At 40.6% G+C, this 68,574-nt stretch overlaps 3 protein-coding genes across 9 annotated transcripts; 1 reads left to right on the top strand and 2 right to left on the bottom strand.

Annotated features, from left to right (window-relative positions):
• Positions 1–20,125: 20,125 nt before the first annotated feature.
• On the top strand, positions 20,126–24,177 carry ankrd53 (ankyrin repeat domain 53; the record flags this gene model as incomplete). 2 transcript variants are annotated; one of them, XM_080896686.1, is made up of 6 exons in its annotated part: positions 20,126–20,187; positions 20,444–20,552; positions 22,000–22,199; positions 22,403–22,567; positions 22,666–22,786; positions 23,044–24,177. In XM_080896686.1, 6 exons carry the CDS (start codon positions 20,126–20,128, stop codon positions 23,599–23,601), a joined length of 1,215 nt encoding a protein of 404 aa, XP_080752812.1. In that variant the 3' UTR covers positions 23,602–24,177. The 2 variants fall into 2 exon arrangements, with proteins under 2 accessions (XP_080752812.1, XP_080752813.1); XM_080896687.1 differs by lacking the exon at positions 20,126–20,187 and having other exon boundaries at positions 21,925–22,199.
• Positions 24,178–25,161: 984 nt separating this feature from the next.
• Positions 25,162–31,338, bottom strand: tex261 (testis expressed 261). Its single transcript, XM_080875729.1, has 6 exons — positions 31,150–31,338; positions 28,323–28,402; positions 28,057–28,210; positions 26,931–26,998; positions 26,721–26,823; positions 25,162–26,453 (listed from the first exon to the last, which is right to left on the bottom strand). The coding sequence occupies exons 1-6, from the start codon at positions 31,217–31,219 to the stop codon at positions 26,338–26,340; spliced, it is 591 nt and encodes a 196-aa protein (XP_080731855.1). The 5' UTR covers positions 31,220–31,338; the 3' UTR covers positions 25,162–26,337.
• A 5,237-nt stretch (positions 31,339–36,575) lies between these two features.
• Positions 36,576–63,789, bottom strand: shtn2 (shootin 2). Of its 6 annotated transcripts, none has more exons than XM_080894350.1 (18): positions 63,641–63,789; positions 51,839–56,349; positions 50,967–51,016; positions 50,551–50,611; positions 50,261–50,355; positions 49,968–50,166; positions 49,751–49,848; positions 48,581–48,662; positions 48,080–48,174; positions 42,450–42,584; positions 42,204–42,357; positions 41,784–41,922; positions 41,511–41,572; positions 39,977–40,074; positions 39,830–39,850; positions 39,677–39,730; positions 39,385–39,535; positions 36,576–37,075 (listed from the first exon to the last, which is right to left on the bottom strand). In XM_080894350.1, exons 2-18 carry the CDS (start codon positions 51,876–51,878, stop codon positions 36,918–36,920), a joined length of 1,692 nt encoding a protein of 563 aa, XP_080750476.1. In that variant the 5' UTR covers positions 51,879–56,349; positions 63,641–63,789; the 3' UTR covers positions 36,576–36,917. The 6 variants fall into 6 exon arrangements, with proteins under 6 accessions (XP_080750476.1, XP_080750477.1, XP_080750472.1 ...); XM_080894351.1 differs by lacking the exon at positions 63,641–63,789 and having other exon boundaries at positions 51,839–55,937; positions 56,181–57,018; XM_080894346.1 differs by lacking the exon at positions 51,839–56,349.
• Between the last annotated feature and the right edge of the window lie 4,785 nt (positions 63,790–68,574).

Below are 68,574 nucleotides of genomic sequence, written 5' to 3'. Positions count from 1 at the left end.
ATCACACAGGAAACACCCCTCTATGTCTGCTTCTGTTGCCATGGTAACTGCCTGCGGCTGCCACCGCCATCTGACGGACAGATAAAAACGAGAACGAGAGAGCAGGGGGTGCTTTCATTGCTGCAGGTGCATTTTGATGCAGTCTGACGCAAACTAGACGCCTTTCTACTGCTCTGCAGGTCTCGGTCCCCCAATCCTCTCACACACCTGGACTATTACAAGTGTTTTTCCAACACATCACAACGCATCTTATTCACACGCTCCTGAAGGGAACATGTGCAGCAGCACCGTACATCAGAGAACTACAACGATACGTGTGGGGTTTGATATATTAACCCGGTTCTGCTGAAGAACACTCTGTGGAAAGTGTTCTTAATAGAGGTGAACTCAGGTGCTCCATTCTAAAATGTTCTGAAACAATATAACAGAATGAATATGATAATATTAATAAATGAGCAAATATTAACACAACATAAATGTTTTAGTACATAGTGATTACTGAGAGTATATGGGCCATAGGCAGGTCATTTGATAGTGAGATGAATATTGCTATGATTGATTAGGCAGGAAGGAAGGGGATCATTTAAGTTTGTAGATCATTATACTCCTTCTAATAAGTAAAAATATGGGTTACTTATATACTATTGATTAATATAATGGGTGTTTTGTTTAGTTAAAAGTCAATATATGTCAGTTGTACTATCTATCTATCTATCTATCTATCTATCTATCTATCTATCTATCTATCTATCTATCTATCTATCTATCTATCTATCTATCTCTGTCATGGTCTCTTGGTATCTGACTTGTGATTCTTTGGGGGTTTGGGGGCTAGAGAATTCAAGTTCAATATTATTTGCTCCTTCTAATTTTGTAGTCATTCCTAGTTCTTTTTATTCTTGTTAAATTTTTATACCTTTGTTAGATGGTGGTTTAGATTAGGTTGGTGATATCCCATTTGTTTCTATTCCGTCCCAGTCTTGTTTCTGTGTTTTGTACTTTAATATCTTCTCTAAGAAGTCAGTCTTGTCTCCATGTTTGTTTACCTTTTGTTTTTGTGTTAAGTTCGGATGTTTGATGTTCGATGTTGACTGTCGGTGTCTTGCTGTTGGTTAGTTCCTGTTTTATTTTGGTAGTCTGTTGTTTCGCGCAATTTGTTTTGAGTTTTACCTCTGCTGCCTTGTTATTTCCTTATTTGTTGCTGCTGTGTTTCCCACCTGTTTACTCTTCTTTCATTACTTGGTGTATTTATTGTCTGCCTCTTCCCTCATCCTTTGTGATGTCCTCCCTCAGTGCTGAGTCTGCCTGGATTCCAGCTTAATTTTGAATTCCTGCCCGCTGCTCTTCATTTTCAACACAGTTCCAGCAAAAAAGCTGAGTTTAAGTTCAGCGTCTTCAAAACCCTGCATTTGGTCCCTATTCTGCCTGTGACGCAGCATTTCATGGCAATCTTATATATTGTGAAACTAACCTCCGAAAGGTTTTGAAATCATTTTTATTTATTTGAAATCTTTTGAAAGTCTCAAAAAAAACCACCGTAGTAGCTGTAAAAGTGGTCAAGTTGTGAATTTGGATTTACGTGATACGCTGAAAAAGGTAAACTATCATTTATTCAACTATCTTATGAAATATAAAAGTTCAAATTAATAAGAAATACAACAGGGTCGCGACATATGAAACGTTTCATGCAGCTAGCATCCATATCCGTGCACGCAGAAAGGAAGTAGCAGTAAACCAGCTGGGCCTTTAGCATCGAGCAGTAAGTGTAGTTGTTCCATCAATTTTAAATGTAACCTGAAGTGTCTTTTTTATGTCAGTGCGAACCTCTCCTTCCCCCCCAAAAAACAATAAAAGTGTGTGAAAGAAGGGAGAAAAGTACATTCAGGAAATATATTTACTCCGTCATGAACTTAACGTGCCCTAATTATGTTTGGATTAAGACTCAACACGTGTTAACCTCCGTTTAATCGCATCACTGTAAGGCGTACACTCAGCTGTCGGGTGTTTTAAAGGAGAACACACACACTCACATAATACACACTAATGCGACTCTGTGTTTGTGAGTGCTCCACTGGAATGCTAATTTGACATTAAAGAATTACCAAGGGACATAAAGTGAAGGAAGCGGGCTAAAGTAGCAGCTCTAATATGGGCCTTAAGTGACTATTGAAGAAAAACAACTTCTGGCATTTTTTTTTCTTCCTACACATAAAATGCTGATCAGAATTTGTTTTCAATATTTAGCTCCACGCTGACTTTATTTAATCCTCTGAGGCTCCTCCCCAACACACTGGCTCGAAAAGAAATATTAGCATATATCCACTGGCAAAAATAAGCAGAGCTATTACACAAATTAATACTTAAATTAGCTGTTTGGAGTTTGTCGTCTTCCCCTCGCAAACTGTGCTCAAATTTGAAATTAATTTCCCAGAATGTGTTTTCAAATTAACAAGAGGGTTAATGCAGGGCTATTAGAAAAATATTTTTCTCACCATCACATTAATTTAATTTCGTGTTTAATTGCACCGCAGCAGAGATGGGAATAATAACAATAATAGTGATTGTGATATATTTGAAAAAAAAAAAGGCAACCAATTATCATTTGTGATTCTGACTGTGTGATGAATTATTCATGAAATCAGAGTTAACGAGACGCAGAATGAAGGGATCAGCTTGCCCACTGAGGAGAGATTGGTATAAAGACAGGAGACTGCCTTTTCTGAGAGGACACACATTCAGGCTGCTGATGCTGCTGCTGCTGCTGCTTGGAGACAGAAATCAGGTAATTATTTTTTTTTCTCAAACAAATATAATAATTTATAATTTAGTGGCAATTTACAGCCTGACTTGTTGTTATCTATTTTTAACCAATACTTTTTAAATAATAAGACAGCTTATTTACCTTAAAGAGCTTGCAGTGCTTAATGATGTTTAGAATTATTTTAGAAATATTGCGTGGAAATATATCTGCTTTTAAATAACAATTTGTATTTTTTTTAAATTTACAAAACAGTCACCTTCATATTTTATTGCATTCTTCTTGCTGTTAATATTTTATTAACTGTTATTAAAAGTATATATATATATATATATATATATATATATATTTTTTTTTTAAGGCTCTATAATCTAATGAGAATGCAAACATATATGTTAAAATTTCTACTCTACTTTTTTTTTAATGACACAGGGATTAATTGCACTCCTCATTCAGCAAACTCAGGCATGATTATAAAAACACTCCCTCAGCACAGTAACCTTCCCCTGAATTCGGCGGACGTCAGGACCCGGGAGCCTCAGCGTGGCCGAGTCCCTCCGTGCGGTTCTTTCACAGTTCACAGGCATCTCGACCTAAATGCAATGTGACGGGAGAACCTTTACAGAAACAAACGGGAATATAGTATCAGGGAAGGCTGACCGAGCTGTGAACCAGGGCCCTAACACAGAGCAAATTAACATCAGCAAAAATAGCTCCACGTTTTCAGATCGCTTATGTTCCGGGCAGCGAAATGCATCAAGTCCTGTCAGGTCATTTAGGCCAATGTGAGAGGGCTCCTTTAACCAGGCATCATCTTCAAACTTTGACCATTGAGCTAGACCAGTACTGAGGTGCTGCTGTTTGTGTCCTGCGGGCAAAAGTCCCCCTTGGTATAAGCTTTCAGTTCCACTATAATCCATCATGAGATCTCTTTTCTGATGCCTTTGGCTGAGCTGACTTGTCTAATGATGCCATCTTTGCCACTCTGCCCATCCAGCCGGAAGAAAGACTGAAGAGGCTGTCCTGCTATTAATACAGTTAGTTTGTAGGGCCACTTAAAGGCTTTTCCCTGTACTGTGATTGTGCAAGGTCAGCATTTAAAGAGCGCGACAAACAGCTGTCAAACCAAACCCTCTTTCCAGCGGACAGAAAGCTAATCATAGAGCCCAGACTGGACTGGTCTGGTGATATTAACATAGGACAGCTTCATAAGATGGATTTCAAGGTCAGTCTGGTTCAATAGATGGACCAGCAAAGGGTTTCAGACCAGTGCAAATCAGGTCTTGAAAGATCTAGTAGGCATACAGGTTTTGGTTGCTCCTTTTAATTGCATTTGACTACATGAGCTGATTATACCGACACAAACACCTAAAGTAACAAATTCCATTTCTTTTAGACTGATATGATCCTGGATCAAATCACTTCTTGCATTTCCAGCGTGATCGGTTTGTGCTGTTTCAGTCATGCAGTGAATTAATTGATCTCCCTCATTAAAGCTGCTAATGAGGAGAAAAAGCTACAAAGGGGTAACATCTACACAAAAGGGGGGCAAATAGTAAATGAACTCTCTCCCCAACCATGATCCCAAGGCTGAACCCAGTCTGACTGTGATCTCTTCAAACATGTGAAATGTTCGATTTCTAAGCATCAAACGCGTAGCTTCACCCCAGCGCATGCCTGTGGGCGAATTCTTCTTCTGATTAATTGTAGACCAGCAAATTCACAGGAAAAATACAGCCAGGATCAAATACTGAACCGAAAATATGAAAAGATGGAACATGCACAGGAGAAAACAGACAGGCAGAGGTGTGAGATAGCCAGCCCCCTACCCCTCCTCCCCGCCCTCAATGCTTTACAGCCCATTAGGTCAGAGCAGAGCAGGGAGCACAGCTCTTAGGCTGGCGGTGTAATATTGGAGAGGACACAGCTGAGGAAAGGACCGGGGAGGTTTTTAAAAGCCCGTGTTGTTGGCTGTGTAGGTGAGGTGAGATGTCATTTCCTCTCACTGCCTGAGAGCAAAATCGCAGTGATATAAAAGCGTGCGGTTCCTCTGCAGCTGCTGAAGGGTGAAGGGACCTGGCGGGGAGCAGATGATGTGGAGGGTAAAGGATATTCTGACATTTGCACGGGCGAACAGAATGTGATGGAGCTGCTGCTGCATAGGAGCAGCAACACCAAAGGAATTGTTGGTAGGACATTACAGTAGAGCCCACTTGGGAATAGTGGGGTAATATTTTCATAATAGTGCTGTAATAAAGGGTAAATATTGTGTAATTACAAAGTCATAACATAATAAAGCTGGTGCTATTAGAATGACGTTTAGATAACAGGCAAAAGGGGCATTTAGCAGCCTATAATACATATAATATATAGTTTATCCTAATGGGGATGTCTGGGATTATAATATGAGGTGGAGTGAGTAAGACGTCATCAACATAAAAACAGACCATCATGTAAAAAAGAATGTTTTCACAGTATTCGACAATGTCCTTTAACCTCCTAAGACCCGAACTCTTCCACAGCCATTTTTAATTTCTCTTTGATATTCGGGCATATTGGGGCCTGATGAATGTAAAAACAACGAATTACCAGATTTTTTTTTTACCTTATTTTTGTTTTGAAGAAAAATAAGAGCCACATATGAGGATATTCGTTTAAAATTTTGATAGAACAGTAGCAGTATAACGTCCTAGTAAGTGGATATCAGGCCCTTGTAGAGCAAAATTTAGTATTTTGGTCTAAATAACCCAAAATGTGATGTCCATATATGTGGACGCCAGGTCCTTGGAGGTTAAAGTTTGACAATGATGCACTGTGCCACATTAGGAAAAAAAACTAACACAGCATATCAACACAAACAACTATCAGCAATTGTCAAGCACGGTGGTGGAGGGGTGATGATTCTGGCTTTTATTTGCAGCCAAAGCACCTTGCAGTCATTGACTCGAACCATGGACTACTCTGTATACCAAAGTATTCTAGATTCAAATGTGAGGTCATGTAAAAGCAAAATGATCCCAAACACAGGCAACGGTCCAGTCAAAGTCCAGACTTGAGCCTGATTTAAATGCTGTGGTGGGACCTTAAGACAGCTGTGCATAAATGAGTGTCACTAGACATCAGTGAACTGAAGTAATGCTGTAAAGAAGAGTGGGACAGAACTGCTCTACAAAGATGTGAGAGACTCAGAGACATACAAGAAACAATTACTTCAGGTTACGTCAAGTAGTTGCTAAATGTGATTATACAAGCTCCTGAATTATGGTGTGCAGTTAATTTTTCTCAGAATTGGTCTCCTTTGAAAATTTTGTTTTTTTATATAGCTGTAACTAGTTCCTGACACAGTGAACACAGCGGTTGGAGGTCTCTGTGTAACTGATTGTCACATTAACCAAAAGATTAATGGATTGAGTAAACCCAGGAAAGTTCTGTGCCAAATAATGAGGTGTTTTCTAAACCTCTTCACCATCAACTGGTTAGTTTAGTTTAGCATGAAGGGTGACAACTTTTGAGAACAAATCTAAGTCAACAGTAGATTAATCTGAAAAACAGACAAATGGCAGGTGTCCTTTTGCACGAGGTCCTTTTGTGCATAACCTTTGAACACCACGAGCACTAAGATGACTCTTTATCTCTCAACAAGCACTTAAAAGATTACACCAAAACAGCTCTGTAGTAATATATATGTAGAGTTTAGTGTCTCGTCTTTTTAGCCGTCATATTTGCAACTATTAATTTCAACTAAACTTTCGTGGGCAACATAACAGGAGCAGCAAATGTCGTTTTTGCTGGCCTCTAGTGGATTAACCGGCTATCCAGCAGCGGTGACGTAGCGGTGCACCCCAGGTTATGTCGGGACATCTGATTAACTGTGAGAGCACAGTAGAAGACAGCAGAAACACGAGCTGCTCTATCGGTTTTTCTTTCCTTTTTACCATCTATATGGTGCACATGCTGTACCTCTGAGTCATTTTTATAAAGTTAAATATGTGTGGGGACAAACCAAATATTAAAGCTGCTTTCTCTACAATAAACTTTTCCCCCCTCCCTCAAAAGAAACCCTGCAGTGCTCATCACCCTCCCCCATGATCCGCTCTGTATCTTCACCCTGCACGTTTCTGTCTTGTCATGTGCCGCGCTTCATTTTCGGTGCATATATTCATATTCATATCCGCAACTCTGGAGTTGTTACACACAAATGTTGGATAATATGTAACTCTGCTTGTCTCCGGGGAAACTTTTACTTTGCTTTCAAATCTGTGACTCGCCGGTGTTTGAGATGAGAGAAACGTGAGAGAACAATAGCCCTCTAACAGTGTCTCTTTGTCCACCACTTTTATGAAAACACCCTCTCAACACTCCTCTCTTCTCTGCACATTAGAATTATCTGAGGTGAGAAAACACCTGAGAACAGAGGAGCTAGACTCCAGGTCCAGGGTGCGATTCAACCCTGATTTCTCATGCCCAGACTTCTTTTCACACTTTGATCACAATTGCTAAGTCGACCTTGGGTCAAGTATCTGGAGAAACCCTCACCTGACTTGCCTGAATTTATGGGTCATAACCCATCAGCGCAAGCTGGAAACAGACAGAAGTGACCGTGTGAAGCCGCACACGCATAGCATCCACACGTTTTACTGATATACAGATCATGTGACAGTGTAAACGAGCACCACATGTTGCAACTATACGCACAAGAGGAACGAGACGTGCACCAAGCTGTAGGTGTCTTCACGCGGACTGACTGAAAGTGCAGGAAAACCCAGACATGCCAGACGGCATCAAAATCTATTGCCCTGTGCCCCGCCGACATCGAGACCCCCGGTAAGAGGAGCCGGAGAGGAAGGGTGGCAGACCTCAGCGTTGGCACTGCAGGGAATGCCAGGGGAGGTGAGGATCACACACTTGCTGAAGAAAAAACATCTTAGCCCGGCTCCTCTTACTGTATCTGAGAAAGCAGCGTATCACATTTTCACATTTGAGTCAGTACTGTTAGTTAAAGCTGCTCTGATCACTATACTGAACTTTATGGGTCTTTATCAGTTATAAAATAATGACTTTTCAATATAATAATACAAACTGAAGGGGAAATCTAGCTTTAAACATTGAAACAATAATATTATTGGGAGAATCTTTTACATATTTGTGGAAATAATACGCACCGTGACCTCAAACTAATAAGCAGCTGCAGCACAAATTGAGTAAAAAAAAACATTTTGAATAATCTATCAAATGTTTTCAGCATTTTTAATCACCAGGAGTGCTCAGACTGAACACTGACGACCTTCCATTCATGCCCAGCAGAGGAATGCTGGCTTGATCATTTTCATTTCTGCTTTTATTTTTGTTTCTTTCACAGTAAAGAAGGAAGACCTTTGTTTGAACTTTGTATCCTCGTGCTCTGCAGCCTGAAACTGCAGTCCCTTTACTGATGATTTTTACATCTGCCCAAAGGGGAATCCCTTCCCAACCTCTTGAACTTTTGAACCCCTTTCATAATCAACCTGATAATGCCAAAAAAGGTTTGCTGTCAAACTAAAAACCAAAGTTCTGTTTTTTTCATCTCCCCCCCAAAAAAGCCAGCGTTTATGCCCTTTTTTGCGCTGATTCTAAAGCTGTTTTATCTCTCTGCAAACAATATTGACCGAACCAGCAGCAAAAGAAGATCCAAACTACGCCTCACATAAACATCGTCATTAATTCCCTCTGACTTTTGCTGTTTTGCTTCCACCACAATAAAATCACACTTCATGCACATCTCTCTCTCTGTACTTCAAGAACAGCTTCCCATCTAAAAATCTGTTTTCTGCATTATTCGCTTGCTTGTCACGCACAAGTCTACCATTGTTTTTTCCTTTTACTTACTTCTGAAAAGAAAGCCTCATTTCTGCTCTTCAATAGGCTTCTGAACAAATGTAAACTTTTTAAAATTATGCAAAATGCAAAATGCTGTGTCTCTAATAAAACCGCTGTAACTTCAGAGGTAATGTGCATATGTTGATTAATAGTTTTCCTTCATTTTTGATGTACTGCAGAATATTTTTATAAAATCCCAGGCCAGGAAAATCACCTTCATGTTTTTCTGTGTTTTATCTTCAGCTACTTTGACACGAAGGCATCTGCTGTGATGCTCACTCCTTTGATAAAGTCTTGCGAGTGTCAGCGTCCTTTTTATAGATACAAAAATATGTAAATGTACTGATCTGAATTATAATATTTCTGACTGTCTGAGGCAAAATTTCCCAGATTTAAATCGAATTGAATTGAATCGATTCTAGAAATCAGTGATGATACCCAGCACTAATACAGAGCGCCTCTATTCTGAGCACCATAGTTAAAACATGCCTGCTCTCCCTTGTCAGACCAGCCACTTGTACTCAGAGAGTATGAAGAGCAATAAGAACTACACATTTATGCACTGTTTCAGTTTCAGTGCACCCTAAATTGCTTTCCAAAGTGGATGTTGGTTTTTCATGCGTCAACCGGTACTAGCTGCACTAGTTTACCCTCAGCTGAACTTGATGCGCTAAATATTTCTGCATAAGACATCTGAGTCTCCCACATGTTGCAGGAGTGACGTGAGTTTAATCAGAGTTCTTCGAGCACAAGTAAATGTGGCCTTAGAAGATTTGCTCAACAATAAACTGATTCAGCAGGTTTTATTTGCGATGCTATTCACTTACACTTCTTCAGTTTGTTTGTTTTTTTAATTTATGTGCGCTTTAGTCATTGTGGTGAAACACTGGTCTTCCTCAGTTCTATCTGATAAAACCGGCAGCACATCCAGCATCAAAAAACAGCAATCAGCGTGTGATACACGTGGTGTGAAGCTACATCATTTTAGCCTGAAAATGGACATTTTATTCTGCATGTAACTTCCATCCTACTGAATCATTTAAGGTGGTAACTGGGTGATTGAGGTTGGTGTGTGGCAAGTTCTGTCAGAATACTCTTAGGTTTTGTTTTTAAGAATAAGTGAGGGCTTGTCAAACTTTTGGGGGTTTCACAGACTTCCTCTTGTTCCTAAAGGAGGCTTAGCTAATTCATGTGAACTGACGCAAACATTCCTCTGTGCTTACCACCAGCTTACTAGTTGCTAATACACCAAGAGGTTTGTCGCGGTCTGAGACAAGTGACAGAGGACAGTGTTTCTGCTGACTCAATGATGACATGCAAGGCTGTAATGGATACACACTGATGACAAAAGAATTAAGGGAACAGTGGCTCATCAGAGTTTCCTAACAGATGTTTTTCTATTTTTTTCTTTTTGCTAGCATTCTTCTCACTACATGAAATATATACATGGTACCTGTTGCCCACTCAAGTTGCACTGATAGACCAGCTCTTCCACATCCATCAAAAGAAAGTGTGCTGTTCCTCCCATCACAGCCTCAAAGTGTGGAGGAGATACCACACAAACAGAACTGGACAGGGTCAGGGCAGGAGGACTGGTATCTGCTCTTTTGTGGGTACATAAAGACCACTGCTGGAACCCTGCAATGACCTCCAGCAGGCTACTCATCTGGATGTTTCTATCAAAACTGTCATAAACAGACTGCATGAGGTCCTTTAGTGGGACTTGTGCTCACAGTCGAGCATCATGCACTGATCATACTCGGATTTTCTTTCCACTTGTCTTAACAAAACCTCCTCAGAGCCTCTGTAGGTTCTTCAGAACATCACTGCTCAAAAAGTCCTCGAAATGATCATACGAGGCTGAAAACTGAAGGTAAAGGTGACAGACGTTTTGCAACAATGCCCCTCAGACTCTGAAGCTCTCGTCCACTGAGCCTGAGCTCTGTGGATCCACCTGATCTGTAACATTTTATGTTTATTTTGCAGTAATTTGGCCTCTAAGGACTTTGTGATATTTATCTTAAAAGATATGAGATTAATTAATTTTACTGTATTTACTTACCTGGACATATTCATATCCCAGAAGTTTGACTTTGTGCTATGCTGAGTTATACTACTATACTAAATATTTTAAAACCTGAAAATTTTGCAGACTCCTGTCACCGTGCCCTGTAGTCATAACACTCTGAGATCCAATCAATTAAATCATCATATCAGTTGTCCATCTACTAGACACACATCTATCCATCCTCCACAAACATCACTGTGTTTGCTTTGGCCTAATTCCAGCACTGTGGCTTCAGAAAATGAGTAAAATGCAAGCACTTTAATTGAATAGATAAAAAAAAAACCTCAGGCAGAAAACACCATTTGTACTTTGTGTTGGCCAGCATGCTTGTGTGTGTCTTTCACTTCTGGTTGTATCATGTTTGTTTAAGCGTTGTGTGCACACATTATAAAGTGGCTGACTGACCTGAAGCTGTTATGGTATCACTGTCCCAGTGGCATTAGCATTTTGCGTCATGGTGTCCCTTCCAACACTATTTTATGAATATAATCAGGATGTGTGTCAGAAGGGCAATGAGTTTTGTGGAGCGCTGCCCTCATGATGGAAGAGGAGAGGTGATCCTATAAGAAAGGATCAGAGTGTTAGTTGCAACACAACATATGACTCTGCATACAGGACAGATTGGTTATCGTACACTAAGTCATGTTGTTTTCACTTTAGTGTCTCAACATTTTAGGTTCATCTGCAGTGCAGCTGCTAAAGCGCACTCCCCTGACAGATATAAAGTACATGTAAATTCGACCTTGTTTGTGCTGTTGCTGAGTGGTTGATCTTTGCAGCTTTACACACACTGACGGTAAGTGCACGCAGGAGTTGAGCGAGTAAACTGTGAGACCGTAAAGTCAATGAGTATCAAAGAAATCTGTCTTCAGAGTGCTTTTGTATGGTTTATTGATTTTATTTAAGCCCTCCTTTGTTCTTTTACCATCTTCAAAGCAACCATATGATATATGCATCTCAGACTAGTCCCTGATGCTAGGAGAGACGTGCTTGTTTTAATGCAAGTTAAATTTAAGTTTGCTATCTTACCATGAGGCTAAAACCCACGTTTCCCTGCTAACAGTTAGTGACATTGCCTGACCACTGGCACTAAATTTCATTAAAAGGAAAACATGGATTATAATTTATGGCTTACTAATGATCTAGTGGAGCAAGTAATGAGAAGCAAAAGAGTATTTACATATTGCAGATTGAACTTGATGCAAATATTCAGTCATTTTCAGCTAGAATGAGCAGATGTGGTTACTCAGACTGAAAAAGCCATGTAGGCTCTCCTATACAACCAGGTGATGGTTGTCTTCGCTCTTTACCTCTTGAAAGCCTACTGGGGTAACCCTAGAAGCTCGTTTGTCAACAGAGCAGTTTGTGTCGTGTTTCAGGCCTGCTTATACAACAAAATAACATGGTGTGCATCGGACGTTAGTGAGGGTGGTCTCTGTCTATGCAGCTACCACTTGGAAAACCTGAAAACTATTCTAATGGCCATGAAAACACTTCTTTGTTGATGTATACTGATGTGTAATTCTTCATCATCTTCAGTTTATGAACTGAAGATGATTTTTGATGAAACTTCTTTAACAACGTGGTCTGACGTGCTGCTTGTTTGCTTGAATAAAGTCCTCGTCAAAAACTAGCAGACAGTTTACTTAGAAACTAATCTGCTGAACAAGAGTGTTATAAGAGTACTGAAGTACATCTCACAGGTGTGAGTGCACTCACACAGACACACGGGTACGCGCACACACACAGACACAGAGTTTGCAGCACACCATGGGGGTTTTATGATAAGGTCGCTTCTATAAAGCTGACTGTAACAAACAAAGGAGTGAAGATTTGCAGAGGGACACCGGCCTGGCACATCTCCCCTTCTAGAAGATGCATGCTTAAATGAAGATGAATAAAGGTTTTTGTGAAAATGACTACTGCATCCGGTGCCGTCTCTGGATGCCCGAGGAATAAAAAGAACCGGGGTGAAACTGATTTCGTAACACAGGAAATGTGTTTTTTTAATCAAATAACTAAATAAACCTGCAGATTTACAGAAAATTACTGTAAATTCTGTACTGTTTAAAAATATATGCCCTTCTTCATTATATAACTAGCTTTCTGTAATCAGAGTAGCTCCATTACGATCATTTTTATTCAAAAAGAAACTCGTGGAGAAATGAAGTAGAGCTTCAACACTCAGTAATACTGTCTATGGCAGAGCAATTATAAAGATGGACATACTCCCCATCAATATTGAGAATATTCACGAGCAACAAATAAATAAAACAGGACAAGTTTACCGTGAAATATTTGAATTCCCTTACGTACAAAAATTATAAATTTCCCTCCTGCTGTCTCTCTTCCTGCGCTCCACACCCACCCTCATAATATTGACCTTTAAGGTCTCACCACTCCTTTTCTCACTATCAAAGTCCTTTTATCTCTCTCCTTCCCTCTGGTTGTTTCTGCTGAGCTGTGAGGACTGAGAAGAACGTGTCTGAGGGATGTGGGAAAAAAACTCAGGATCATGGGAAGGTGTGATGGCAGGAAGCTGTCGGGACCTCGGGGACAAAAGAACATGACCTGACCAAGGCAAAGAAGAAAGAAAGAAAACAGATTTCTGTTGCAGCAGCAAGAGAAACATAAAAATAAATGAGATATTAAATAATAAGCTATCTATCCATTCTCTGCCACTTATCCTTATCAGGGTTAATATCCAGTGACTCCAGTGGGTCTTCTGGGTGAAAAGTAAGGAACTATGTGCTACAACTGCATACATAAGCGCTTGGCTCAGGATATTTCAGCCATTTTCAGCTAATTAATCTTACTTTCATCTGAGGTGATACCTGTGAGAAGCAGAATCCTGCTTACTCGCACCTCATCTCTTTTCCATACTCTTCTCTCTTCTCTCCTTCTCTAAACCTCCACCCATCGCCTCCATCCTCACCTTAAACAGGCCCTGGCACAGCACAGTGCCTCTATGCAGCGATGCTGAGGGAGGTCGCTGTGCGGTCACTGCATAAAGCCTGGTCGCATTGTGACTCGAAGCTGCAGAATGTGCCATGGTGCATTAGCACACTGCCGCCTGGCTGAGCACGAGGCTCAGAAAGAGAGGAGGAGTGGAGGGGGGAGAAGGGGGGAAGGCGAGAAAAGGAGGAGCTAAGCAGAGGATTAAGAGGCAGAAAGACAGGGAAGCCAAAAGAGGGAGGAGAGCCAGCAAAAAGAGGAGGGGATAAGAGAGGAAGAGAAGGAGTAAAGTGAGGGCATCAGCGCACTTACACAAGCAGAGTTTGGAAGCCCCAGGGGCACAGGGTCCTTGTAAGAGGGCTCATCAAATATGAAGGCACATTGAGGGTGTGCTGGCTCAACTCCTACTTCTCTCTCTATGTTCTCTCTTTCTTTTCCACATTGTCACTTTATAACTTCTTAACTCCTCAGGACTCTCTCCTCTCTGTTGCTCAGTTCCTCTCTTGTTCACTTCTCCACTTCATTGCTTTTTTTGAACTGTTACTAAGTGTTTTCTACATCTGTCTCCTAATTTTTTTCTATTTATAATCAGTCAGTATTATTGTACATAGTATGGTCAGCTGGTTTTTTGAGATTATTTATTAAAAAGAAGGAAAATATATTAATATCCATTAATTAGTGTATAATTACATCTTTCAACAAATTGATGTGTTTTCAGAAAGAATCCATTAAAAAAATTGGGGTACCTTTATATGTATTAAAAATACATAGTCGGACATTTACGTTCTACATAATTGTGTTTTATGTTTGTCGCTAAAGACCAATCACATACATAGTAGTTCAAAGGTGAAAGAGAAGAGATCGTAGGTGTTCAAGTGCAGTTTAATTTCTGCCTGACCGTTCAGATTCAAGATATTAAGGTTTTATTATTTGAGAAGGGGTCGCCTTCACCAAAGGAAGCAAAAATGGAAAGGAAAGAGATAATAAGACTGGCTTCATTCTCTTCTTTTTTTTTTTTTCTCTTCTTCCTCAAGCCTCACCTCCTGAACTGCACGTGGATTAACATGCATATTAATTAGTGCCATTGGAATATCTTACATGTGTACTGCACTCTAAAACAGATCAATTCTTTAAGGTGTGGGAACCATACTTGAATTATGTGGAACCTGACGTTTCTAATATTATGTTACAAGGATTCTCTTGAGTGTTCAAACTGCAACGTACTACTGGGACCACAGGTATTGTACTGTATTGTATTCTCTCTTTATTCATTTATTTTTTTATTTTTTTATTTTTTTAGATGGAACTGAGCTGGTGTTCAGTGCTTAGTTATCAGACTGTTTGTTTTTGTTTTTTGTTTATTTATTTATTTTTGGTTCTGAATTGTACACTTTATTATGTTATGTAATTATGTATTATTTGTGAAAACAGAAAAACTAATAAAAATACATTATAAAAAAAACATGCATATTAATTCCTGATATTATCCCAATTACTTATTGTCAACAGATTAAACGTGCCACCCATCTTAACCATCTCCAGACAACTGGCTAAACAACAACAGCTAATTATAACCTGATATTGTGCCAGCTATTGTTTAGCTTGAGTGTCCTAAAAATCACACTTTCCCTCTGATAAACAGTTATATTACATCCTCACTTTATTCACTAAGCTTGTGAATACACTCTGATATGACTTGGATCCAAGTTGGATTCAGATCCAAGTTTGTTTCATCTAAGTCCAACAAACTTAGATCCACTTTAAAGAAAGTTTCACTAATGCCTAGTAACAGCAGCTAACTCAGGCTAACAGCAGTGCTTACCAACGGGAAAGTTCCATCATCCTGAACACTGTCCATCACTGTCATTGGACATAAGTAAGTGTCACTCACTCCATGACTTGAATTCGACTCCTTTCACAATGTTTTACAGCCTCCTCCGGACATACCACCCCGCATATTGACAGCTGAGGTAAACACAGCTATATTCATTACATCATAGCTAGAATGCACTTAAATTGGGAGGGGAAAGAAAACAGAACTTAGTGGACTGCAATGTGCAATATACTGACATCTAGTGGTGACATTTTAAACACAGTACCTTTAAAAACTACATTTATAAATAACACTGTAGCGCTCATCATTTTAGAACTAAATCAACATTTTTCACACCCACTTAGCTGTAATCACATTAACAGTCTGCCAATCATTTCAGCCAGCTTGCACTATCTACCATTTAAAAAATGTATCTTTTTATATATATATATATATATATATATATATATATAAAAAGAAAAAAGTTAAGTGAGCGTTTTTCTTCCATTTCCAATAGCCAGTGCCACTAGCCAAAAAGGAGCTTGTATTGTGAAACCAAGAAAAACAGATGGGTTGTGAATGGATGATGTAACAAACCAATGGGAGAGCCAGCTGCGAGGCTGTTGGGATGTGATCTAATTTTCATCCTCACCCTAAGCAGGTTTACATGGCTATAATCAGCCCAGTGCTAATCTCCACTGCACCGGCTGTACGCATGCATTCACAGGTTTCGTTGCACTATTTTAAATTCGGTGAGCATTTACGAAGATCGGAGAGTATATTTAACTGACCTTTGAACTTAGAGTAAGAAACTAATCTGTAACTTAATGTCCAGACCATCATATGTCAGAAAGCTCTTATGATTTTTTTGTGGGGGAGAGCATTTCATTCAGTTCAGCTTAAATTTGTTTAGTCATTTGAGGGCAAACACAACACAGTAAGGTCAAGACCTTACAACGTTAAAGAGAGAAACATAGCTATTTTACTGGGCACACAGAGAGAATTTGACAGCACATAACAAACACACACTCAGCTGTCAAAAGGAAATGGTCATGCTGGGGGTCACTGTCCAGGGACTTGTGCTGAAAGTCAAACATGAAAGAGCTCTACACTAAAGTTTCCACTCAACCTCCACGGCACGTGACCGAGGTCAGAGGAAGCCGCTGAAGCCACAGGGGGGCTGTGCTGCTCTCTTACTGTTAATCGGCACATGCTGGCGTGCACACACACAAAGACTGTTCATACATTAACACGCACGCACGCAAGGTTCACATATACTCACTGTTTCTGTACACCCAAACCTACGTCACCAAAGTAGCTGAAAGCTTCAAGGACATGTTGTGACAAAGGCAAAAAGCACCTCGGGGGGGGGGGAAGACAAGCGGGTGGTGGCTCGTCCTTGACCCTTCACCGGACCTTGATCGCTTTAACAGAGAACGAAAGAGTGAAAGGAGGAGTCACAAATGTGAAAAAGGGTCAATAAAAATGGGTTTAAGCTAGTTAAGTTACGTACTTGTGATTTTTCATGATGTTTTTATCATTATGTGAGGGGAAAAGCTCTGAAAGAAGTGTATTTGTGTGACTTAAATAATTATATTTACATACCAATTATATAATAATAAAAACTGTTATTATATAACGACAGTATAATTAGGTAATATTCATCCACACTCTTTGCACAACCGTAGAGTTTAAGATTTCACACCAAGCTAATTTTTGCTGTGCATGTTTAGTTTGTTGTGTTAGTTATTTTAGGTTAATTTGTTTCAGCATAATGAACACTGCACTGTACCCTAAATAACAACATAAAAACAACATGATTTATATTGTTTTTTCATAGATTTATACACTGTAAGGACAAATCTTCTGGACCACCCACAGATTACACCTACAGGAACTGCTCAGCTGTTGAAGCTCATGCCATGAAGCTCCCGGTGCACAGTTTTCATGCTGATGATAATTCTTATGATCTGTGACTGCAGCTCAGCACTCAGTGGCCCCACTCTGTAACTTTACCCTTTTTGGATGAGTTGCTGTGGTTCATAAACACTTCCACTTTACAATAATACCACTTAGAGTTGATTATTGAATATCTATGAGGCAAGAAATTTCACAAACTGACTTGTTGCAACCGTGGCATCCTGTTACCCAGTAATCCCAGAGGTCTTTCTTGATGTTCTGTGAGCTGCTTTATAAGTTTTCTGTTTCCAGGTTATGTTAATCCACTATTTTTTTCTATCTTACTGTTAAGAAGTCTAATGAAAAGAACCAAACTAAACAATAAAAGTCCTCAAATGTATTGATCATCAGTCAAAACCTGATGTACCTTTTTCCTTTCTTGTTGACCTCCCTGCTGTCTAAAAATGACTTCTTTTGGACATGTGTAGAGGAGGGACAGTGGTTATAGTGTTAATTGTCTCCGTTTCTTAATTGCTGCATCTTTCCCTAGATTATTATATATTCTCCTTATCTCTACTCACTAATTAGTTTTTGTTATCCTTCAGTTTACTGTGTTTTTAATTTTTCATTGCTCAATGTAATCATTTATTGTCTATTGCTTTGTGAAGCACTTTGTGTACCCCTGGTTTTAAACGTGCTATATAAATAAATTTGTCTTGTATTGTATTATATTGTATATAGTGGACAAAGGATGTTGAAAATTGAGCCGCTATGCAGGAGGAAGAGAGAAAGACCACAGAGAAGATTCATGGATGCAGTGAAAGGGAACGTGCAAAGGGTTGGTGTGTCAGAGGAGGATGTCAGGGACAGGGTATGGAGATCCTGAAAGAAGAAGAAATCTACTCTATAATGTTAAAATTAATGCACCACTGGTTTTAGTCTTTTTCTTGTATTTACATGCTTGTGTTTCTAATTTGCTCCAGAAATTGTTAACTCACTTCAGTATTTCTGACACGGCACAGAGTTCTTAGTGACATCTGTATCTTATTTTTATTCCAGCTGCTCACTTTAGGGATTTCCGCAGTTTATTATCTCCCTCCATCTCACCCTATCTGTGTCACACCAACCCTTCAGCATATCTGCCCTCACTTCTTTTCTTCTTGCCTGGCAGCTCCATCTTCAGCATCCTTTGTCCAGTGTGTCCACTCTCCCTCCTCTGCACATACTGTATCTGTCTACTGAGTTGCACTCCGTCACATTCACTTTGGTCAGTAGCTGTGATCAGAGAGGCCTGCTGCCACAGAGATATGGAGACCATAAAGTAACTGTTTAATTTATATCGGCCTCACATGTGGCCTGCGCAGCACGAGCAAGATTGATCTACTTTGCTAAGGCCAAGAGCCAGCAGGGACCCGTAATGAACTATCAATATGAGCACACCAGGGATATATGAGGAGAGAGCTGTGGACTCTGCGTGAGAGGGTAGAAGTGCGCCTCTGCCATGCATACAACCACTGATCTACCTTTATCTGTCACAAGCTATTACACTCAGACATAACTCGTGCTATCAAATGTGATAGAAATGACTTTTAATTTCAGTTTTATTGAAAAGATAAAAGAGCAAGTATATCATGTAGATATGAGAAGGAGAACGACCAGGCCTGCACAATGTGTGGACCATAGGCAGGGAATGAAAACATTGGCCAGTATTGCTATCACAAAATGATTTACTATCACTCTCTGATGTGCATGTTAACTAGCTGTTCCCCAGTTAATAGAATAAACTTCAAATAAGTTTGAAAATGGTTTTATGTGTTTAATTCACATGCTTTTATTGTGATAAAAATGAGAATGGAATTTATTTATAATGTTAAGATAATAGTGCTTAATGTTTGCCACCTCTATTGCATTATATGGAGGAAAATATTATTTGCTTGAATGTATCTAATGTCTAAAGCAAAGGTATCAAACTCGTTTTACATTGTGGGCCACACCAGTGAATCTCCTCCTTCTGTCAGTGCAAAGAAGTTAAATTGCAAACATGATATCCTGAGATATCTCAAGAGATGAAAAAGAATAGCAAGTTAAACAGTATGTGCCAGCTCTTCTACATCATACAAAAAAACTGCTCCGGCAAATGAAGAAATAAGTCAGTGTGACTGTTTGGGCTTAAACTGTAGGACATAAAAGTCTAAACTTAAAGAAAAAGTTCAGGTATCTCATTGCCCAGACTGTCCTGTAATTATAAAACAAAAATACTTGAATTCATAGAAAATGTACTACTTTTCTTCTCTTAAATTCTTTGTTGTTGTTTTTGTACTGTAGCCTACTGTCTCATTGTATAAAAGAAATTTCTATTGTTGATAATGAAAAAAAAACAACAGACATTTTCTGTATTTTCTATTGTTTAAGTGTTACTTAATGGGAATGGGAGAGGTCTTTTTCAGTGGGAAAATATAGTTAAAAGTCCAGAATTTATGCGCTCACTTGTTCCAAAGCCGATCCTGGGGACATATGTTTGTCGCCCCTGTTTTTGGGGTTAAAATGTTTGAATGACCAATGACTGTAGAAAACTTTTATACACTCGTTGGTCTGAATACAAATCACGTGTCGAACAGCGCGTGACATCAGATCTTTAAATCGGTTGAAAAACACTGTCTACAGTTTTAATAATAATAATTTAACACATATTGTAACCGGAAATAACAATTCATCGCTTTCTCTCCTTCTTGTGCCGGATGTCGTAAAGCGGGGTTAGTTTCCCGGTTACAGTTCCATGGCAACCATGGAACCTGTCAACAAGCCCGGAAAACGGAGACGTGGAAGATGTAAAAAAGGGTAAAAACTTTGTTAATACTGAAAGCCTGGGTGCTGTTTTTCAGTGCATATGCACTTAAAGTGTAAATTTACACCGTGGGTTGGTCAAAACAGCCGCTTTAAACGTTGTAATGAGCGTTTTAATAGAAAACTATATCTTGTAAGAGCAGGCTAATAGCAACTTTAAAAGGGGGGATATGTAAGGAAATATGTAGCTTAAATCTCTCGGATGTTTTGAGGTTTCACAGCATTTTTTCTGCGTGGATTAATCTTGCAGGAAACAGTCCCATTACGATGCGCTGAGCAGGCAGATGTTCCCAGCTGTGGCTCCTGGGAACCCGGAGAAGTGTGATTTAAATGAGAACCAGCTCTCCCTGCACCAACAGGTAAAGTTATTAACAGCTGATCAACATTAGGATTTTCAAAAATCTTTAGACCACTTTTGTGCATAAGAAAAATAAGAAAAGCAGTAGTAGCCTCTACATTACAACATCCTGTGGAAAAATAAATAAAACATAGGCATTATTATTAATAGTAATGATAACAGATTTTGTTATTTAGGCATATTTCAAACAGCCCGTTCTCACTCACGGGGCGTAGCATACCGACGTTTTGTCACGTCATTCCTAACATTAACCAGCAGTTAAAGGACGTAAAACAGTGTTTTCCAAGGCGATTTTAAGAAAATGAACGAACATGTGTAGTTTGAGTCCAAACGGTTCTCATGTGTTCTCTTTTTTCTGATGTTGTCATTTAGGAACGTGTTGGGTACCCTAAAGCGAAAAATGTTGACGATTTGTCACCTAGCCTAAAATGTTACGTTTTGGGAGTGATAACGTGTTGATTTCAAAACACTCGTGATCACCTTACACAGAATAGTTAAAAGGAATTTAAAAAAAAATACCTATCAAGCCAATAAACACACTGAAAGGTAATTCAGAACAGCTGAGAGAAATCAGTGTGTGGGGGGATATTACAAATTTCTAAAAGACATTCATATATTTGAAAAGAAAACTAAAATATAAATAGAATTAACACTTAAGGTGAATCACTAGCAATTGTAAGTGATTTAGAGCAGTGGTTCTCAGACTTTTGGGAACCCCCTTACAGGGGAGAAAATCTTCCAAGAACCTCCTCATAATCCTAACAACCATTTATCTGGTTTGGATCAGATGATGTGGACTCATTCAAACTTTTGTCCATGCTCAGCAGCTGGCTAATCAGCTACCCAAATCAGCCAGCTGGAACAGCTCAGAAGTTCTTGCTAGCTGGTGTCTGCTAGCTAGTTGTTGACTCCTAGGACCAAAGTATTAGAACTGCTGATTTTGAAAAGTCAGAAGTTTGTCTTTTTAAGGGACTGAAAGAAGATTTTCAATTTGTCACAACAATTGGAGGAACTGAAAAACATGGCTTTGTGTATATAAAAATGAGCTGTGACCAAGATATCATTAGCAAAACTGGAACATTTTGTCTTTTCTTAAACATTTGCACAAAAAGGTATCAGATTATCATTTTTACCCACTTATACACTTATTCCTAAACTATCTTAACAACGATAATGATACTCTTGGGATTTAAAACATTTTTGAGAAAATGTACAAACATTATTTTCCAAATACATCACTGCCTATGATGAAACAGGCAAAGAAAATCACGTCATTTTTAATTTTGTTCAGGCCAAGGACCCTGAACTTGAAATATCTAAACTGAAATATCTGTTATTAATATTCTTAATGACACCTTTTCGTTTTTCTGCAGTGACATCAAATCGTCCTCTGTAAAAAAAATAAATTAAAATAAAAAAGACCTAAGAGTAGAAACGTTATCTTCCAGAGTCTGCCGCCGCTCCACATGGCCTGCCTTTATGGCGAGTTGGGTGATGTTCAGCTCCTGGTGAAGTTCAGGCAACAGTGGATCAACAGCAGTGATTCCCAAGGTCGCCGGCCCCTCCACATGGTCCTGTCCTACAAGAGCTTCCCCAGAACCTGCGCCTGTCTCAGATACCTGCTGGAGCACGACGCCGACGTTAATGCGTAAGAAGGCTGCGCAGGCAGCTGTATTTTCTATTTTGGGTTATTTTAGAAATATGAAATTGTTCACGCTCAGCGGCTGCATACACAACATTCAAATTACCAAAGAAATGCTTTTTAAAAGAGATAATGATTGCAATGATGATAATTATGATGGTGATGATAATAAATAAAGCTGAGGTTTTTTGGGGGGTGTTTCAAACCAGCACCACAGACTTGGGGCAGACCCCGTTGCACCTGGCCGCCTCTGAGGGCTTTCTCGACTGTGCAGAGATCCTCGTGAAGGCCGGAGCAGATGTTTTGGCCAAGGACAGCTTGGGGCAGACACCTCTGGACTTAGCCTGCATCTGGTGCCACAGGAAGGTAGCGAGGTAGAGCAAGCTCACACCAAAATAAAAGTTTAAACTGTTGTAGTTGAAACAGCTACTTCCTTTAAACAAATCTCTTGTTTGTGTGTGTGTGTGGGCAGGTATCTGAAGAGCTGTATGTGGCATGTGAATAAAGAGAAAGAAAGAAAGGAGAGAGTGCTGGTTCAGGCCTTATACACTGATCTTGTGGGCATGGCCAAACAGAATAATCTCACCAGAAAGGTTAGTTTATAGGAGTTTGTTTATATGACATGGAAAGTTAAATAGAATATTATGTGTATGTGTATACTCTTTAAATATAAAGAATATACACATACATTATCAACGCCTTGTCTTAAACTGGCTCATAAAGTATAAAACCGCGGCTCCCGTGAGGCAGGAAGGCCTCTGCAGTGTAAATGGGGGCTTTATTATAGTAGAGTCAAGGTTTTTATGAACAGCTTTCTTATGCTGTTTGCACTTTCTCCCTCCATCATTAGACACTCACTGATGAAAAGGTGGCTGAGTGGGCAAAGAAGAAAGGCGTGGCCCTCCTGAAGGATTTCTCCCTCAGGGAGCAGGTGAGCAAGTATCACACCAAGTGCTTCTTAGCAGATCAGAGCAACTGTGAGTCAAAGCATGCAAAGGCCCACTGTGAGGAGCAGCAGCCTGAAGGCATTAAAGAGGACAGGAACACCCTTCCTAAGCCACCCTTCAAACCATGGAGCATCTTCACAGGCCTCCAGCCAAAGAAACCCCTCGCAGAACCCGACCTCCGTGACAGCGTCACCATTTGGAGGGACAGCTCCAGCAGGCAACTTCAGTACACCACCAGGTGGGACAGCACGCCTCGCCCCGCTCCTAACCTGCCTCTGGATGTCCTTGAGAGGGTGTTGTTTCCCAGAGCCTTCCCTTCCAGGATCACCTGGCCACAGGACTTTGAGTCACAGAACATGGTGGAGGTCAAGCATCAAGGATGCCCTCAGGAGCACAACACCTCCCCCTGGACAGAGGTGGCCATGTGTCTGGTTGAGGTGCTGGAGTTTAGACAGTACTGACTTTCCCAGTCTTGGCTGAAGAGATTTAACCTGAAACTGGGAACAGGCTCCGAAGAAATGCATTAAAAGCTTGAGTGTCACTATGTTTAGAGTTTGTCAAATAGCTTTTTCAAATGGAAACATTTGACATCAACATACGTGAAAAAACATTTAGTGGAACTATTAAGCTCATTTTCAGCTTCATATTTTTTCATTCTTGAACTCTACTAGGGTAGCTTTGCATGACTCATAGATCATAATAATCCTTATACTAAACATTAGTGCAGCACCTCAGATCATCATGTCTGAAACAAGCCGTTCTCAGCTCCTCTCCATTTAAGGACACCATTCTTCTGATTGGCAGCCCCTCGTCAGCAGATTTAGACAGAACCAGATGGATGTAACTGAGATGACTAGATTAGGAATATCTGATCCCATTAACATCACACTGAGGCATGAGCAGAAAGAAATTCTCTGAAACATGAGCGTTTGCTCCAGGGGATTACCTGTATATGTACTCATAACTTGAAAGATATAAGGTCCCTTTTAATAGTTTTTAAATCAAGTTAAAAATATCAATAAAAGGTCGTACATAAAGCTGTTGTTGCTATTTTTTTTATTTTGAAACTATTTAAAGTGTCTAGTAATCTTTGGGCCCTGGTCGGAAACAACCCCCCGAAATTGAAAAGCATTTGGGAAAACGGATACGTTGCTGATCTTCAAGAGCTTCAGCAGGCACAAAACTGAACCTTGTCTTTGAGAATATCCAGGCATCCCGGAGTGTTAAATGTTCTTTATCCTGTCTACTTTTTAAACCTGAGAGTTTCCAATAAATGCCAGCAACCATCATCATTCACACCCACAGCATATATCAGGAGATACTCTGTGTGGGAAGGGCCGGGGGGATTGAACCTGCGATTGGTGGCCAACCCACTCTTCCACCTGCACCACAACCTCAGCTGCAAGTGACAAAAATTAAAAATGCCATCCGCTCCTGAAGCTGAACTTATAAATGCGGGGTGAACAGAGGGGTGAACGAAAGGTGAGAAAACCTCCGTGAACTGGGTCGCCTGTCACAGGTGTATCCCTGCACTCTCACTCATCTCCCCCAGGGAAGTGAATCGGGATCCAGGTGAGGGCTTGTCAACAGCATTAGAGTGTGAACTCTGAGCTGTGGCCTGTCAGCTGAAGGCTTGTGTGTGTGTGTGTGTGTGTGTGTGTGTGTGTGTGTGTGTGTGTGTGTGTGTGTGTGTGTGTGTGTGTGTCTGCATGCATTATTTTTTCTCCTCCTTCCTTTGAATTCATGGAGCACTTCACACCTTGATGGGGGTCAAAGTGCACACTAGCATCAACCGGGTGTACTCTGTGATCTAGGCCACATGGGATCTAAATAAGAAAGCCATCTGCCCCGACACACACTTGACAGGTCGGGGTGTGACAGCAGTTAGAAAATCCATCACGGTGCAAATACAACGTAACAGACTGGAAGCTATAACCTGATTTAACTGTAAATAATAAACATCAGTAAGTGTTTCTGTTCCCTTTATTTCAGCCTGTAAAAAATAACCATTTAATCCAAAGTTATTTCACTAAACTCTTTTAATTACACAGCTGCGCGCATATCAGCCTGCAGTGAATCACACTGGGGAATTGATAAAAGGAATTTTGTCCTTTTTAATGTTTGTCTCTTTATACCACACTGAGCAGCTTTTCTCCCCAACAGCGGTGAGCTTAAAAAAAGTCACTGCAAAAGTTTGATCTCTACAAGTGTTTACATTTGTCTTTGATGTCAGGTATGTCAGTTTAAATTCTTACAAACAGTCCAAAACAAAAACAAAACAAACAAAGGATGCTGTAGTGCTGGTGGTTTATGAGTAGAAGCACATGAAATCTTATCGTTTCTGTGGCCAAATGCTGATGAGCGCTGAGATCCAGTGCAGGAAACATGCCTCGTAGCTCACTTCAATAGTTAAAAGTAAACCTTCACAAGTGCCTTTGCTGAATTCATTTTCTGAGATATTATATGCCAGGCGGGATATTGTTTATACCATGTCATACTTTGTAAAACAGAGCAGGACTTCTCCACAGTTTGTCCTTCTTCATTTCCAGTAATCTAATTAAAATGTTTGTTTGGCGACCTGTAGCAACTAATATGCCATTTTTTTAAAACCAAAATCCAAGTTTGGAGTGCAGGAATGAATCATAAAGTACCTCTGATCTGTCTCATATCTAAGAAATCCTCTTCATCAGAATTTCTTCTTATTTTTAACACTACTCCGTGTATGGAATCAGATGAAGTGTGAGGCCTTTGACACACGTACGACAGAAAGGAAAAACAAGTATTTATCTCTGGTTGTTATTTTTTAAACCCCACATGTAGATATTTTATTACTAAAGCTTTAAAAAAATGAGTCCAACTTGACATGAAAGCATCACGCTACACATAGGATCCCCACAACGAGGTCTCTGGTGGGTGTTACTGGCAGTCAGTACAGACAGAAAGACAAAGACAGACAGACGTGGCCTGGGTAAACTCGCCGGGCTCGTCCAGCAGGAAGCTCTGATCTGTTCATTGGTCCGTCCTTTTTTTTAAGTTATTTATTTCTTAACATGCCTTTCTTCCCCATTTGGCCACAGCGTCGTTTTAGTCCCATCCAGAAACAATTTCCACTGTCCTTCCTGCTTCCCCTTTGATCTTCAACACGTACTCGCACGTCCCCACTGACCCCCGAGGCAGCGCCCCAGACTCTCAAGCCCTCAGTACATTTTCTGTCGGCTGGGCAGCACTGCCTCCTTCAGGAAAGAGAACACCAGGAGGATCCCAGACCTCTTCCCCCGTTTGCCCTTGGTGAAGTAATTAGATACTACATCATCTAAAAAAAAAAAAAAAGGGGGAGGGGGAAACAGGAAATGTCATTTAAAACATGAGTTTTCTGACTGCACTGACACATAGAAGGCAGGAAACAGGTTTTAAAAACTTACAATGTACTTCAGAAACTAAGAGCAAGTGCAAAAAAGAACGCGCCCAACGTGGGGCTCGAACCCACGACCCTGAGATTAAGAGTCTCATGCTCTACCGACTGAGCTAGCCGGGCTGATGAGCAAAGTCTGTTAAAAGCAATGGCAGCATTGAGACTTACCTCCTTGCTGCATGGTGGACGGGAGAACATTTTCTCCTGCTGACAGCGACACAAAGAAGGCAAAGGGGATCACCCACAGGCAGATGGTGAAGTAGGCAAGCACCTATGTCCAGTTGAGCATAAATGGCACATGATTATACAAGAAAGAGAAATATAAAAAGATCTATATCCAAAACTGTACACAGTATTGTGAATCTGAGATTACATTACCTCTGAGAATGGGTAATACTCTTGTGCAAAGTACTGGAAGGCCATGTAATGGTTCACCACCACCAACACTGCAGCGAGAAAATTTACACTCATTACACTGACAAACGCTGTCATTTGACTCACAGTTTAATGTGTAAGAAGTCCATATTAGGACTAAAGGAAAATGAATCTATCCTTCTAGATGTGCACACAACAACCAGGCCAAAATATTAAAACCTCCTGCAAAATACTGTTTCACCAAAACAGCTCTGACCTGTCCTGGCACGGGGCTGTTGGTAGTGGAAAGTTAAAGTGGATTGGGCTTGTTTCAGGATATGCTGCATACGTTTCATTTGATTTGGATCTGGGGAGTCTGGATGCCAGAGGGGTGTACTATACAAGAAGTTTAACAAAACCAGGCTTTCTTTCCTTTAGCTGGCTCAACAACAGTTATCACAAATGGCAGCTATAAAAACTCCTGTTAAGCTTGCTTCAGGCCCTCAGCACTCACTTATAAAGGAGCATTTCACAGGTCATGTGACTCTTCATCAGCACAAAATGATCCCTGTGAGTGACACCTACTCCAGTCAGAGACATTAGTAGATGATAATGATGATGATAAAAAGTACAGCTTAACAATTTAATTATTTAAATCATACAGAGAATCTTTAGTGCACTTAAAACGAGCTCTAAATTAAAGAAACAGTAAAAATGCGGCGCTTCCAGGTGATTTTTAAATCTGAAATTGAACATGATTTTGCTCCAACCAAGAATCAGTATTTCGCATGAGTTACCATGGTGATTTAACCAAGAAAAAGAGAGCCGCTTTTCTGACACAAAAACCTTTTCTTTAAGCTTGACACAGCTCACCAAGCCATTAATCTGGCTGGTAGTGGCCTCCACTGGCAGGATAATGTGCTTCACTGCACAGCAAACAAAACAAACAGCCCACTACCAGAACTCAAGGCTTTCCAGTGTAATATTGGTTGGTAATGATATGATCAATAAAACACAGTTAAAGCAGTTCAGGCTGATCAGTGTTAATAGCAGATAGCATCCTTATTGATTTGTTAACTTTTCCCCCCTTTTCAGATTGTATTTGCTTAGTTTTACCAAATAATTCAAGGCAAATGTGTGTTACACTTACCACAGGAGAGGATGAAGTTTGGGGAGCTCAGAAGTATGTAAGGGAAGGTCTGCAGGAGTCCGAAATAAACCAGGTTTGTGAAGAGACCGACTCCCACCATCAACATTGGAAAGCCTTCGAACATATAGAGGCATACCAGCACCCCTGTAGAGAACTGGACACATCCACAGAAATCGTAAAAACCACTGTTGACCTGCATGTACAGCACATCATTAAAACAAGTACCTAAAGACAATCTCATCATTAAGTCACACCCAAATACTCACCAGTATCATGTACTTTATTATTCGGCTGGTGGCTACTGTGTACTCTTCTATTAGTTCAGCCAGGTAGTAGAGGCCAGCAGCTGAGAGAAAATGAAAGGTAATGAGCAACCAAAGAAGAAGACTTGGGGAGGGGCGTCAGTGTGAATAAAAGAGTAAGACACAGTTACTTTTAGGGTTGTTTTTGTTTTTTGTTTTTTATAGACTGCTAAATTTGTTCTGTCGCTTTTGCTGCAAATCATTCTGCTTAAAAAAAGAAATAAATAAAACATTTACATACAAATTTAGGGAAAGCAGGTGGTACAGTTTAGGTTTTGGAGCCACGAGGAGAAAGGATTCAACACCTGAGCAGCTAAAATTTACTGAAGGCAAACTGAGTATGTGACATTTTTCAAGATTTGTTGCAAAGGCTTTATCGACATTCAATACCTAGCTCCTGTGAACAGCCGTGGCAGAGCAACAAAGACGGACCAAATAATGTAGGTTCATTTGAGCAACACTGACACGACCCACAGTTACTGAGCTCATGTGGAAGGAAGGCCAAACAGACAGTAAATTGATCAGACTCGTCAATATGTGTGAACTGGATACTACCTGTGAGGGAGAAGCCAAGACATAAAACATGTCTGTACTTCTTTCACTAAATATAACAGCTTTCTATAACTACTATTGGCTAAAGTATGATTTTTTTTAAAAGAAGTTATGCGTTATTAATCAGAATAAGCATCTGAGTTATGAGTAATGGCTTTGTGTGTTGAAGGCCATGTGTTTGCAGCTTGCACACACAATTAAACTTACTCAAACTATAGTCCTTAAACAGTAATAACAAACACTGTTACTTGTCCAAAAATATTAAAACAAATAATTCTAATACGAATGAACACTTAATAAGCAGTTAAGCTTGGCGTACGCTGGCCTTGATCTATACAACTCCAACATCATTGTGAAGTTTGCGGACGACACTACAGTGGTGGGTCTTATCACCAACGGTGATGAGACGGCTTACAGGGAGGAGGTCAGCACCCTGACCCACTGGTGTCAAGACAACCATCTCACCCTCAACGTCGCAAAGACAAAGGAGTTGATAGTGGACTTCCGGAGGTGCAGAGAAGTACACACCCCCATCACCATCAACGGCGCTGCTGTGGAGAGAGTGAGCAGCTTCCACTTCCTTGGGGTACATCTGGCTGAGGATCTTACGTGGTCAGTACACATAAACAAAACAGTGAAGAAGGCGCAACAGCGCCTCTTCTTTCTTAGGAGACTGAAAAGATTCGGCATGAGCCCCCGCATCCTCAGGACCTTCTATCGCTGTGCCATTGAGAGCATCCTCACTGGATGCATCACCACCTGGTATGGCAACAGCACCGCCTACAACTGCAAAGCTCTCCAGCGAGTAGTGCGGTGCTCTGAACGGATAATTGGAGGTGAGCTTCCCTCCCTCCAAGACATCTACAGGAAGCGGTGCCTGAGGAAAGCGGGGAGGATCATCAAGGACTCCAGTCACCCCAGCCATAAACTGTTCAGACTGCTTCCATCAGGAAGGAGGTTCTGCAGCATCCGGTCCCGTACCAGCAGACTGAGAGACAGCTTCTTCCACCAGGCCATCAGACTGATGAACACGTCATAGACACCTCAGCTTCACTACTGGAACTTTAACATTATGCACTCCATACTGTACAGTAATGCCACTGTTTTGCACATGTCTTACTCTGTATATTTTTATATATTTTATTTATTGTTTACTCTATTTAATTTGTAAAATATGTGTACACACACACACACGTAGAAAAATATTTAGTATACACATCCAGAAATGCATATACTATTATATATTGTACATATATTTATTAGTTTCAGATGTAGCCATTCTTGTATTTTGCTTGTTTACATTATTGTATTTTGCACAACTCTGTTGCTTGTGAAGCTCGCACACAAGAATTTCACTCACATGTGCTGTACCAATGTACCTGCACATGTGATGTGACAATAAAAGTGATTTGATCTATAAAAAAATGAGGACACAATGAGATAACTCATGTCATGAGTTGTCTCATTGAAAATTAAAACGATATACGTCATGAATATTTGCAGTTTTATTTTCTCATCTGCCGACAGGTCAGGTCACATGACTGAGCGTGTCATGCAGTAGGTGTTACGTGGCCAGGTAAAAGTCTACATGGACGGACCTCTGGCTTTGGGCCAAGCCTTCATTAAAAGTTTCGTACATGTAGGCTGCTCCTCTCCTGCGCTAACATCCTCCTCTCTGATGTAAACAGAAATACATGAGCGTAATTTAAAGCCTTCACGTTAGATTAGCATGAATCCTGCAGTTGGAGTCGGTCTTCACACCAGATTACAAAAAGAGGCCGAACTCTGTGCTGCTGAATCGGCTGATCAGTTAGTATCGATTAGGAGTTAAAGACAAAGAGAAAGTGATTCTACTGCCCCCCCCCCCCCCCCCCCCCAAAAAAAAAAGAAAATTTGAACATTTACCTAATAAAGATTGTCTGTTAACATTTAAAAGGTAGTCATTACAAAATATCTAATATCTTTTTTTTTCAATCAATTCTCTTCCTCTTAACTTCCCGTCCTTTAAAGCTAACTAGCCCAGACGCCAGTAGGTAGCTTTCAGGACTCTGCTTCGTTCACTAACACGGCTTACATGCATATTTTATTACTGCGTTTTAAGTCGATAGCTGTTGGCAAAGCGGAGCTCAGTTATCACTCGCTAGCGCACCTTAATCTGCTGACTTGATCCGCTAGCATTGGCAGGCAAATATGAGCTACCTAGGCTAACAGCTGCAGGGGGATTTCAGCAAGCACTTACCTATTGCTAACGTGACGAAGGATATCTGGATGAGCAGCGACAGCCAGCTCAGTAAATAAATAAACCACATTGCTCTGCATATGCAACAGCACACAAAATAAGAAAATAATAGAGAGAGCAGCTAGCTGGTAGCTAACTAGCGCTGGTCAAAGTTCCTCCCCCTGGTGTTTCAGTACGAGCTGAGGAGAGTCGTAAAGCCAGGCCTCAGAGCCCGGAAGGACTGACTTGTTTAGTTACAGCCCCACCTGTGGTGGGAGGAGTAATGCAACGCCAGAGGAATAAGGTTTTTTGAGTTAATAATAAAAAAAATACAAAGGGTGGTGCCTCTATGTGTGTGTTTGTGGGACGGGGGTCTCCGGGTACACCCTCTCCAAATGTCCAAAGATATTTTAATGATAATATGTTAAATTTCACCATGTAAATCTATTTGTGCCAACCACAAAAATACACAAAAATTTAGAAATGTGAAAGAAAATACAGTAAGTCAAAATTTTTGTAAAAATGTTCAAGTCAATCTTTAAGAAATCAAGTCAAAAAGTATTTCTTTCTAAATAACAATTACTACATCTACTATTTAATAAAGGTCAAAATCGTGATAAATTGTACTGGCATGGTCAAAAACAAACAAATATGCCATTAAATGCGCCAAAAATGTGATATGAATGTTTATGAAGGAAACGGTTTCCAAGGCCTAATCCGTGGATCGACTTCCTCCGAGGCGTGGACGTCTATCAGCAGAGAATGTACCTTCACCTATCAGCAGAGAATGTCCCTTAGTCTGTAACACAGTCAAATATATTCTCAAGTAATATTCAAGCATGCCATTCAGCGTGTTAGTACGAGCTCGGGAGCAGCTTGGGAGAACAAGAAAACAGAGACTGCTTTAGATTGTCTTCCCAAAGTGACTCAACTTTATTCACAAGTACAACAGTTTATATAGAGGGTAAAATTCATGAGACAGCAGATTTATCAGTTTAAACCAGTACAGACCAAGATAAGGCAGCGTCTTCCTGCCCTTGGGTGAAGAAGCATCCTTTGTGTAGTGTATCAGTTCAGCTACAATTGTGATTATCTCAGCGACATATTTTCAAGGCACAAAACAAAGAGTTCTTACATTAGTGAAATCTGAAACAAACCATTTGGCCTCAACAGGCGTCTCCTAAAAGATTAAGAAACTAATGTAGCTGAGGGAGTGATCTCTGTGGTATTTCAACCTTGTACCAGCCTGTGATTCTCACACATCAATTCTTGGGTCAAAGAGAAAAATAACTAAAACAAAGGGGCCTTATTGAATGACAGAGTTTTCCTGCATAATGTCACTATAAAACAATATCCAGTAAATGCTACCATGGTACTAAAATACCTAACAGTTCCCCTCTTTTATTATTTTTAAAAATAATAACTCAAATAGAAAGGAAAAATCACAAATGTAATAACATAATATAAAAAGCAAATCATAAAATGTAATAGTTCACAACCTAATGTTCAATATACACATCAGGAACATCATTGGTAACATCTGGCACATCCTCAGGATCAATTTGTGCTAATTGCAAATACATTGAAGTAGCTGTACTAGTAGCTATATGGGTTATCATTGAAAATGTGGCTTTGCAGAAATGTGAACAGGGTTGCACTTTACAATACGAAATAGTAAATAAAAATCCTAAGGTTAATGCAGTAGATATGATTAATAACCTAAATATATAAAAAAGACAGTTCTTTAGTCGTCTCCTGGCCTGGTCCCAGGTTCGAGAGACACCGTATAAGCGTCGTGTGATGACAATGGGCATTTCATTTTCTCCATTATCAGGATGAAACGAGTCTATCTTTATCAGGTTAGACATTGTGTGGTACTCTAGGCTTTCTGTTCCTGCTGGATGTTCGAGTACCTTGTTGTTGTTCTTTCAGGCGTTGTGTGTTAATCAGTGATTGTGTGTGTGTAGGTGTATTGGATCCGGGCGTTGGCTCGCCTGAGTCGTCATCTACTTGATCCGACGCCTTAGGTGGTTTGGTGGGGCTGGTCTTAACCCTGCTGGCATGAATCCACTGAGGTTGTCCGTCTGTTAGGATGCTGGTTCTCGTCACTGCAAGTACAGTCTGGGGGCTGGAACACGCGGCCTCCCTGAGTGCCCTTGGTTTTAGCGACTTTACCAACACCGCATCTCCTGGTTTCCACGGATGGGTTGGATCTATGGAAGGGAGAGGCTGAGAGAGACAAACTTTCTGATAGTTATTATTCAGTGTTTCTACCAGGTTATGAACATAGTCAGACAATGCAGTGTCTATGTCCCCTTCCAATAGCGGTGCCCCTCTGGAGGCTGACCATGGTGTTGGAAACGGTCTTCCCATGATTATTTCAAATGGAGATAATTTGGTTGCTGCGGATGGAGTCATTCTAATCTCGCAGAGGATTTGAGGAAGTAGTTTGATCCAGGTCATTCCTGTTTCTATCATTGCTTTATACAGGCGATTTTTTTATGGTCCTATTCATTCTTTCTACAACTCCTGAACTCTGAGGATGGTATGGCACATGATATTTCCTAAGTTCGAGACGAAATCAGTCACGTAAGCACTTCCGCATGTTCTGGATACGTAATCATGGAAGTCTTCATTGATTCGCGAGCGTGGGTTAAACGTAACCGGAAGTGGGAGTCGTACTGAGCCGCTATTTTTATATTTAATTTTTTTCGGTTTTACAGTTAATTTTGATTTTTTATCGGACCCGTCTAAGGTCTTTGAATTATTCTGACCCATGGTCAGTGATTTCCAGAGGGGTTTAGACGCTTTGAAGGATTTAAGTTAGTTTTTATTTTGCTGTGGCACACCTGAGGTTACTTGATTTTTTTTTTTTTTGCTAGCAATTTTATCTTTTTAGTGAGCAACTTCTCACTTTTTAACGAGCAACTTCTCGTTTTATGACCCCAGGCAACTTCCTGTGTCCTTTCTGCTTTAATTTACAAAACAACAGGCAACTTCCTGTGTTTCTATGTGGGCCACTAACGAAGGCTCCTCAGCGTATCCCACTTGTTACTATGTGGGCCACTGAAGAAGGCCTCGTCAGCGTATCCCGTTTCTATGTGGATCACTGAGAAAGGCATAACACAGTCTTATAAAATAAAAGACGAGTGCCTACCTTCGTCAGGATCCCACTTCTGACACCAAAATTGAAGGAAACGGTTTCCAAGGCCTAATCCGTGGATCGACTTCCTCCGAGGCGTGGACGTCTATCAGCAGAGAATGTACCTTCACCTATCAGCAGAGAATGTCCCTTAGTCTGTAACACAGTCAAATATATTCTCAAGTAATATTCAAGCATGCCATTCAGCGTGTTAGTACGAGCTCGGGAGCAGCTTGGGAGAACAAGAAAACAGAGACTGCTTCAGATTGTCTTCCCAAAGTGACTCAACTTTATTCACAAGTACAACAGTTTATATAGAGGGTAAAATTCATGAGACAGCAGATTTATCAGTTTAAACCAGTACAGACCAAGATAAGGCAGCGTCTTCCTGCCCTTGGGTGAAGAAGCATCCTTTGTGTAGTGTATCAGTTCAGCTACAATTGTGATTATCTCAGCGACATATTTTCAAGGCACAAAACAAAGAGTTCTTACATTAGTGAAATCTGAAACAAACCATTTGGCCTCAACAGGCGTCTCCTAAAAGATTAAGAAACTAATGTAGCTGAGGGAGTGATCTCTGTGGTATTTCAACCTTGTACCAGCCTGTGATTCTCACACATCAATTCTTGGGTCAAAGAGAAAAATAACTAAAACAAAGGGGCCTTATTGAATGACAGAGTTTTCCTGCATAATGTCACTATAAAACAATATCCAGTAAATGCTACCATGGTACTAAAATACCTAACAGTTTATATTAAAGCAGTTACAGTAGTGCAGTGGTTAGCACTACAGCCTCACAGCACGAGCGTACAGTGGTTCAAACCTGCCAGCCAGCTGTGTCGGGTTTGGACGCTCTGTATGGGCTGCATGGGCTTCCTCCCACAGTCCACAGACATGCATCTCATGCCAACTAGTGATTCTAAATTAAGAGTAGGTGTGAGTGTGCATGATTGTTGGTCATTCTGCAGACCAGCAACCACGTGACAGCTGAGATAGAATCTCAGTTAGCATTAATTCACCTGTTAGTGACATTAACATTTCATTTTCACTTGTATTAATTTATTTAAAACGTAGATTTAGTCATTTTTATATTTTTGAGGCTTTTAATAGAAGCAGATTTATTTAATGGGTATTCTTTACTTCTTTATTTAGTTTTTTATTTATTCGTGTTTAATTATGGCAGTTTCAGGCTTCCACAGCTGTAAGACCAAATGTATCCTTATGAAGTCAAAATATTTCCTACTATAGCTCATGATGGCAGGAAATCTGTAAGAAAAAGTGAGGAAAATGTGTGCTCTAAGTATTTCCACCGTTAATTAAATATACAAACCACAAGTTTGTGGGTTTAATAGCAGCCACGATTAGAGCTCATTGCAAGGAAATCAGCGCGCATTTATAGTTAAAGAAAAACACATTAAGAGGAAAATTAATTTACATTATTTGAATCTCACCTCAGTGTGAGTCAATGACACATCTTTAATATCATCTGTATCTATAGGATCCTTTTCAGAGGGCTTCGTTTCTTTCTCTCGCACTTAGACACGAGCTTTTGTGTGCATGGATTCAACAGCTAGAAAGACGCGAGTACACACTATGTCTCAAAGCCTGACACTTCTGAGACTGAGATATAAACCAATAAAAAATGCATGATTAAGAGTGAAAAGGCAGACCTTCTGGTACAGAGCTAAATAAAGTAAATATATAATGTGAAGACAGTGTGAAGACAGTAAAATGGTGTCAAAGTCAAAGGTGGGAGTAATTTCATCCTCTTTTCAAACGCTTTTAACAAACGCAGATAGACAGGGAGGCAGGTAGCATAGTGTGAAGGTGCATGGATTCATTCATGTATGCATGCATGCGCACATATATATGCAGGACCTGTGTGGAGGTGAGAAAACAAAAGGCAGCCTGCTACATTTTAAAGAAACTTTCAGGGGGGACACACACAGATCACCCGAGGCTCTTATCTCAGCAGCACCTCTGGGCTCTCGGTGCGACAGCTTTAATGTGTCCAAATGAATGGCAGCCACTATTCTTCTGCTGGATCGAGCTTTAAGAGACAGACACCTTGGGAGAGGAGCGGGCAATCACATTCACGCAAGTGTTTTCTTTAATGGCTCGGGCTATTTTCCATCTATTTTCTGCACTTAGATCAGCTGAAATCCCAGTTTCTGAAAGGGATGATGCTGACTATTAAATACGGCTGAAAGAGTGCCATTTCCTTTGACACGCAACAAGGTTTTTATAGACCTGGGTTAAACGGCATTTGAAAAATGCTTTTCTTTGTTTTTCTTTAGCTGGAAATGCAAGATTTAATGTTCGTTTACGATATAATCCTGACCCTCGGATTCCCTCAAGAAAATAAAACAAACACAAGCAACTGCTGTCGGATAGAGAGCTGACAGCTAAAGTTTTTATTTAAAATTTTCAAGGCAAGTCAGGCAGTGCTGGTTTGTTGTAAGACATCAAGGAGGCAGTGCATTTAAATACCGAAAGATGTAAAGATAAAATGGATTCTTTTAAAGTCAAACATGCGTAGTTTGCTCAATCATCTTTGGTCTATTGTCATATAAACCTGCAGTATCATAATAACAATAATAATAATAATAATAATAATAGCAACCAGCATGTCCTCCTCTCACAGCTGTCAGGCTTGGTGACTGATGAACAGTGCTGATGCTCTGATGCGAGAGTCTCTCTTCTCTCGGTTCTGCTTCAGCCTCCGGAGCACAGGGGCGCTGCCGCTCTCACCTGCCCAGGGAGCGTCGCCTGCCACTGGAACACACGGCAAACCTGGTTGGACATCTGCACAGAGATCACCGCATATTCATTTTAGGCACGAGTCTGAAAATGGGAGCTAAAGGGTGGGCTAAAACAACTGAAAGCAGGTAGAGAATAAAGAGGTTTTCTCTGATTAGGAAATATAGGTAAGTCAGAGGGAGCGAAATGGCTCTCGGCCTGAAAGGGAGCCAGTTATTTCTCCCTTTTGTGTCTGTATCTTTCCCTTTTAACAGTGAATTTGCATAACTTCTTTCCTTTTTTAAAAATAAGTGGATGAAGATCATTAGAAGTATTAATGCAAACAAATACTAAAAGCTGGCATCTAGAATTTCTCTCTTTTTTTTAAACTAATGAAAAACATCTAAAAGCATATGTCCTGGTTACATCCTGGTAGGCACTTTGCATTTGTAACTAACCTCCTGGTTGTAAGCCACCGACCACTCACATCTGCCCTAGACTCATGTGGTATTTGCGCTAACACTTTGAGTTTAATGAAACGTGTCACGTGCATTTATTTTTGGACGACTAAGTTATAATCATGAGAGCCATCAATACTACAGAAGGGCTGGCTCGCATACGTCTTCAACCCAGCAGCACAGAAGATCTTTAACCAATCAGCGTCACCTATTCAGTACCCTACCACATCTGAAATGTAGCCACAGTGAAGTTGACTTTTGACCTTTTTAGTTTTGTCACAAGCCGCTAGCGACATGGAGACAAGCGCAAAGGTGTCCTTAGATCTTGGTGCCAAGACGCCACCCACAGCAATCAGGAGACAAATGTCACTCCCAGCTTGTAATTTATGCACAGAAACCCTTCTTTATTAAACATTTAAATGCAGTGGGTGTGTTATTTTTGATGTGCATTGAACACACACATGCATTATTTTTCACTGTGCAGGGTTTATGATTTAATGGGTATATTTCCAACGCTAAGATAAACAGCAAGTGAACGCAAACCTAAACAGATGGTAAGAAATGGCTCACTGATGATCTGCAACACTGTCACTCCCACTTCCTCGCAGGTCTTGACCTATCAAACAGAACCCACTGCATTTCTCTGACATCATCAGCTTCAGACAAAACGGCAGGATCCGATGTCTTGAGATGAGAGCAGGTTGATATAAATGGTAACATCTTCATTGTTCTACACTATCAGACATTTCTGTGAAATTGTGTCTAGTTGGTAAATGAAGTCTCCATGTAAAGTCCAAAGCTGTTTTGTGAGGTCAGAGTAACGCTGACCTTCTGCCACCAAGTTCCACTCATCTTTGAGTCAAAGTGAATGTTTGTGCCCAATCTGACAGCATTTATGAGATATCAGAGTGGGACATATGGAAGGCAAATTAAACTGGCCTCTTTGAGCAGGGAAACAAATGCATCATATTTATATACAATAGACACAATTAACAAACAACAACAGTAAGACCGATCCACTTAACCCTTATAGTTCAGGTTAATGCGCCCCATTTTAATATATGACAAATATTTGAACAAAATCCAGATTGGAGACTCTGGTCTCCCCAACCTTATGTTTGAAATACCTGGCATAGAAATTATATGTGGTGCACATAAGCAACAGAGGACACACAGAAGTCACAGAATCAGAACTGGTGGCATGGTGGTGGAGTGGTTAGCACTGTCGCCTCACAGCAAGAAGACTGGTGTGTTTATCCTTGGTCGGGCTTTTCTGTGTGGAGCTTGCATGTTAAACCCATTGAAGCAGGTTTTCTCTGGAGACTAAGGCTTCCTCACACACTCCAAAGACTTGTTGGGTTAAATGGCGATCTAAATTGGTCTAAATGTGAGGTAAATAAAGAGCCTCAAGTGCACACAGTTAAAGTGTGACTTGTAGTTAAAAGACCTTTGAGTGTTCGGTAAGGCTAAAAAAGTGTATTCATCTGTTTGTGCTCGTGCCTTGCACCTGAAAGCACAAATAATGTAAGAAAACAATCTAATAAACAAATTAGAATCAATTTATTGTGATCTCATTGTAATTTAAGCTGATTAAAGAGTTCTAGAAGGTCATAAGATTATAAAGGCACCTGAGATGTCATTTCGCTGAGTGTGGGAACACATGCACAAAACCCAGCATTCGTTTTGGCAGCTATGTTTTCATGTTTTAGATAGAACAAAATCGGATATTGTGTGATAATAGATGCTTTTTTTCCAAAAACAAGTGTTGTAAAATCACTCTCTGTTCTTTGAAGCCTTAATTAAGCATGAATCATTCATGTATCAATGGCAGACAGGCCATTTATAATTAGCCAGCGTCACACTGTGAAGGTACAGGTATAGTATATGGTTAAGAAAACACCATGCTTGTCAGCGTACCCTGTGGTTGATTTGAGGGTGGTGGTTCCTGATTGTCTCCCATTGCTCTCCTCCTCCTCTGGAGCACCATCAGGAGCTCTGCTTCGCCCACATTTCGGCCAGTTCCCCTCCTGGATGGCACTCTGCGGAGGTGCTGACGCTTCATGTTGTCCTGATGTATTAAATAGTTAAAGATGGATCAAACACAGCAGATCAAGCCATGCATCGCTCACGGCTGTAAGGTTGTTTTTTTTCTTTTGCAACACAGATGTGACTTTCAGCCCACAGTGAAATTTGATTTTATAGTTATTACCAGCATTCCTTTCAACTCCAGGATGGCTGACTTTCTGTTGTCACTTTTCTGGTCCTGTAAGAAAAGTGTGGATTGCAAAAAAACAAATATCTGTCACTGACACAGATCACAGCTATGTTATAACAGAAAATGAAGAACGGCGGGATAACTGACCTTCCAGGAACTGTCGTCCTCCTGTGGGAAGAAGTTAGATGGTTATGAGACAGAGTTTATATTTATTTCTGCAGGCTATGCTTTTTTATCAGTTTCTTTGGAAAACACTCATATATCAAATGTCAATTCACAGTGCGATTTTTCTACCTGTATTCTCTTCATAGGTCTCAGGACGATGCCTTTCTTTATTCTCTCCATCATTTCATCCACTGCTCTTGCCTTCATGTCCAACAAGGGAGCTGCTTCTTAAGTAATGAAAATGAATATTGGTGCTGAGATTGCTTTCTTAGTCTTCTATGACAGTTTTTTTAAATCAGTGTGGTGTATTGTCCCTATTTTGACAACTTCCACTATTTAGGTATAACATTATGACCGCCTGCCTAATATTCTCCTTTTGATGCCAAAACAGTCCTGACCCATCAAGGCAGGGCCTCCACTAGACCCTGTAGCTGTGTTAGCAACAGATCTCACAAGTCCTGTAAAAAGTGATTTGAGGCCCCCATGGACTTGTTTGTCCAGCACATCCCACAGATGCCCGATTGGATTGACATCTAAGGAATTTGGAGGCCAAGTCAACACCTCAAACTCGTTGTTGTGCTCCTCAAACCGTTCCTGGATCATTTTTGCTTTGTGGCAGGACAGATTATCCTGTTGAAAGTGGTCACAGCCATCAGGGAGTTCTGTTAACATGAAAGGGTGAACATGGTCTGCAACAATGCTTAGGTAGGTGGTACATTTCAAAGTAACATTCACATAGATGACAGGACCTGAGGTCTTCCAGCAGAACATTGCCCAGTGCATCACACTGCTTCCGCCAACTTGCTTTCTTCCCATAGTGCATCCTGGTGCCTGGTGTTCCCCAGGTAACTGATGCACACAACTGGCCATCCATGTGATGTGAAAGAAAATGTGATTTCTCAAATCAGGCCACTTTCTTTCATTGCTCCATGCTCCAGTTCTGATGCTCACATGCCCATTGTTGGTACTTTCAGAGGTGGACATGGGTCAGCATGGACACCCTGACTGGTCTGTGGCTTTGCGGACCATACTCAACAAATTGTGATGCTCTCTTTCTATCAGAACATTTTCAGCAATTTGAGCTACAGTAGCTCGTCTGTTTAGACCACACAGGTCAGCCTTCGCTCAATGTGAATCAATGAGCCTTGGCCATCCATGAGCCCGTCACCGCATCACCGCTGTTCCTTGGACAGCTTTTGATAGACACTGACCACGGGAGTCTCTGAACACCCCACGAGAGCTGCAATTTTAGAGATGTTGTGACCCAGTCATCTAGCCATCACAGTGAGTCAAAATCACTCAAATCCATACGCTTGCCCATTTTTTCTGCTTCTAGCATCAACTTTCATGGTAAAATGTTCACTTGCACCCAAATATTTCCCACCTACTAACAGGTGTCATGATGAAGACATAATCTGTGCTATTTACTGCACTGTCAGGGGTCTGTGTATATTTGCGTGTTTTGTATGTTTGTTCCATCAAATGTTTTATGCAAAGAAGAGATGCTGTAGAATTACTGCCTGAAAAAAATTAAGATGCTTTCCAGGAACACAGGACATATATCAAGATGAGGGATCTCGTCGATAATCTAAGATTAAAGCAGAGTCCCTGTTAAATCTCAGTGCTTCATGCTGAAGGTTATGTTGCGTGTGGTTAGACGTACTGTTTAAATCATCAGCAGCCTTGGCACCATGTTTCTTCCTGCTCTTCAGGAAATCCTTAAAGCTAGCGGGAGGCAGAGAAAGGGATTATGTCTCTGAAATCAGTCGACCATTGAGTTTTACATATGGACATTTAATATTAAAACATCATCCTCACCAGAATAATCACAACCAACTTAACTCAGCTGATGTGCATTCAATATCTGAAACCATCCTGTGAAACTTAGACTTGTATTCTTAGTAGTAGACGAAGCTATGGCTTATGTTTTTCATACTTGGTAACAGTAGTGGGAGGCGGAGGAGGTGGAGGAGGCGGAGGAGGGAGAGGAGACAGTGGAACGAAGTCAGGAATGGCTTTCTCTCCTGGTTCATCACTTTTATCATCGCTGTTGAGTGTCTGTTGTAACTCTTTCACTAAAAAGAAAGAGAATAGAGAATGGGAAATAACAAAAGCTGATATGGATGAGCTGATTAAAAGTCTCTTTAATGCACCGGTGCTCAAACTGATGAGGCACAGGGGCACGCTGGAAGCGAATCACTGGTTGCACATCCGTTTGAAGGTGATGACCTCCAATCACTGCTTCAAGAGAACCTGAATATTTCTAAGACATCAGAAGACTTTTCTAAAATGTATTCCATGTCATGTACAGTTATTTTGTTGTGATAAGGTCGTATCTTCAGGTACAAGGGAGTACCTTCTTCCTGGAGCTGGGTGACCAAGCTGTTAGCGTCAGATAGCTGAGTTTCTAAAGTCTTCCTCTCCTCCTCGCTCTTCTCCAGCTGCTCTCTCAGGTTCTGCAGCTCAGAGAGGGCACTGCTCTCTTCCACAGCACTCTGGCTCTGTTTTAACTGATCACAGGAGAGCAGAGGCATGATGAAGATATCAGTTATTTCCACTATGTTCTGTTATCGTGACACTCTCAGTGATCACGTTTACCCACCCGGTCCTGGTAGTAGAGTTGTATGTCACACAGGGCTGTGCTAAGTTGGGATATCTGTTGCAGTACCTGCTCCAGCTGCACCTGCATTTTCAGGTCTGTCTCTGAGGCCTGGGCCGCCTTCTGCTCCAGGATCATCTGATGGGGGGGGAGAGAAACAAATGGAGCTTTGACAATTTCAACACATATTTGGATTCTTTGTTTCTAAGAAAATGGAAAAGAAATACATCACTGACAATGAACCATAATTAGAGGCAGTGGCGTGTCTAGAAAATTTTTGTTGGGGGGGCCAGGTAGGGGCACAGATTTGGAGAAGGGTGGCAGATTTAATTGGCAGATAATGTTTTAAAAAAAAATTCTACCAACCCTTAACCATAATTCAATAATCCTATAAACCTAATAACCAAATGCACTTTTAACTCTTATTAGAATGAGATTTTAACCACTACGGTGCAAAGTTTTTAGATACTGCGTTGATAAAGTACAAGAGATACAATCAGTGCTTTGTCAGTGTTTACTCAGCAGTCAAGGACAACAATATTTGCATAGTATTTTTACTGACATATAGTGCACATATGTTTTGGGCAAAAACATTTTTGAAAATTAAAATACGAACATTTGTAACAAACAATTGACAAATTAGCCAATGCCAATGCAAAACTTTATCTGCCTGTTAAAAAAAGAAGATAATCTTCTCACAAACTGGTGTTTGATTTTGAAACAGGAAAAAAGTGGGGAAACAACTGAAAAGACTAACATTTGAATGAAACCTGAAAGCAAGTAAATACTTTCTATGCTGCCTTATCGTAAACTTTGGTAATATTGATAAAGAACAACACTGGCTGATGATAAAATACAGTCAGCTGGCATGGTGACACTGCCAGTATTAACCTGCAGGGCTGGACTGGGACAAAAAAATTGGGCATTTTTACTACAGACCGACCCACCAGGTAGTAAAGCCATAAAGACTTTGACTGAAAACAAACCCTGTTGTGACAGTGATGTACAGTCTTGTTGGTACATGTATGATTTCTATACATTTTACGTCAGATAAAAACTTTGGTTGTAAGATTTAGATAATTATTTAATAAAAACTAGGTATTTTAAATGAGAATAAGAAAGAAAAGTATTTCTTTGTGCCCACCTTTCCCTGTTAATGCCCTACCTGGCCCCCTGGCAAAACTTTGCTAGACCCGCCCCTGCACAGTTACCAGCTGTCTGCTACATAAAAAAGGATCCTGGTGTTATTTGTCTCTCAGAAACAGTTCATAACTTCCCTTCAACTCATTCATGTCACCTAAAAGGTAAACCTGTTTCTCCATCACCTGTTCAGCTCTGATGATTCAGTAAGGACATCTCCTGGTTTCATCTTCATGTTTCCCTCTCACCACATATCTAAACAGACATCATGACCAGCAGCTTTACAGCTGTGGCTCCAGCAAACATCAGCTGATACTAGAAATTAATATTAAATACATTCTAACAACAGCCGATCAAGCTTAAACGTGCTGCTGTTGTTTAGCGCAACATCTGCTGGTTTCCTCTTTCTGGCGCAAAGTGGGCGATAAACAAGAGAGAAAAGCCGATCAGCTGATCATTGATCAGTTTCATGATTGAAGTAGCAACAGGAGAGGGAGGGGGAGAGAATGAGAGAAGAGGCAGCTGTGCAGCATAAAGACAGAATAAATCCAGCTTTGTGTCTTTTTTCCATTCTAGCTAAAGTCCGGGACAAACTGCGTCTCTTCTCAGCTCAATACGAAACGTGTAATATTTTCTCTGAATGAGGGACCATTCCATTTTTTTAAGGAGCCGTTGGCAACTCTACTAACCTTATGAATAAAATAAAGTTCACTATCAGTAACATCATAGCACCCACCCAGCTGTATAAAAACTCCGTCAAACTGGCTAGAACGCAGTATGAGTTATTGCAACTGACAGTAAAAAGTCAGCAACATGAAAATAAACTCCACCTAAACTTGGTTTATATCTGACCCAGATAGACTGCAGGTCATAACTTCTTACCTGAAGTTCAGTTCACCTGACACTCGGACTGGTGGCTGCTTCGGGGCTCTCCTCCTGCCTCCCCTTCCCTCATCCACCTGTTGCCTCTGTGGAAGCCCCGTCATAGCCACCACCAAACAACGGAGTTATTTCTACACATCGACCTGCATCTGGCCAATCCACCACCTCTCATTGTTCATGCCATTACAAAAAAAATAAAAAATAAGTCACTGGGGATATGCCCGGTATGCCCGATGGCCAGTCCAGCTATGTTAACCTGCAACCAAATCTGCAGCTCCATACAGCAATGTTACGACTTAGATTATATCTTATAACGCATAACTCTTATGTTAGCTCCCCTCTGTAGCATACTGTCTGAAATATTCCACAGCTGCAATAATTCTTTAAGTGTTATTTTTTTCCTTGGTATTCTAATTTCACCGAAGTTTACTAAACTCAACAAACTTGATATTACTTACCGGGACATTTATTCTGTCCTCATTTTCTTTCACCGAAAAATTGTTTCCTGCAGTGCCATCTTTCGCGCTTGGCTCTCCTACCTTTGCTAACGTGATGCGCATAGCGCAGAAGCAATGCTGCATTCACTTACACTCGGATATCTGAGCGTCACCGTGAAAACATAATCGGACATTTGATATTTGATTGAATTTTATTGTTTTGCCTTTGGGGTGGCACCTGGGGTGGCCAGTCTGGTTTGGGGGGTGGCCTGTGCCCCCCCAGGCCACCCCGCTGGACACGCCATTGATTAGAGGAAAGATGAAGTGAGATCTAAAGGACTGGTTGCTGATTGTCTCCCAGCAGGTGGTTGTCAAACCAGCATTTGACTGAACAATGACTTGGAAGCTTTGTTACGTATTACTCATCGGCTTCACTGAAGAGTAACGGCAATGCGAACAGGATTATTTTTCTGTGAGACAAAGCATCATTGTTCTCGCATTGTGACAAAAAAAAAATGTCAGACTTTGCCTTGAATCGTTTGGAAAATGTGCTTCTTTCTTCTCTGCTGTGGAAAATGAATACACCAGCTGTGCTTAATCATTGCTGTGTAGATCTCCTCAATCAGCAGAGTGCTCTTTTGCACAGGCGTTTGTGACATGTGTTAATGTTGTGCTAGTTGTGCACACAGTTATATAGGCAAAATGCTGGGTTTGAGCAGATTTGATTAGTTTTCGAACCAATAAGGGAGGCGCAGTTAGCACTGTTGTCTCACAGCAAGAGGCTTCTTGGTTTGAACCTTCTGAATGGCTGGAGCTTTCGTGTATTCAAACATTTTCCATGTGCCAGTTGTTTTTCTGGTTTCCTCTCGTCTCCAGCAATATGAGCATTAGGTTAACTGGTGATTGCAAATTGGCTGCAGGTGTGTCTCTCTGTGTTGACCATGTGACAAACCAGCAGCCTGGTCAGGGTGAGCTGGGCCCCTGTGATCCTCAAGCTCCTCTATCACTAACTTGGATAAGTGGTTAAGAGAAGTAATGCACATGTGTAGCCAAAAGAAGTGCAGAATGATCGTGCATCGCAATACTGCAAATGTTACTATTGATCTGATACAAAGTAAATACAAAGCCAGGATTGCTGATACCAATACCGATAACAGTACCGTAAAGACAGCTTATGTAGGACAGAGCAGTTTGTCATGATTTTTGAGCTGGATGCTAATTCTGAACGCATATTTATGACCACTAAATTTTCCACAACAATTAGCACAATTGTGTCGTGCTGGTATCGATCGAATACCAATACCAACATTGGTATCGGTGCTATCGATATTTGGATCGAGGAGCTCGCCTCTAATGCACACAGACTGTTGAATTAGACACAGGAAGGATCAGTCATTCAGAGAGAAGACAGAGACAGGAAATCAAGGCACGGGAGACGCGCAAGGAAAAGCAGTTGCCAAAGTAAAACAGGAAGTGGAAGCATGTAGGACAAAGAAAAGCAGGAAACAAAACATGATCAACGGGAAAAGAACAACAATGACATCAAAACCGAGATGTCATTACATTACATTACATGACCCCCATGTCATTTCCTGACATGGGGGTCCACAGCTGAGCAGCTGCTGTTGATATCATCTGTAGGTGGCACAGTACTTTGTCCACATAGTCTTGTAATGTGTTCCCCAACCAAAACACTGTGACACAAAAAAAAAAAAAAAAAGAAGTATCCTGACAGAGATAATTATAACCTTAGAGATGGTCTGGTGTGGTGGTGATGGTTAATTTAAATGACACAAATAGCCAGATCTAAAATAAAACCAGCTAAGAAAACCTGCTACGTGTTATTTTGTGTGTAACTGCCCCTAATACCCTTTAATTCCCCTCAAAACAATACAAGGGACGTGACCTCGGTGCACTCTGCTTATAATGGGCGTCTCTCTGATAGATTTTCTAGATTTTTTTTTTGAGAGCAGGTCCGTGATCAGAGAACAGGAAGTGTAAGAAAATGAGGTTTTCATTTCTGTGTTTTTACTATCGGGACAAACTGAAGCAGCAGCTTGGTGTCAGAGCATGCAGCACGAGGCTCCGCGCTGCAAATTACACCGCTTCAATCTGTGGGCTCCCTTTAGCAGAGACCAATTTTCGCACAGCAATTAGCACAATTATTTCATACATACAAACACACACACACACCCCGAGTACACACACTGCAACACAAAGGAACAAAGAAGCACACACAGAAAAAAAAAAGCTCCAAATCGTTTCCTGTTTGAGGCCCCCGCATCATTATACCACCGTGCATCACACAGGAGAGGTGTGAATGGTTGTTGTTTTCAAAACACATGAAAACAGACAAATAGTGGTGCACACAAGAGGCATTCAGCGCAGGGGGGTCTTTTACCATGAATTGAGAGTAAAGGGGCTGAATTGTGTGGAGAGTCGGGGGTCCTTTTCACAGGTAAGGACCCCTGTGAGGAAGCCTATTGTGCGCCTGTCCAGTAAATGGAGGAGGCTGCGCACAAAAGCGACAATTGCTATATGCTCGGCAAAACATAAAGGTGTCAGGCGAAGACAGGTTGTGCTTAAAGACCACTATTCTCCTTCGGCGGCAGTGATGACCACTAATTATGGTGCAGGGAGGGGCTAAATGGGAAGAGAGACAGCTTTTTTTTTTTGGAAAGAAAAGCCCTTCATTATGGGAGCAGCTGGGACTGCAACAACTGTGCTGTGTGTGTGTGTTTGTGTGTATTCTGCTTGGGTATGTGTGTGTGTTTTTTAAGTGAATTGATGTTTTTCGTCAATGTGTACAAGTGCGTGTGCGCTTTTGTCTTGTCTCTTCATAGAGGCGACACACATTTGACCAAAGTGTCGTCGGTGTGAGAAACGATGAATGGAGACCTCTTGTGCTGTCCCGCCACATCAGCTGCGGTGCGACAGCAGAAACGTGTGTGTGTGTGTGTGTGCATCCCCCTCCCTCCCCTTTCACTGGAGTGTCCGTCCGTTCCCCACACCCGCCCGAAGGTCAGCGCTAACACTCCTTGTCCCGTTCCTGTGGCACGACCTGTCACCCTCAGTATATATAGGTGTGAATATATGACAAAATGTTTTGTCCAGTGCTGAAAACACACACACACACACACACACACACACACAAATACATGCACGCGCTCGCACCTGGGTGGCTAAGACTTCAGCGTGTTGCCGGAGGCCCTGCTCCAGCTCCAGCTTCTGAGACATTTCTGTGAACTCATCGGTGACAAGCTGGGACACTGGGTGTGCACACGAGGGGGAGGGGGAGACACACAAAATAAATATTAATGACGAATTTATGATGCTTTTGATTTAGAAGCAAGCAGACTCCTGATTGCATAATGGTTTAGGGTGAATGTCATTTATGAATTAAAAATACACAATGTACCAAATATGGCTCAGATATGTCTATAAGATGGAAAAAAATTGCATAACTAGAGAAAAGTGGTGTGTGTGTGTGTGTGTGTGTAATTTCAGTGACATGCTCCTTTAATTGCACTCAAAAGCTGGACTGTTGTTACACTGAAAAATTAATGAACCACAAAAATGAATAATCTCAAGTCTGTTGATTCATGAAAGGATTTTTTAAGTGAATCAATAATGAAAGTAATCTTCAGTCTTCAGTCTCATCTAATCAGGACTTACCTCGTTTGAGTTTATTTACAGTCTTGCTTTGTTTGTTCAGTTTCCTCAGAATGGCCTCCTTCTCTGCAACCTCCAGAGCAAGCTACACACACACACACACACACACACACACACACACACACACACACACACACACACACACACACACACACACACAGAGAAAACACGAACTTCAACATTATGACATGTTATAGTCTTATGGTTTGATGATTTACATTTGTTTTATTGTAACAAAGAAGCAGCTGTAAGGTTCGCTTTCACAAAGCAGCCAGTCCCTTTGACTGTACATGAAAGATGGATGTCACTCGCTGGTTTGCAAAGTCTTGTTTTAAAGCATTGAGCTTTTTGAAACTGGACTCGATGAGCGAGGGCGGATCTGACCAACAGTTCTGAGTGCTGGGAGAGACGGCAGGTGTCACCACTCATTACAGCGTCATGCAAACCTTATTTTAAAGTTTCTCCAAAGAATCTGATTCATACTGTTTCAACATCTCCTTCTGAATCATCTTTGAGCTCCTGTGTGTGGTAAAAACTGTCAGAATCATGTCTTCAACCCGGCCACAGCAAAAGCACCAGGAGATAAAAATCAAAAAAGTGCACGACAAGCTCACACCAGCAGATTGCAACGGCCACAACGGGTGATATAAAAGGCTGTTTATTGACCTCCTGAACACTAATTGGAACCATAATTTGCTAAATGGACAACATGTATTATTCAATAAGACTTTAAACAAATGATTGAGACCATAGAGTGAAAAAGAGTTTACTCAGGGTCGGGGTAAAGGGAGCCACAGGCCATTTCCCCATTAATTCCATTACATTTCATTTTATAGCTAGATGAGTCGGCCCCTGCTGGCTATTAGAAAGAATGTAGCTTTAAGGCATCTTTACATACTGTGTTTGGTAGGATTCTTTAAGACAGGGGTGGGGGGTCTTGCAGGTTTTAGATGTGTCCTTGATCCAACACAGCTGATTTAAATGGCTAAATGACCTCCTCAACATATCTTGAAGTTCTCCAGAGGCCTGGGAATGAACTAATCATTTGAGTCAGGTGTGTTTGCCCAGGGTGATATCTAAAACCTGCAGGACACTGGCCCTCGAGGCCTGGAGTTCCCCATCCCTGCTTTAAGTGCTCAGACTCCACAAATATAAAAACACTGTCTACATTACCTGCTCTCTGAGCTGCGCCTGCTCACTGGTCAGATCCTCCACTTGTTGCTCCAGTTTAAGCTTCTCAGCCAGCAGACCGTCAACAGACGCCTGCAGCGCTGACACACATGACAGGAACAAAAAACAAAACAAAGCAAATAACAAGATTTCATTTTCTATTTTTTCCCATTCTAATTTCAAAATAGCTGTTTTCATATCATGGGTAGTGCCAGCTAACCTGTGATCTTGGCTTGACTCTCAAGCAGCAGCATCTCCTCGCTGCTGCTCCCTCCGGCACCATCCACCTTGTCACCATCCACCTCGTCACCATTAACCGCAGGGTCAATGGTCACATCAGGCAGGTTTTCAGGTAGTTCAGCGATGAGTGGCATCAACATCTGGCTCTTTCTCTTCAGGACTTTGTTCTCTTTGGTCACCTGGGGAAAAACCAGATCAAATAGAGATCTGATGATTCAGGTGCTGAAGAAAAGGAAAGGAAAGGAAAAAGAGTCCAGTAGTTAACAGACATACTTTGAGAGCCAGTGCCTCAGCGCTCTCCCTGCAGGAGCGCTCTATCTGGAACTGGATCTCCAGCACGTTGATCTCTTTCAGGAGCTGATTGGAAGCTGATAAAGAGCACAGTGGTCAGTCACGAGCTCTTCATATAAGCATACTGAAGAGGATACAATCATTCAGAAAACACACAAAACAAACACATTCATAACAATTTCCTGTGCGAAAGCTCCTCATTTGTTTGTCCCACAGTCCTGTCATTTAAAAAACATGTAAACAACGTTGATATTTGAAGTGAAGAGTCTCACCTTCCTCTAACTCCGACAGCCTGTGATTGGCTTCGTCCCTCTGCTTCTCCAGGATGTGCCACTGGCAATCAAATGTCAACCAGCAAAATGGAAGAAAGAGATCAATCAAGCAACGGCAAATTGACGCAGCTGATTTTCATTCACATTTTATTCCATTATCAGACAGCTGAGGCGCCAAATTACGTTTCAACGTAATCACGTTTATGCGCTTTTTAGACCATTTTGATTTGGCAATTTTGTTTAATTTTTGTGTCATTTCATTTTTATCCTTTCTCTATAATAGCAGGCTCTTGGCACACGGGGAAGATTTCTAAACCAGAGTCAGTCAAATTTTTCCCTTCCATCAAGCTAGCAGTACACCAGCCTGAGCAGGGCTCAGCGATCCCTCCTGTGAAAGGTGTCAGTCACATCAGTACCTGAAGGTCTTCCTCATCTTCGGAGGAGAAAGCACACTCTTCATCCGAGTCTGCGGGCAAAAACATGACACTTTATATTGTGAAATGGCACCTGAAAAAAAAGACACTGGCAGACAACCAAAGATCAGAATGAATAGAAGAGAAACTCCATGAGGTTGTTGTGCTCTGCGAGGAATACGGGAAGTGGAAATCACATGAGGAACCTTTAGAGGTTTTCGCTTTCCGTGGCCTGTGACTCACTGAAGTTTCCCATTGTTACTTCACTTTGTCCTACAGACTAAGGAGTCAGCAGTGTTGAAATCAAAGAAAGAATCCTCTTTCTTGCTGAGCGTCAGATCAGAATAGTCATTCCTGTTGCAGCACATTACCTATGAAACCAAAACTACTACACTGCTTGTGCAGGTTAAACAACACGTGTAGCAGCACCTCCAAAAGTCACAGATTAATCCCTCATATGTCTTTTGTTTAAGCTGTTTAAAAACTGAGGCGTAAGAAACTCACTGCCAGAGAGGCCGGCTCCAAAAGCAAGTCATTACCAACAGACCCTCACATTAAAATGCTGAGTTTTAAAGCAGAAAAAATGTTCCTCATTTCTGTACGACTTCATGACAGCTGTGCGGGGGTCAAAAAAGATTTAGTTGCAATGAGATCAAAAGTGAAATTTTAGCATTATTTTATTTTACACAGTCGAATTTAGCTGGTAACAAAAGCTGTTGTAAACAATCAAACACAAAAAATGTGCATCAACTAGAAAACCTACACAATGAACATCCTCGCAATGTAAATTTTTTTTATTTTTCTGACGTTTTAAACGCTGAAACTTTTATTTAGCTCCTTCAGCACCTCTTTAGGGCCAGATTATTGAGTCTTACCTGCAGCCGCAGTGTCCTCATCCTCATCTTGTACCCACATCCTGCAATGCTTTCAACTTTTCGCTCTTTAGTAAACAAAAAAAAGAGCTACACGTTCCAGCACACACACAAAAACACAACTTTCTCCTGAACAGCTTTATTATGAAAGAAGCAGAAGGGAATTTCAGCTTAAACCCTCCCCCACTTCCAGGATTCGAAAAAGAGGAACCTTCCCCTGGCGTACGGCCGAAAGCTTCTTACTAATCACAAGACCACGTCTCCAGAGTTTATGAAAAGGATGAGATTATATCTTAATGCAAATAATGATGCTGGATATTACAGATAACACCCCCACCCCTCCCTTTTTGTTTCATATAATATAAAGGGGGAAAATCCATGCATGTGGTCTTTAAGGGAGGACACTGTCTCTCTGCTGCACGATCAACGTCACTCAAGGAGCTGAGGCAAAGGCAAAGCTGCTTTCACTCCTCCATCAGCATCTGCACTCAGAGTTCATGACCTCTGAGGCATCAGACATCTGCCACAGGAGCCACGTTTCTGCGTAATAATTCAGGAGATGACAACGATGGGTGGGAGCATGATGGTGATGCTGATGACACGTATTTCTCTACTGTGAATCATACAGAAACTTCTCATTTCTGAACCCTCACTCCTCTTTTATTCAGTCTTTATTAATTCCATAATTACAGCTATTATTGTTGGAAGAGAGTCAAATAATGCTCCAAGAAGCCAGCTTGTGAAATAAATTAGCAAAGTGTCCACTGGCTTCTTTATTTTATGTCAATTAAAATCAGAAAGTAGTTTCTCTTTAAATCCCTCGACACGCTGGCATTCATCATTTCCAGCACAAACACTGGGACAATGATTATTTTCAATAATTCCTGATGAAAGCAGGACGCTAATCAAAGGATCTCATTGAAATGCTTTTCAATCACTTTCGGTGCGCATATGCAGCTCAAGTACAGAGATCTGCTGTGGTTCACTGCAGAGGGACATCCTTGTCGTCTCTCTCTCAGTGTGTTGCTCTCTTTACAGGCACCACCTGAGCACCAAGCCCTCCTCCAGCCTGTCACCCTGACCTTTACTAATGATTTTTCACCATGCTAATAAAGGTGAAATTGTCACTTAAGATTAGCCGTTGTCTGGTGTTTCTCACAGTGTGCATCAGTGTCAGAAAACCTCATTAAAAACCAGAATATTTAATCTTCTGATTAAATAGAGACAGATTAGAAAACCAGCAGGTTTTATTTTTCATCCAAAGAGACTAAACAAGGATGGCTTTGGGTCTCACTCAACCTTTGGTCCTGATATTACTCATGTTTCTTTGTTTTACTTTTTCTGTCATTTGTCAAACATACGAGGAAAAGTTGTTACAAAAAATGTGCAGGACAGTTTTAGACATAAAAAGCTGAATCCTGTGATTTGGTGAAATGCTCCTTTACTAGTTTACTAATCAACATGTAATGATTATTTATTATAGCAGGTTATTTTAGTTCATATTATCTAATAGAATAAAGCTGGGTTGAAAGCATGACCAACAACGACTTCAAGCATTTAAAACTATCTTCTGGGAGTCGACGTTCGTATAATTTAAAACGACCCAACTGGCAACTCTGGTCTGATCTCCTAAACACTCAAATTTTAACCAAGAAATTCAACACAGTGTCATCATGAGCAGATAAAAGTGTTTTCACAGGAACTGTAACGCCTGCTGTGAGCATCCCCATGTAAAGACAATAAACGACAACATAACAAAATACACATGTAAGAATATCCCTCAATAACTTAATATACAGTTATTAAGATTTTATATTATAAAATACAAAAAAAAAAAGAAAGTAATGGCATTATACAATAAATATTTTTAGGAGTACTTTGTAAATAAATAAGAATGTTTTAACCAGATTTTCAGGCCCAACGCATCTGAATACTTTATATTTGCAAGTCCGAATTTTTAGACTGAAGCATAATAATAATAATAATAATAATAATAATAATAATAATAATAGGGGTCCACAATTTTCCCATCAAACAGTTTTATGAATGCAGCATTTTTTATTATTTATGTCAGTTATTATGCTCTTTGTTCACTGAATGTCTTTATTTATTTAGTTATTTATTCATTTATCCTCGTTGACAGTCGTATTTTTATATTTCTGCTATATTAAACCTTTTCATTCTTTCACTGGGGTAAAGTCACAGTGCTTCATGCTGTCAGCTGTGTTTCCCAGCCTGCATGTGTGCAAGAGCTGGAAAGTTTTCTATTTTAGGTTCGAGCTACTGGTTACTGGCCAGAGCTGTGAAAGGCCGCTCAGGTTTCCTCTTAACAAATCCAATAAACAGGTTATCACTTAAAATCAATCGGACTTGATTCTCACAGAGCGAAGTTATAGCAGCACCTGCGTTTTGAGAGTGTTGACGGATGACACTTGATGCCACCCCGTGAACAGCTGACTAAAACGCGACATTTTTAACCCTGAACACGGCGGCGTGTTAACTAACAGATTCTAACCAACCCCGAGGAGAGCAAGCTGTTCGTGCTGCTTGTGAAAAGTTACTGTCAGAAGTGGGATTCGAACCCACGCCTCCAGGGGAGACTGCGACCTGAACGCAGCGCCTTAGACCGCTCGGCCATCCTGACTTAGGTGATAGCGCAAGTTTTAGAAACGGAACAGTGCATATATGATGATGGGACTTTCCCACGATTCTGCCTGTAGCGCATTTAGATAAAAGACAATGAAAGCGTCAACAGAGCCGCTCCTGTGAAGATAAGGAAGCGAAAGTTCAAGTTGCTGCTCGTTTACCACGTGATAGACACGCTCGCTCTCAAACCTGCAGCCGTTTGACATTTACCTCGACGGTGTAATGTGACAGTGTAACTGCCGCTGCTTACACAGCAGAGGTGGGCAGATCGATAGCATCATACCTGCACCTTATTAGTTCTGGATCGATACTAAACTTATACTATCAATATTTATTTCAGTCCTTTAACATCAACATGTAGCCCACTGAACTGTGTTACAAAGATATACATTAATTTATTTGGAAATCAATAAAATGTACCTCAAATATCAATGTGTTTTATTGTTTTAAATAATTATTGTTGAAAGTAAAAATCACAGTGATTTAGAGCTCGTTAAAATGCGTTCAGAATATTTGCAAATAAATGATGATTCATCAAATAATGATATCAGTGATACTGGCCTGTACTGCTTCCAGCTCTGAAATATTCCAGCGCAATACACGTGGAGGTTGGATGCTGTAGTCTGCATCCAGCTGTGAGTTTGTGCTGTGTGTTCCAGCCAATCACAAAACAAAACTACAAAACTTTGAACAGAATACAGGAAATGAAGCCAACGGCTAGTTTAGAGGCTGATGTGAGTGGTGATTTAGACCTGACCACTTTCCTGTCATCCAAAAAATAGATAAATGATTCATTATTTCCCCACAGGAGTTCAACTCGTTTTGCAGAGAAGGTTTCGCATCACTGAGACCTTGGATGGTAATTCACATAGAATACCACTTGCAGTGGCCTGGTCAGGTCTTTTAGAAGCAAGGCAATAAAGTATTATATCTTGCATGAGACACTAAAAAGATTGAAAAAAAGACTGCATAAAGAGTATCTAAAGAACAAAGCAAGGAGTTGAACAGAGTGTCTACGCAGTAAAAATAGTATGCCCAATTTTAATGTAATTAAAGTGCTCGGTTTAATTAAAGAATGTGTCATATGCAGGTTGCACTCGGGTTAAAGAGGGCTATGCTCATTATTGCTTTATTCATAATTAATCAGGTAGGTTCCACTGAGCTCGAAAGGGAGACACTGCCACGGTGAAAGGCATGAAACAATAATAGAGATCCAATTAAAAAAGCAGCGTCTTACTAAAAATTTTAATTGCTCTTTAAAGCCGTTACGAGTCACCGGCTCTCTCTCACTCAGGGGATTAAAGTTTTTCTTCACGGAGGCAGAGATCATGGTGATTTTGCGAGTCTTTGTGAGCATCCTCTCCGTGATTGGCTGGGGCACCACACATGCCTGCCATCCTGAAAATCTCAGTCCTGGCAACACCGCCCTCATCTGCATCCGCTCCCATCGACTGTGCTGTTTGAAAAAGCAGAGGGTCCACGACGTTCACGTGGGTTAGGATACAACACCACACTGAGGTGATCACTGGGGGTTTAAACACCACTGATCTGATATAGGTGGGGGTGTGGAGGCTGTGATTATCTGCTGGTTTACATACATCATGTTTGTGCTTGAAAATGAGCTGAATCTGAGCAAAAGGGAAAGATTTAAAAAAAAAAGGAAAGGGACACACACATTTACACAAATGCTCCCACTCACCTGCTCCAGCTCCGGGGCCCGCTCAGTACTAATGACAGCGTGATTGGATTATCCAGGCTTTTAGCAGTACCACGGCTGGAGATAAGAGGGAGAGATGCTAACCCACAAAAGGTCAGGCTGGGGTCAACAAGAGGTCAGCCGGGTTGTGACCTGTTGCGTTAGGACAAGGCTTTCGGCAGGAAGGCAGCAGAGGGAGGGAATGAAACATTTTAAGAGACAAATAGTAAGAAGGAAATGTTTTTTTGGGTTGCTTTTTTTTTTAGCAGAACAATGACAGATTAGATTTCTGGGAATTCAGAGAGGAGGATGCTCCGACCGCCGAAAGGGGAGAGGGAGCAAAGATGGAGTGTGTTTGCAGATGGGAGACGGGATGCGTTGTGACAGAATAGCCTCACAGACACTGCTGGCCTCCTGGTGACTCCACTGTACTCGGCAAACACAAACAAACAAACAGGGAAGCCGCCACCAGCTCCACCGACTCTCTCTGATGTGAGACTTCCCTTTTTTTCTTCTTCTTCTTCATCCTCGCTCACATTTTCTCCCATCCCTTTCATAAAAATCTGCGTGCAAACCATTACATTTGTGTCCAAACACACACACACACAATCACCTTCAGCAGAAGAACATAATTTTCTATGACCCTAAACTACCCTTTGACCATCTGGTAGGAGCCAGAAGGGATTAATGGGATATTAGGATTTGGGCCACGTGTACCACTTGATGTTATCATGGATTTGTGTGCATTCATGGAACTGTGCTATATAATCCGCTACTACACACTCAGAAAAATAAAGGTGCCAACTGGAACCAAAAGTGGTTCTTTAGACTGATGCCATAGAAGAACCTTTTTTGGTGCCACAAAGAACCTTTCAAACAATGGTTCTTTGAAGAACCATTTCTTTCAGTGGTTCATTGAAGAACCTTTAAAGGTGCCCCAAAGAACCATCAAGAAATGGTTCTTTGGGGCACCTTTAATGGTTTTTCAAAGAACCTTTTTAAAAATGGTTCTTTAAAGAACCTTTTTTAAAAAGCTCCTTCAAATGGTTCTTTAAAAGAACCATTTTAAAGAACCTTTTTTGAGTGGTTCTTTAAAAAACCATTTTAAATCTTTCAAAATAAAATGCATCATAAATTGAATTTGAGTAGGGTAAAATAAATACGAGCACAGCATAGACATATATTAATGGTTTATTGTCATTTTGTAGTATACCAAAAGACAAAAAGGCATTTTAACCCTCAGCACAACATCACTACTAATACATGTCACATATTAGTGTTTTAAACAGTAATAATTAAATATATTGGCTATACTATAAATAAATATATATAAATACTATATCTACAGATAACACAACAAATAATACATGTATTGTTTAATTAATAAAACATCAGAAAGTGATAAAACACATTAGAAATAGCAATAGCTTCATAACAGACCAATAAATCAACACATTTTCATCAGCAGATGTTTGCATGTTCAGTAAAAATATTTCAACAACAAGTTTATGATTAAAATGATCAATGAACTTCAGCCTTACACTATGTAATGTACGTTTCATGTTGTACTGTTGTACTCATGGTCCTTGGTTAGTCCAGTTTAGGATAATGTCTCTGACGTATGTTTCATATCAAACATATGTCATATCAAAACAAGCCCACACCTGCAGTTGTTTCAGTTTTTCACTGGTGTTTCCTGTCAGCTGGTCAACCTCTCAGGCGGACATCCATATCAGCCAACCAAACGACAAGTTCCTCCCTTTGTGCTTCAAATCCCTCTCACTCTGAGACAAGGAGCTGAAAGAGAGAGAAAAGAGTCAATTATAAAGAAGAGAGAAAAGTGAAACCCTCCTCAGAAGGTCTGACTCGCATACCTGCAGTTGACCTGTGATGGACTCCAGTTTGGCGTTCACGTCATCCCTTGCTGTTGCCAGTAGCCGAGTCTGCAGGGTGCCCTGGAAGAAATGAGTTAATGTTCGACTCCTCCTGGTCAGGCTCTCCAGCTGGATGAGCCGAGGTCTCCCCTCTCGCCGCTGCCTCTGAACACAGAAACACAAATTGCATCTGAAGCAGGAGGTGCAGATTTTTTTTTGCTATTCTTTTCTAAATCCAGGCTAGATCACGTGGAGGTATTTGGAAAACTTTTTTGGCCAGTGGACGACTGTTGTCTTGCAGAAAGTCAAATCAAACATATGCGATACACAATCAATTCACAAGAACACATAAAAAATAAGTCCAGTTCTTGCCTGATTTCAAGTGAAATCTGCATCAAAACAGGGTGACAGAAGTAAAACGAGTGCACAAAGCCTCACTTTGTACAAGCCTGCTATTACAGTTCTCCTCTATGCAGACGACTTTCCTGTTTTCAAGGCACAACTTGGATCTGCTGTACAAATCTTATGGATACACACTAAATGAAACAATAGTGTGCACGACTCCAGATTCTGATCCCTCATCCTAATATGGTCCCAACATAGCAACAGCAATAAAGCAAATATTGAGGCTTCAAAATACAAAGTCCATAAACCAATGGCTGACGTGGGTTTTATCATAAGGGTGATAAATATACAGATTTCAGTCTGTCTCAGAGATTTGATGTTCATTTACCTGCAGATGCACTATACGTGCCTGTTCCATGGTTTTTCACAACATTTTGCACATCACTATTTAATACAGGAAGTAGGTGAACTAAAACAAGTCATCGTTCTTTGTGAGAGGACCATATTAATGAAACAAACCTCAATGACATCATAGGGAGCCCTAAAGATGCTCCTGCTGCTTCTCTTCCTCCTCATCCTAAGCTTCCTTCTTCTTGTCCTCGCCTTCCATCCAATTGTAATTCAACCTAATTGTGTTTCTCCCCCTCCTCTTCCTCATTTTGTTGGAGCTGTGAACACAATTAATGTGAATCTGGATTAATTTGTGCAAACAAGAAAAATCTACAGCTTTTTGGTCAGAGGTGCTCTTGTGATTTAAGCCGGGTAGAGTAGATTTATGTGTTGATGCTACCTGCTTCAGCTCTGGCTGCTGAGTGATATTTACACCCTGGCTGGATTACAAACTTTAACCATGTGCTGAACTTTGGCCCAGCGTTGATACCTCTTGTTAGTATAACGACCTCTTCTTAGCTTGTATGTATGATGTATGATGGTGGATAAATGAAATATACAAAAAAATTAACTATATTACAAAAGAACATCTATCTTGGAAACATCAAATGACCGGAGCATAACTTGTCAACTAGTCCGAAACTAAGTTATGCAGGAACAGTCAAAGACACACCTTCTCATGTTTGAAACCATTGTTTGAAAGGTTCTTTGTGGCACCAAAAAAGGTTCTTCTATGGCATCAGTCTAAAGAACCACGTTCTATTCATTTCTATATAATTCGATTAGACAATAAAGAGTTATCTAATCTAATTATTCATTCAAAACTCTTATGCATAGCTGCATTTTATACAGCTCATACAGAATTCAAAGTACAGGTTCATGTGAGTATTTAATGTACGGCTCAGATCTACAGGATTTCAGAGTTTCTAGATCAGACACAGAGCTCACAACAGGCTTCAGGCACGCAATTGAACCACATATTTTAGAAGCCAAAGGTTCAAATTATCTGGGAGCAGCTTCACTTAATTATAACAGTGGTTTTGTTAGGAAAACAGTTTCTGTATACCGGATACTAAATTGCGCTGACCTCAACGGCTAACGTATCTAGCTAATCGCTACTGTTAGCACAACATCAACAGCAAGCTACAATGACGAGTAACAAAAACAAAACAGTAATAAGGTTTTAATGAAAATGTTTTACCTTTTCTAACAGTCCCAGAATCCACAGCTTCAAAGTCCAGCAGGTACTGAAGACTGTTATCCGTTTCGCTGTCACCGTCCGTGAGTTTTTTTTCCCGAAAGGTCAAGGCCCGCCGCTCGCGCACTCTGTCTGCGCATGCGCATCCCAACGACTGACCCCCTCCGTCCGCTCCCGGGAGGTTATAGTATGACGTGTTCTGACGTCACTGTCTCTCTCCCTGTCATTTATTTGGCTCGAAACACATATTAACAAATTGCTCAGTGATGAACAACTACTCAGATCATTTACCTAATCAGTGTGCTTTGTCAAAACGAAGTGTGTGTTCATTACACTGACATTCTGTTCTGCAATTGTTATTTACTTGTATTTCATAATTTGACTTTACATACTGCTGGGTGGTTTGTAAAGTTTACAATAACTAGTATTATCATTATGCTATATTTTCAAAAATATATAATAATCTCAAAAGTAATGCCTTGGAGTAGAAAATAGAATAGAATAGAATAGAATAGAATAGAATAGAATAGAATTCAACTTTATTGTCATTGCACATGCACAGGTACAGGGCAACGAAATGCAGTTTGCATCCATCCAGAAGTGCTTTAGTGATATAGATATATTATATTACATATTATATATTATCCATTATAGTAATGCTTTATCAAAATTTATAACTAAAGTACAGTATTTGAATGTGTGTATTGTGTCTACTGTTTGTTAACTCACCATATTCATAATGTGTTTGTGGGGTTAGGGGTGTGTGTGTGTGTGTGGGGGGGGGGGTTAGGGTCTTTAGGCTTTGGCCCCCCACCCCTGCCACCAGTATATTTTTAAGCAAATATTTCTAGCTTTTATTTGAATATTCAGTTTCCTACCATCTTCTCTTAAAGGGTAATTGCCAGGTATCCCGTCCTCTCCCTTCGCACACACATGCACACAAAGAAAACACACAGTATAATTCACAGCCTCATTATAGTGAATAAATATTTATGCCATTTACACCATCAAACTTAGATTGCTAAGGATGAAGAACCTTTTGTTCTTTAAAGAACCATTTGTAATAGCTGAAGAACCATCCACAAAATAAAAAGGTTCTTTGACGTATGATGGTTCTTTAAAGAACCATGAAGCCATCTGAAGAACCATTTAAGAACCATAATTTTTCTGAGTGCACTACTGTCGTTGGACACAAATGTTTGCAGCTGCAGGTGTGAGTGAATGAGTCCAGTTGGCTCTGACTAAGAATAGCTGCCTGTGAGTCAGCTCCCAGCGGGGCGATTCGTTTCTGCATTAGTTCAGACCAGAGGATGTCGACCGAGTCTATTAGAGTGAGTAAATGACAATATTCTCCTGTGATTAGGCCCCAGCATGCATTACACACAAACACAGACACATACTGAGAGAAAATACTCAAAATGTAAGTGCAATATATATGCGTGAACTATATTGCTCATGCTGATCACTTTAAAGACGACCCGGGTTCAAAAGTTCAAAAACGGGCAAATCCAGCTCTCAAAAGGGAGCCGACTATTACACTAATGTCGGTTTCCTGGCTCTCGTTTTCTATTCCATTTTATCATCTGTTGTATTAGTTATCCCTCGCTCTATTGTTTATGAGATGGGGCGATTAAACAGGACTAAAATGTTGGTCCAATTTTGTGTTTTTCATCTTTTCATGTTCGCAGACACACAGATTGCTTCTTAAGATGATTACGAGTTGCATATTTTTTGTTTTGTCAGAAATATATAATAGTAGCATTTATGAAAATAGGAAAATCCTTTTCACAATACAAAAAATAATTATTTTTTACAAAAAAAAACAATTTTTTTTGAAAAATTTCATCACTACTGAAACTTACATATGATTTCATACATGATACCAAAGTTGTTCCGCCTTACTAGATAACATATGATGTTAAAAAACGGACAATGAAATTTAAAAAGTGATTAAAATTTTGTTTCCCTCACTGTAAATCACTTTTAGTTGAATTAAACTACGTTATATGTTTGTCCAGCCTTGGGACAAAGAAATATAGTCTTAGCACATATTTAAGAAATGCATTTACATGATACCTTCCTTCAAAATATAATAACATCAATAAATATTTAGATTTTTTTAAAGTAGATAATTTGTGTGTTTTTCTCCAAAATGAATTTGTAACAATTATATATATATATATATATATATATATATATATATATATATATATATATATATATATATATATATATATATATATATATATATATATATATATATATATATATATATATATATATATATTTTGTAACAATTATATATATATATGTGTGTGTGCATGTGTGTATGTGTGTCTTTTAGCTGCGTCTTTAGATTTTTCCCCCTGTGCTCTGTAGGTGTCGCTCTAACTCTGATCTGCCACCTGTTGCTCTGCTTTTTCTTCCTCAACAGGTTCCCCTCTGCTGATTCTCTGCTGAGCCCCAAATCTCAAAAATAAATAAATAAATAAAACATGAAAGTCACATATTTAATCTTCAAAATGTTTGGAATCTAACATTTTGACTCTGCTTCCACAGTCGCTTTTGCTTCGCTGTGAGGCCACAGTGTGTAAATTCTGCCTTGATATTAAGTTGAAGACTGAGGAAGAAACAACGCGTCAGTCACTGTACGCCCAACGACCTTCCAGACACGGTGTCAGAGTCCTCCATTGTTGGCTTTTACCCTGTCTCCTGTAACAGCAGCTACATCACCGTCTTACAGTGATGATGTCAGAGGGGAAGCGGCCTGCTGAACCCGGCACAAAGTGGCACAGACGGCCGATCAGCGTCCCCGGGTCATGTCAGCAGAGGATGCAGGCTGTCTGGTCATGATGGGCACACAGTGGCACTGTCTGCAGCTGAACACACACTTATACTGTGTGGGGGAGAATTATTTTTGAATGTGGTGCACAGCATAAATTAGCATAGATTTAATAGATTTTAAAAAATTTATAAAAAGCTTTTAAAACATCTTCATCATGATCTCATCTTCTGCTTATTTTCTTGAGTTCTCAAAAGCCCTGAGCTGATTTGTTTGCACCTTTGCAGATGATCATTTCATGACAATTAACAGAAATAACACTCATTTTTCTGTAGAAAATTGCTTCCTGCTGACTCATCAGGGTCAAGGGTCAAGGTTGGACATAATTAGCTTTATTTAGTGTTATTTACATGCACATGGGGATCCTGGCTTTTAGACTGAAGGGCTCCAGGATTTCTGCATTTCAGCTGGATGCAGTGATGAAGCAAGATATTTTTAAATCAACGTATCTTTCTTTTGTTCAGTGTGTAGCTGTTAAATCTCTAATTCAAATTAATTAGAGACCCAAAGCACTCCCCCCCCCCCCCCCCCCACCTAATTATAGTTGATTAGGATTTTTTTTGTTTTACATCACCTATGCTGTATAAAAATCATACTTGAAGCTGATAAGACTTTGAATTTTAGTGTTAAGGGGAGGACTCAAGGCAGGAAAAAAATCTGTATTCACCGGAGAGGCCACACCCTTTGTCTCCTAGAGCGTCCATCATACCATCACTCATCCAGTTTGTTCCTTATTAGGCAGACATTTCTTTACACACCTGATTTTTCTCCCTCCTCTTATTTCTTTTGTCAGCTGAGAAAATTTTAACCTTACCTTGCATTCCCCATTTCTCATTTCTTTTCTTTTCTTCTTCATGTCCACGTGTCAGGTATTCCTTTTTTTCTTCTCTCTCTATCCAACTTTTCTCTTCCATAAGATAAAAGTATTTAAAGTTCTTCCTCAAACTTCCCCAGTGTTTCCATCCTCCGCCTCCCACCCGTTCCAGCCCCCTCCTCAGATTTCATCTCCTCTCCATTCTCTTCCCACCGTCTCTCTCCAACTCCCAAATCTTCCCGTCCTCTCCCCCATTTCCCTCCTCCAAAACAGTGTTGTTTATTCACTTTTCATCTTTTTTCTCAACTCTCCCCGTTTTCCTCTCGCTTCTCTCCCTTCATCCCCCTCCTCCTCCTCCTCCTCTTCCTCCACTTCTCTGTGCAGCTGGTGAGGCCCTTCCATTAGTCCTGACATGCAGAGGCACTGATTCTGTAAAGGTTGTGACCCCTCGCAGCGGGCTTCACCAGGGCTTAGTCCTACACGCTCACACATCTGCGAGCCCCGGGACGTCCACAGCGTGCACAGCTCTCCCTTTACACTACACACTCGTGCACACGGAGCCGCACAGGTAGACACCCGCATCCAGAGAGGATGTGGTATGTGCATAGTGATGCAAGGGGGAAAAATGCACAAATATGGAAGTGCACACTCTCACGCACACACAAAACTCTGCTTTCATTGTACTGCCCCTCCCTCAGCAGCACCAACTGACTGCACAGCTGCTGTGTGTGTGTGTGTGTGTGTGTGTGTGTGTGTGTGTGTGTGTGTGTGTGTGTGTGTGTGTGTGTGTGTGAGAGAGAGAGAGAGAGAGAGAGAGAGAGAGAGAGAGAGAGAGAGTCAGATGTGCAATGAGAGAAATCCTGCTTAATTGGACTCTCGGCCACTCTCTGCTTCTCTCTCTCTTTCTCACGCCTGTCTCTCCCTCCTTCCCTCTCTCTCTCTCAGCAGCTGTAGTCCAATCGTCCTTCTATTATCTTCCTTTTCTATGATCAACATCAGGTGTTTATGTTCAGCCTTCAGGTTTGCTTTGGAGTTTTGTGTCCTTTCACAAACACAGAATCCGATGAAAATAATCAGAGAAGCTCTGGTGTGCTGCTTCAGTGCTGTTACACTGCTGCATGGAGTGAAACCAACTTTGGAAAATGGAATAAATACAAGAAACCTTTATGTACAAGCTTGATAGCGGTGGTGGCGATCCACCATGCTGCATTGTTTCCCAAGTGAAGAAAAGAGACAGTGTTTGTAGACGTGAATGGACTGAGACGTTTACTTACATTAGGCCTACAGAGAAGCACATCATTGTAATTATAGCTCTTTAGTCACACTTTTGATTTCACCGCTGCTTTAATTCTTCATGGCACAGACTCAACAAGGTGCTGGAAACACTTCACAGATATTTTGGTCCATATTGACATGAGAGCATCACACAGTTGCTGCTCATCCATGATGTGAACCTGCTCTTCCACCACATCCCAAAGCTGCTGTGTTATATTGAGATCTGGTGACTGTGGAGGCCATTTGAGAACAGTGAATTCAATGTCATGTTTAAGAAACCAGTTTGTGACATGGTGTGTTGTCCTGCTAAAACACAGTGCACTGTGGTCATTAAGGGATGGACATGGTCAGCAACAATACTCAGGTAGGCCAGTGTGTGCCAAGAAAATATCCCTCACATCATCACACCACCACCAGTCTGAACCAGCTGATATGAGGCAGGATGGATCCATATTTTCACCCTGCCATCTAAATCTTCCAAAAGGAATTGAGACTAATCAGACCAGGCGACGTCTTTCCAGTCTTTCAAAACAACCCTAGAGATCCTGGTCTGGGAAAATTCCAGTAGAAGTTTGAACTTCTGCAGGTGGTCTTCACTGTGTTTAAATGCATTTTTGGCCACTGAGATGTTTACAGTAATCCTCTGAACAGGTGCACCTAACATGCTTGAGATAGATAGATTGTTGACAAAACTCATATATTAATAATCTCATAACATAAAAGGAGTATTCCTGCAATTAAAGTGTGTGGAAACATATGAAAATGGTTCTGCAAAAAAGATTACTCTAGAAATACAGAGGTGATATGATATGGCTCTAGGTCAGTTTACTCCAATTCAATTTTATTTATGCACCAATTTACAACAAACAGTCACCCCAGGACAAAGAAAACTGTACATAAACAATCAATTGGCAAATGTGGGAAAGAAAAACTCCTATTTAACAGGAAGAAACCAGTTCCAAGGGTGAGGGCAAAGAGACAGAAAAATGAGCGCACTGAGAGACAAGGACGAGGACTTGCTACATCACTGTTTGTGTGATATGGACAGACATTAGTTCTCCTGGAAACAAGTCTCACTGCTCCTCAGTTATCTTGATAACTCCTTTGGTAGTTAATTCATCCTATGGATGCATTAAGAAAGATACAACTAAAACTCACTCTCATATATTTACTGTCACATCAAAAAGATATGCTGAAAACACAGCTCAGACTGCATTGCTCTTACTGAATAGATTAGATCAATATAATAGATTTATAGATTAGAGTTCCAGGTTCATGGAGTGTATGTCTCCCTCTTACAAACCCTCAGTCTGTGCACCCTGTGACACCCCATCACCTTTGCTCACCATCATTGTTAATGTGCATGTTGTTACAAATGACAGTATTTAAAGAAATGTGCTTTTTTTTAAAGCAATTTCATATAACTAGTAAGGGATATTAAGGAAAACTTAAAATAAAATATTAAGGAACCTCATTAAGGAAAACTGCTTAAAAAATCTGAAAATATATCAGTGGTTAGCTTGAAAGCAGTCACTGTTCATGTCTATATGAAGAGTAAATTAAAGTGATGCAACTGTAGCTCAGGAGGTAAAGCGTGCTCTCTGCTAATTGGACGGTTGGTGGTTTGATTCTTGGCTGCTCCAGTCTGCCTGCAGAAAGTAAGATGCGCAACACCAAGTTGCTGTCAATGCATTCATCAGAGTATCAGTGTTAGATAGAAATGAATAGGAATGCAACATAAGAATCAGCCTTTCAATCATAAATAAAGTGTTTTAACAGCAGTTTAATTAATTTAAAAGTTGCTCTTTCATCAAGTTAAAGTTTCTGTTTGTTTGTTCTTAATCTTAAAAACACAGTAAGAAAAAAAGATACCAGAGTCAGAAGAGCAGATAAAAATCAAATGCATGTTCCAAAGTTGACATTTAATATAAAAATAAATGGATAGAAATAGTCACTTGACTATTTCCTGTAGCCGAAACCTTTGCTGAAGTTTTGTGTTTTTTACTGATGTTGTAAATTGCTTGTAAGTTCCATCAGTATAAAGACAGCAGAAATTACTTTTGAATTTTGTTGCCGTCAACCATCACAAATTGAATTTTGTTTTTATCCTTAATAATTACACACAACAATAATGTTTTATTGCATGAAGTCTTTATGTTATTTGTTGCCTTTTCTGAATGAAACCTGCTGATTTTGCCAGGAAACATCTCATTTCCCTTCAGTCTTGCCTCCGACCTCCCTCCTACCTTGTTTTTCTCTACCAGGTTCTTTCTCCACCTCTTGCCACCATTTTCTCTCCTCCCTCCTCTGTTCCTCCCTCCTGTTCCGAGCCTGTTGCTGCTCACTGTAACTGGCAACTTTGCTTCTCTCCCCTTTTGTGGCAATGACAAAGGGGGCCAGTGCCCTCTCGCAGGCTATGTTACAGACTGTCACATGAGGCGGACACTCTGGGACGGCCCGGCGTTATCTACTGTGACAACTCCGATTACTTCCACAGCCTCCCATCTGATCAGCACATCCAATTCAATTAGTGGCAATTAGTCCTGGTCCTCCCTCCTCTTCCTTCTCCTCCCTCCACTGCCACCTACCTCCTCACTCACCCGCTGTGACTCTTCAAAAAAGCTGCCAGGCTTTGAACAACTCGCTGAACCGGACTGGCTGGTGAACAGCTTTGGATTTTGGATTTCAACTTGTAGCCCCCCGATCCTCTCAAGCACCTCCCGCCACCCTCGTCCTCATCCTCCAATTATCCAACACACACACACAATGACTCATTCACACATTCATACTCGTACGCACCACCAGAGCACATATTCAAAGTGACACATCACCTAGAAACCGCAGTTTTCCGAACATGAACTCCCACAGATCCGATTCAGCAGCACTGAGGAATGTGCATGAATGAAGGGGATAATTTACACGTACATAACCAAGCAAACATGAAAGCTCCAGCAAAACTCAAATCACAACTCTTCAAATGATGCAGATATTTTTACACTTTTTGAATAGTTCACGTCTTTTTTTGCTATTTTGAAATTTATATAAAACCACATTTCCAAAAAAGTCTATTTAAAAGTTAAATATAAACAGAATGCATGATTTACAAATCTCATAAACCCATACTGTATTCACACTACAACACAGAAAACAATCAAATGTTTTAAACTTTGAATTTCATGGATCTTAAACCTGTATATACCTTTCAGCATTGACGGTGCCATTCTAGATGTGCAAGATGCTGATTCTATGGGCACTGATGCACCCCCATACCATCAGAGATACAGGCAGAACTGAGCACTGAGAGGATACGGTGTCCATTTTTCCAAAAATAATTTCATGTCTTGATTCATCTGACTACAGAACACTGGACAGTGTTTCTGGATCACGTTCACGTAAGGCTTCTTCTTTGCTTTAACCTACATTTGTGGATTGCACAGTGATCTGTGTTCGCGGACAGCGATTTCTGGAAGTGGCAGTGATTTCCATGACAAAGTGTGTGCTTTTCACACAGCACAGCCTCAGAGCCTGGAGATCACAAACATCTGATACAGATTTTCAGCCTGGTCCATCATGCAGAGAGATTTCTTCATTCTCTGACTCTGTTAGTGATATTAGGTACAGAACTGTAGATGATGAAATATTCAGTGTTTGTTTGTTTT

The sequence above is a fragment of the Rhamphochromis sp. 'chilingali' genome (assembly GCF_963969265.1).
Source record: "Rhamphochromis sp. 'chilingali' genome assembly, chromosome: 1".
In the NCBI taxonomy this organism is placed as follows: domain Eukaryota; kingdom Metazoa; phylum Chordata; class Actinopteri; order Cichliformes; family Cichlidae; genus Rhamphochromis; species Rhamphochromis sp. 'chilingali'.
Note: the sequence above shows the minus strand (reverse complement) of the source record. Positions and strands in the feature narration are given on the sequence as shown.

Coding starts and splice junctions, on each gene's coding strand:
- shtn2 (XM_080894346.1), bottom strand. CDS start 63,740: ATGGAAGAGAAAAGTTGGATAGAGAGAGAAGAAAAAAAGGAATACCTG. Junction 49,849..49,967: donor GAGTCAAGCCAAGATCACAG/GTTAGCTGGCAC, acceptor CATGTGTGTCAG/CGCTGCAGGCGTCTGTTGAC. Junction 39,851..39,976: donor GACCTATGAAGAGAATACAG/GTAGAAAAATCG, acceptor TTCTTCCCACAG/GAGGACGACAGTTCCTGGAA.
- tex261 (XM_080875729.1), bottom strand. CDS start 31,219: ATGTGGTTTATTTATTTACTGAGCTGGCTGTCGCTGCTCATCCAGATA. Junction 28,211..28,322: donor TAATAAAGTACATGATACTG/GTGAGTATTTGG, acceptor GGATGTGTCCAG/TTCTCTACAGGGGTGCTGGT. Junction 26,824..26,930: donor AGTATTACCCATTCTCAGAG/GTAATGTAATCT, acceptor AACTGGACATAG/GTGCTTGCCTACTTCACCAT.